The sequence below is a fragment of the Prinia subflava genome, chromosome 3 (genome assembly GCF_021018805.1).
Source record: "Prinia subflava isolate CZ2003 ecotype Zambia chromosome 3, Cam_Psub_1.2, whole genome shotgun sequence".
Classification (NCBI taxonomy): Eukaryota; Metazoa; Chordata; class Aves; order Passeriformes; family Cisticolidae; genus Prinia; species Prinia subflava.
In genome coordinates this window covers 54,211,504-54,283,592 of record NC_086249.1, presented here as the reverse complement: position 1 = coordinate 54,283,592, position 72,089 = coordinate 54,211,504, and positions in this window count along the sequence as shown.

The following is a 72,089-nucleotide window of genomic DNA, read 5'->3' as shown; positions in this document are numbered from 1 at the left end:
AAAATATTAAAGTATATTCAGAAGGAGTATATGTTGCATAAATTTTTTCTACTCCTTTTTACTGCTTTCCTAAGTCCCTAAGACATTTTTGTATAATTTTTATTGAATTCTAAGTCATGCTAGAGTGTAGATTAATTTTTTTTTTAAGCTCTGCAATTCTAAACCAGCTGGGAGACAACATATGCTTGCTTGCTCCTTCAAAACAGATTTTAGTATTTAATGGCTCAAAATTATATAAATATTAATTTAAACCTATATGAGACACACTAGAGGTCAGATAAAGATAAATGCACAAGCTAGCAATAAACAAATTATTTCATTTCACCTGAAAACATATGTTTATATTATACTTATGCTTTAGCCTTCACTTGAATAATACTCATTTAGTTCAAAAAACTGCTCTAAATGAGTAACAAGTGTCAAGTTTGCATTTCTTCCCAGCTCAATATAACCAATATAGACATAGCAGCTTCTAAAACCTGGGAGAAATGATGCAGTGGTCCGTATTTCAAATTATGCTTTCTCATTGGTAAAGAGTTATTTTCTATGATTACAGCGAGATTGACTAAGCTGTCTAATAGCTGAAGACCCCTACTAAAACCTCTGCATATCTGCAGAGTGTATCAACCATCCTTGTTGTAGTTATCCACAAATGTTTTTGCATCCTTTCAAGTCATTCGTTTTTCAACATGTGCACGCAGACTATATTCCAATGCAAAGCAATTTATTTCTTATCTTTCACTACTTAGCTTAACTCCCTAAATCAGTTAAAGAATCAATTAGTTTATTATTGAAGTGGAGCTACACTTACAGTGGCAGTACAGTTAGCTCTGAATTGTAGTGAGATATCTTACAAAGGCTGTGTCTCATCCTTCAGGGTGGGGATTACAAAAGTAGGGCTTCTTTTTGTGCATAACACTTCATAAATGATACTGGCCATTGTTTAGTATTTCAGAAATAGAGAAAGGGCTTTTAAAAGCATATAGTGATCTTTTAAAACCATACAGTTAGTACCAGTTTTAGGAAGACAGATTCTGTTTTTCTAATATGAATTAAAGATCAGCCATGTGGCTTCCATTCAGGCTTCACCAATTGATTTTTATCTTTTCTGAGGTTAAACTGCTTGCTATAATTAATGCTGCCCCCAGGTAGTTGTAACTTTTACAAATAATATTCAGCATGTGATAATAGGTCTCACTGGCCATGACAGCAGCATGGGGTCACATTATTACAGAATAAATGGTCTTGAAAAAATTCAGTATTAAATTTATTTTTTCAGCTCTTTTCTCTTACAAATAACCCTGTAGTAGATATAGGAGAAAAGAAAAACCTTATCAAATCCAGATAGATTTTTTTTCATCTCCCAAATATCTTGAATGGTCAAAGTACTATTCATATGTATTCTTATATTTATTTGAATGGATCAAGTTTCACCTTTCAAATGCTGTAAATCCATAATAAGGTTTTTGAATGCAGTATTCAAAGTGCTTGCTGGAGTACACCATATTTAAATAGCTGCTTATATAGCCAAAACACTTGTTCCACTGCCTTCTTGGTTTCAATGGTATGCGTTTCACTATTTTTTACAATCCACCTCATCTCATCTCAGGCACAACAATATAAAATTAACAATATTAACTTTCAGTTTGCTCTTTTTACTCTATCTGAAAACACAAAGACAGGGTAAAGAATCTTGTTTTCATCCCAGTTACAATGTAAATGGAAGAGCTAGTGGGTGTGTAGACAGTTTTTGAGCAGTTGTGGAGGTTCTCCCAGGCCAAAAAGAAGACCATGGTACATACCCAGTATATCTAACATCTGTCAATTACACAGATGATGTCGGATTCACTATTGAAAGCTGTCATTTAAACCATGCTCAAATTTTACTCCAGTGACAACTAGCTCTCTCAGAACAGAAAGCCAACAGTAAGACTGCATGAGTGTAATTTGTACAATTTATCAATGGATCAATGCTCTGGAGAAAAACTAGGAAAGAAACTGACCACATGAACACGCTAATTTTTTAATAGTTTTTCATCATGCCATATCTGCTAACTTGGAATTTAGTACCCTGTTTAATGTGGGAGCATTGTGAGAACAGAAAAAGCAGAGGATTTTCAGTCTTGCAATAAGCTTACATAGATAGACGTTTGAAACAGAATTGAATTTTAGGCCTTGAAATATTTGGAGCATAGAAAGTTTTTTAGCTGCAAAAAATATAAAACAAGCAAGTATTGTATGCTGTTAGGTGTATGTGTAGTGTTCTGTGATTGGCTTAGGTAGATATTTGTAAGCTTTTAGCATTAGCCTATTGGCTAAAAAACTTTTAAAAGATCTTGTAACAAAGGAAACTGACTTCTGTTGTTATAGTGCAAGTTTCAAATCTTTTATGTCTCCACCTCCACTGATAGTAGAATAAAAAACTTGTGGAACACCTCTCAGTTTCCCTGTGCCATTATTGGAGATTAGATCCAACAGTTTAAGATACCAATATAAGCAAAGTCAGTGACCAAATTAGAATGAGAAATCTGATGGGCCTCAAGAAGTTTCAATTGCTTTGGCTGATTGATGAGAAAATTTCTAGTTCTGAAGACTGAATGGCTGCACAGTCATCTCTCCCAGGAACTGAAAAAATTCCCATGTTTTCTCAAAGTACAGGATGAAGATAACATCTTTGTTTTCTCTAACAGAAATATGTAGAACTTTGAATGTTTTCCTAGATATAACATAGTATTCATAAATATTTCTTCTGCTGGAATGTGAAAGAGAAAATCCATAATACTTCAAAAATTCAGACACAAGACATCTATGACAAAACCACCTACACATCATAAACTGTAGACCAAGTTAAGATCTCATATCTCATTTCCAGCCCTCAGTACATCTATATAACCTCATTTCCCACGATAGAGTTTTATCTCCATTATGTTCTCAAGGGTGTTGAAAAAACAACTTCTTAATATAACCTAGTACTCCTAAATCACTTCTTTAAAAATTAGCAGCAGCACTGCTTATTAAACAATTATGTTCTTCTGCGTAAGTAGGATTTTGCACTGTGGCTAGTCATTGTACACCCACAAAAATTGGGACATTTAACCATAGCAGCAGTGTAGGCTTCATTTCAGTAATGACTCATGCCACTGCTCGGGTGCTCTGACCTCACTGTGCCTCCCTAGATCAAGTTTGGCATTATGACACTGATATCTTAAACACTAACAGCCCCCTTGAGATCAATTGAGGCAGCTTGAGATGAGCTCAGAATATTAAACCTCCACATCTTGAATAGCTTCTGATTCATGAGGAGGATACTTCCAACAGTCAAGCACTCTCCTCCAAAGGGAGCTCTGAGCCTCAGAGGTGGTTAACAAGTGGAAAAGGAGCGCAGAAGCCAGAAAGCTTGAGACTTAGCTTTGTGTGACACTTGGCCTAGTTAATGTTAGTGAATATGTTATGGGTCAATAGAGCAGTCACTCACAAATTCACAATGCTCGATTTCACATTCTCCCCATTAGGACAGGATCGCTTTCTTAGCTCACAAAGAAAAAGAAGAAAAAAAAAGAGAGAGAGAAAGAAAAAGGTGTCATTCAGGGGACACTTAGTTTATTCATTATATGGCTAGAGACAGAAAATATCAGGTTTTCAACCTTTCTTCTGCATATTTTGAGTCCTTGACAAAAATGAAAGCTGCAGTATATTTGGCCTTGTACTAATAAAGAAGACATTACAATTAAAATATAGAAGTTAAAGCTGGATAAAACCAAGAAGTCTAGTGGTGTTTAGGCAAATAAAAGGCTACAAAGTAAAGAGCAGAAAATTGAAAATATTTTGTCTCAGCACCAGATATTCAACAGATTTTAAGTTTTATGCTAAATCATAGAAAAATTCTTCAGTACTCTGTTGTAGAATATTCTTAGCTCATAGTCTTTAAACATGCCAGGAGGTTGTTATAGCCCCTTTCAAGTGTTAGCTCTATAAAACTTTAAATCATCTTATCACAATAATAAACTAAAGCTGAGTTTTAAGTGCTCCCATGGGAAGGAATGCCTGAAAGGATTATTATGTGTTTTGAAGGCAATGGCCTCTTGGTCATCCATTTGAATCTAATTTGGCTAAATAATAGCAATAAACTGTTTCAATCTGATGAATATTTAATGGAATAAATAAAATTACAGGTGTATTATTATTATTTTTGATTAATTATTTGAATCTGATTCTCCTTGATTCTTGAAGAAATTTATATTTCCATATTGCCAATTACATGCAAATACATTTTAAAGATAAGTCTTTTATTTTCTAAATCAAGTTATTTTAGAAGAAATTAAGGCAAAAATAGTGTGATACACTAAAGGGAGATATGTACCTTATTCTCTTTATACACCTGTGTTTTACAGACAAGTTCTGAGTTTTCTACAACTGAGCAGTAAAGGTGTAACGAACTCTTGCCTCTCTTCAAACTCTGAGATAGCTAATAGATATGTTATAGGAAAAAGCCTTGTGACAGAACCACAGCAAAAAAAGAGGTAACTCCTTATTCTATTTTCACACCTCTTCATCCAGCTGAAAAGTAACCTGAAATTAAACCCTCGAATATGCTTAGTATGTAAACCATAAATAATTGAGGGTCCAATCTTGACCAGGTTGTCTTTTGAGGATTAAATATTCCAGGTATAATATCAATGTCCTTTCTAAACCATATGGTTGCATAGATGAGAGCAACTAGGCAAGAGTTAATCCATCTATTTATGGCTTCAACTGAGACAGTTAACAGACGTCCTCCAAGAAATGCAGTAATTATTGACTTGACTCTTCTCAGTATGAAATTTCGATACCACTGACTGAGGTGATGAATAAAATCACATGTCTGTAAAGACTTAAAACTGTACTTCTGGAACCTGCCTGGTGCTCAAAAAAATGTCTGTGTAACAAAACAAAGCCAACAAATGTGGTTCTCAGAAATCTGAGTAAATCAGTTGTTTTGAGATGCTTCAAATTAGCTGAATCCCAAGATCACTACCTTCTCCCTTTTAGTACTTTATTTAAATATAAACAAGAGTTTGGGGATTTTCTCATACTAGTCACAGTGCTGCTGTACTCAACCTTATTGACTCTCATATTTAAATTATAACACACAAAGAATGTTCATAATTAAGCAGCAGTTTCATCTTAGCTACTGTCATTGCATGCAATTTCATCCTGCACAGAAATGACTGTTAGAGTAAGACACTTTTAATCCTGAATCATTATGTTTATATAGAGAGGCTGTTCTCCATATGATAACAGTTGCTGATTTTGGAGATCAGAAATTAAATATATGTGTGTTTTTACTACCTGGGAAATCTCCTACTACAGAAAAAGTACTTCTAAAATGAAAACATTTGTTTTGGAAAAAAAGTAACTATAGGACAATTTTAAAAAGTATTTTTAATTAAATTCTGTTATTGTCTGTTATGATATTTTCATATCCTAATATATTCGTTCATTTTCAAATGAGGGAAATATTCCCTATATATTTGATACAACAAACTGGGAATTCAGTTTGGGGTGTTTTTTTGAGGCAATAGTATTAAATATTTCCACTGAAGAGCTTTTCTGACAAGAATTTCCAGCTAAGAGATCTTAAAAACAGACTTTTTTTTAAATCAAATATAAAACTCATCTGTATTGAAAGTAAATGTTTTGACTTTTTATTTATAAGGCAGAAGGATATTTTCTGTCGTTTGAAATTTATAGATAGTTCCTGCAACTAGAGTAATCATGTCATGACATTTAAAAATTCAAAAACCTGCATTCTTTCCTTTCACTTTTCAGTGATTTTTCACTTTCTTTTACAACCAAGAAAAAAAAAAGAAATTTTAGAAAAGCCTTGAAACCCAGCAGTGATTTGGTATCCTTCCCTTAAAAATGTTAAAGAATTATTTTTTTATTTTATTTTACAGACAGGAATGAAAATCAAGTTGTCAGATATTGCCACTATAACACGTTTTCTATAGTCATCTGAAGTGAATGCTTGATCATTCACACTCTTATAGTTCTAACATAGCTCAGCATATGGTAGGATATTGTGACACACTTGCATGACTCATAAGTCAGGGATCTGATATGTAAAGCAGGAATCAAATATCACAACTGCTCTTCAAGAAACACAGGGGGGCATTGTAAGGGTTTTTAAAAATTCATTTTGTTTTCCTAGACAATTTGATTCCAACAAAGTTATTCACAAATTGCCAAGATAATAGAGCTTTGGTTTACCATTGCATCCTTTGTTATAACAAAAACTCTGACAACTCTCAGTATTTCTTCTTTTTTCTCAGGCAGAAGAAGACACTTCACTCATAGCCTGCATGCAACTAAATTCTTACTTCAATGCAGCTGTTTAAGCACTGACATAAAATGATTTTGCTAAGCTTTCTTAAACATCCTGGGTCTCCTGGTTTCACAAGAAGAAATTATTTAGTCATGAGTTTTGTAACTCAAGACTGAATCCTAAATATCTTCAGAAATAAATCTTTTAAACTTCATAATTACATTTATTTAGCCTTGAAAATGGTGATTTTTGTTTACAAATCACTAAGACCTAAGTTTCTCTGCAGACTGCTCAACTTAGTATGAGTTTTGGTTGTTGGCTCCCAACGTGAGTCTCTGCAGAAAGGAAAATATGTCCAGCTATGCTGGACCAGTTATTATTGCTCATAACAATCTTTTAAGGTATACAACAATATTTACCAGTAACCAACAACATTAAAATTTTGAAAGTATTTTCTTTTACAAAACATGTAGTTCAAAAATACTGAACGCTGTGATGTAGTACCTCCATTATTAAGGATCCGACTGATATTTCATAGTCAAAAAGGACAAATTATTAAAAGAGCTCCAGACCTCCTTTTCCTGTTAGATGGTGTTTTCTAAAGACTCACCTCCAAACTCTCTCCAGCTGAACGCCATCTGTCTCGAAAAGCTCTTTATTTCCCAAGAATTTTCTTAGGTCAGGCATTGCAGAGTATTTACTTAATGATGGTGACAATAGGGTTGAGTGTTTATGCATGAGAATCAGGGAAGGCCCAGAAGGCAGATATCATGGGTGGAGTCTACTATAGAGCCAACCAGGAGGAAGAGGCAGAAAATATATTCTATAAGCATCTGTAGGAAGTCTCACTGTTGCTTCTTATCATGAGGGACTTCGACATACCAGTTGTATGTTGGAAATACAATTGACTAGAGAGGAAATAGTCTGGAATATGTGGAAAATAACTTTCTGATACAGCTGGCTGGGGACCCAACCAGGGAAGATATTCTGCTGGACCTACTGTTTGCAAACAGAGAAGGAATTGTGTTTGATATGATGGGCCTGAGCACAGCAATCCTGAAATGAGAGTTTTCTATTCTAGAAGGAAGGAGGGGTGCTAACAGGACTCCTGTGTTCAACTTTCAGGTGAGCAGGTTTTGGACTGCTTAGATGGGACTGGTTGAGAGAGTCCCTTGGGAGGCAGTGCTGAAGAGCAAGGAAGCCCAGGAAGGTTGGACATTCTTCAAGAAGGAAATAGGGCAGGAGTAGGCCATCACCTTGTGCCAAAAGATGAGCCAACAGAGAAGACAAACCTGGATGAACAGAGATCTTTGGCTGGAATTCAGGGGGGAAAAAGGGAAATTTATAACCTTTGGAAGAAGAAGCAGGCAGCTCAGGATGATTACAAGGATATTATGAGGTTATGCAGGGAGAAAATTGAAAGGGCCAAACCTCAAATGAGAAATAATCTGGCAACTGCTATAAAAGACTAGTAAAAAATTCAACGAATAGATTAGTAGCAAAAGGAGGGCAAACCATACTCTTCCTCTGTTTTTGATAGTGTGGGAAAAGACAGTGATGAGGCATGAGGAAAATGTTTTCTTTGACTCAGTCTTTAATAGTAACACCAGTTGTTCTCCAGCTACTCTGCTTCCTGAGCATGAAAACAGGAACACGAGGGCAGTGAAGCTCCCACAATCAAAGGGGAAATAGTCAATGACCTGCTGATGTTTTCTGCTTAATGTCTTGATTTTCTCCTAATGAATGAATTCTTTTCAGGCAATAAGATATATAAGGGTGATCTGAAAAACACCCAGAAAAAGATGCAACTATTTACCTGAAAGTTAAGTAAAATATTACAAATTATTATTTTAAATGGAAGCTTACTGTATTTTTGTGTGCCTGTGACCAAAAATCCTGAAAGAAAAGCAGGTACTGTAGAAGGAATTTTCTAGGTGTTTCAGAAAGATTGGGTTGTCATGTTTGGTTGTTTTTTTTTTTTTAATAGTTAAATACTGTTTGAGAAATTGGATCTAGAAGTACAGAATCTGATTCACACATTTAGGATAGAAATTTGTACATCTGCAGTGGAAGATATTTATCAACACAATTAGAAATTCAGGAATGGATCCCAAAAAGGGTCAGTAAGCAGCTCACAGTCAATTTGAGCTACCAATTTCCCCCTAGAATTAAAGATTTCCATACCTAAACAGTAAGAACAAATTTATCTTATTTATACGAACACAATAGAATGTAGTTGTTTAAATAACCTATGGCATTTAGGACAGCCATCATGAAACACAAATTTATTACTGTATATGTATTCCTATGAATAAGACAATGCAGTCAAAGCAGAAATTCAGGTGTATTGTAAAAAATTCCCAGGCAACTAACCTGCTACCAGAAAAGTTGCAAAGATACATTTACCAGAATACAGCAGACACATATCAGTTTTCTGTTTATCAGAACAATTCTAAATAGCTAAACTATGTAATGCTATAAAATACTATAAATAAATAAATTTTTAACATTTATATTTTTCCTGTACATTCTTTATTAGAATTTGTATTTCGTCTTTATTGGGCAAATTTGAACTGTGGTGCTCTGGACTTATCCTTTCTTTGCTGCTATGGCAGGCATGCTGATGATCAAAACACTTTGTCGTTTTCTCTTACATATTAATGTCTTCCTACATATATTTTCAATTAAAAAAAAAAAAAGCTTAATTTTTTGTTGGTTTGGTTTTTGTTTTGGTTTTTTGTTATGGTTCTTGGTTTTTTGGCTTTTGGGGTTTTTTTTAATTAAATCCTGAAGATCTGGTTTTCTCCAAGACTGGCTGGAGCCCCTGGCCACGTTCTTTTACTGCCACTTTTCAGAACAAAATATCATCTGAGTAAAAATTATCTGTGTCTATGCAATAAAATAAATCTGCTGCATTTCCCAGTGATATGCAACAAGAGCTGAACATCAGACAGCAGTCAGAGGAAATGGCACTTTCCAAGAAGCCATATAGTGCACACAAACATGACCTCTAATTTTATATGGTCATATGCCAGGACTGGGATAGTAAGTCAAATTACCTGGCATCAGACAACTCTCAAAAACTGTTTCCCACTGCAGTTAAATTAAAAAGTTAATTTCTAGGTATTTTCTTTCTTGAGCCTACCTATAAGCATAAGCACCTAGCTTTCTTAGTAATTTCTCCACAATTTTGCATTTTTCCTATAATTCAACATTAATAAACTATATCAAGTTATTATACATTTCCTCTTTCATCCCTGATATCAAGATTAAAACAAAATGTCCTCTTTAAACTCTACCTTAGAGTGTGGTGAACTTTTCCAGAATTTTTCTTCAGTGCTATCTGCATATTCAGTAGTAATTTTTTCATTTATTTTGAACTCAAATGAGTGACCAGGTATTATTTAATCCTTAGTGGTACAGTCTTTGTAAAAATAAAAAAAAAATTCCATATACTGTCAGATATATTTATATAAGCATATAATTAGGTTTGTGGAAAAAATATCTGATTAGGACTCAAATAATTATCCTGTCTCATTTTGGTTACTTATGGATCTCTTTAACAGTATTAATTTCATTATTTCAGGTACCACAGTGCCTTTTGTATCACTCAAATTAGTACAGTTCCTATATAGCTTTTATCCATTCTTTCATTGCTATAATAATTTAAGAATAGGTCTTCTAAATCAGTGATAGTTTATCCTCTTTGTAAATAAGGCACGTTCTGTTTTGATACTGGCAATCTCTTAAAGTCATAATAATTTCTTGTTTTTATTCCAAAATGTGATGGGTTGGCTTTGTCCTCTGCTGTGCATAGTTCTGAATGGACTCCAGTTTTTAATTTCCCATATCTTTCTATTTTAATATCATTCCTCATAGCACCTTCTCCAACCATTCAAAAATCCTATCCGTTTTCTATCACGTTCAGTTTTTTTCAGGTAATTTCCTTTGCTTAGCAAATTCTGTTTGTTTTGTTATCTCAAATTTGTTTTCAGTCAGGTTCTTTTAATGTTTGTTTGTCTTAATTTCAAATTTTCCTTCTATTTCTATTTTATAATAGGGAATTCCAATTACTCCCACAAATTGCAAGAAGATATCTCATTCATATATGCATTAAAAATTTCTCTCTGCTTTTCTTTTAATAAACTCTATTAAAAGCACCTTTCCATCTATTTTACATGAAGCTAAGTACCTCTCATGTCTTTAATAGTTATAAAGTTAGCCTCCTCTGATTGAATTAGCTGAGCAGTATTAAAATCAGGTAATGCTTCAGAAATAGCTGCTTTAGAAATATGACTGCCTGTAAATGTCTTCTTTTCTGCTGCCACCCATATATTACACAGTACAAGTAACTTTAAATCTTCCTCATTTCCGAATACTTTTGAGTCTAATGAAATTTTCCAAGACTCTAGACTTCTTTTCCAGTTCTTATTTCATCTTTGTTTTGTTGCTGTGAATTGCTCTATAATCAATGAAGAAAGAAGTGTCTAAGAATGGTAGGGTACTCTGAGACTCACCAGATCTCAAACTGATCAGCATTGTGAAGGATGGGCTATTACACCTTATAACATTCATTTGCAATTAATTCAAGATTGCATGCATTTTTAATAGAAGTGGAAAGGAGGAGCTTGGGAAATAGCATCCTGACAGCCTCACCTCTGTGCCTGGGAACAGAACCTCCTGGAGTCTATGCTAAGGCACAAGGTTGTGATTCGAGACAGCCAGCATGTCTTGACCGAGGGCAAGTCCTGCCCGACCAACACAGGGGCCTTTTATGATGGAGTGACCACATCAGTGGACAAAGTTTGGAGGGACCAATGCAGGTTTTCAGTGATTAAAGGGGGCATATGAGGAAGATAGGGACAAACTTTTTGGCATGTTCTGTCACACTGGAATAAGGGGTAATGGTTTTAAACTAAAAGAGGGCAAATTTAGACAAGATGTAAGGAAGACATTATTTTTACAATGACAGTTGTCAAACACCAGAATAGGTTATCCATAGGCATTAAAGTTGTCCCATTCCTGCAAACATTTAAGCTCAGTTTGGATGGGGCTTTGAAGAACATGTTCTAGTTGAATATGTCCCTGTTTATTGCAGGAATCTTTTAAATGTTCCTTCCTATCTAGCTACTATAAGACTAAATATTCTATGACATCCTAGTTTAGGCATGTTGTTAGACAACTACCTCACCAAAATTTTAGGTAATTTGCCCTATGGAGGTAATTCAGCTTATCTAAAATAAAGTTCTTTGTTGAGTCAAAGGAGGAACCCTTTGAAGACATGCAGAAAGCCATACAGTCCATCCAGATAAGGCAGTTACCTTTTTCCATTTGAAATATATGCTGATTTTGGCTGAGGACAAGCAGTTAATTTTCTTCAGGGTAGTTATTATGGGGCTGTGCTTTGGATTTGTGCTGAAAACAGTGTTGATAATAGACATTTTTGTTATTGCTGAGCAGGGCTTACACAGAGCCAAGGCCTTTTCTGCTTCTTGTACCACCCCACCAGTGAAGAGGCTGGAGGTACACATGAAGTGTGGAGAAGACACAGACCTCAACTGACCAAAGGGATATTCCAGATCATATGGCATCATGTTCAGCAGATAAAGATAGGGAAAGAAGAAAGAATGTTCAGAGCCCTGTTTTCCTGGAGATGGCTGAACACCTGCTTGGCCTTGGGAAGCAGTGAATTAATTTCTAGTTTTGCTTTGCTTAAGCACATGGCTTGTATTTTATCTATTAAGCTGTCTTTATCTGAACCCAAGATTTTTCTCCCTTTAGTCTTCTGATTCTCTCCCCAGTCAAGCTAGTAAATGAGTGTGTGGGGCTGAGCTGACAACTGAGGTTAAGCTATTACAATGTGTAAGAAATGTTCAAATGATTTTTTTTTCAAAAAGAAACTAAGTTAATTAGATCAACAGTGTAGCTATTTGTGCTACAGGAAAATGACAGGAAATTTCCATCTCAAGCTTCCTGGAACTCAGGACATATAATCCTCTTCCATACAAGAGTGGAGAAAAGCACTTTTTTGCCCAATAATCTACCACATTATGCATTCATTCATAGAGGTTCTTGTGACTAGACTTAGTAATTTCCATAAAGTCAAAAGTGGGTTACAACCACAATTGCATGGAGTTTAGTTCTGCTTTCTAGTTAACATCAGGCCACTGTTAAGTCCAGTGTGTATACACCATAAGACCAACCAGAGCAGAGAGCCTGATTAATAGTACATACAGCTGAATCCTAATTCCTAAGAGCCGTCTAAGTGTAGTTTGATATTAAATTTTACAATTAGAGAAAAAATTCCCATCTCAGAAAAAAAAAAAAAAACAACAAAAACCCCACATCTCAAACATGTTGGTAAACAAAATTAAGTACATCAGACATTTTCAGAATACAGAAAACTAGATACTCGAGTAGATGTCCAATAAATGAAAGAACTTACTGTTTTTAGCAGCTCCCCAAGACACTTGAACCATGTTTCTCCTAATTTTTTAAGTAGCATATAGGGACATCACAGTCTATGTCTCTCACTATTTGCAGGTAAATATTCCATTTAAATTTCTTTTCTTTTCTTGACTTTGCAAATTTCCTACAATAATCTGTTAAATACAGTTTATGATAAAGTATTTTTTCCTAATTTTTGTGTATCTTTTTCACCACTATATATCTTTAGTGTTCTTGTATTCTAAGATAGTCTTTTAATATTTTTTAATCTTACTTTAAAATACAATTTTTCCATGATTCTCATCATGCTTATCATGATTCAGCACACCTAATGCATATTGTACTGTCCATCTTCACAAATAGGACATATTTTACAAGGCACAGCACAGCTTTGCTGCAAGGCTTACTTACTACTATTCCTCTGTACACTGTATACAGGTCTGTAGCACTAAAATTAACATACATAACACAAAAACCTCTACTGAAGACAATATCACATAGTCTGTCACTCAAGTATTGACTTAGAAATTGGTATAAGTTAATAAAAATCTCCTTTTTTCTGCCAAGCAGCCAACCAACTTAAACATTCTCTTAACTTTGGAAGACTTGGAAGGAAGCAGCAAATGATTCAGGGGCTAACATTGCTGTCTTTCTCACTTTTATTCAGCAGTGTGACATCTGCTGCATTTGACTATCTGCAAGTCATAACGCTTTTTACCACTTTTGCATAATGTTTTTGGAACAATATGAAGCATCATTAGTGTATTTCAGTTCCAGACGTTATTGTCTCATGTTGCTTTATTACCATAATAAACTTGTGAATCATGGTAACTAACACAGTAGGTCTCCTGTAGTGAATTCATTTTCATATCCTCTTTTGTTATCATAAATGTGATCCAGAAAATTGTAAAGTCAGCAGTTCTAGACAGCTTATTAATAAAGTACATTACAGGGATGCATTAAAGCCTCAACAGCTGTATTATAATGAAACACTCTACTTATAATTACAATTATGCTAACACTTAATAATAATTGGGCCTCCATGTCTGTAGCTCATTTGCTCAACAGGAGGTTGGGTCTTGTCAGAAGTAGCCATACCCTCAGCAGGTGACCTGGTTGCAAACATAACAGAGTTTAAACAGAGCATGAAGTGAGTAATGACATAAAAAGGGCAGATCTGCAGGTGGGGTTACCATCTGTGAGGAGGAAAATGTGAAATAATGAGCTGTACAGGCTTCTCTCTTCTTGGAGATCAACTATCCAAGGGTGACAAGAGGAGAAACAAAGATAATGGATGAGAAAGAAAACAAAGTAGACAGGTGAAGAAATTGCCTGACCTACACTACACAGCTTTCTACCATTAATACTACATCAGACTACAATGTCAAGAGTAAACAACTAGCTACATGTGTCCCAGTAATGTTACCAATGTCTCTTCCAAAATGGAAAATTATTTGAGAGTACTAAAAATTTATTTTGAAGCCAAACTTTCTCTTCAAGGACAAGAGCAGGGATCTTGGAGATAGGTAGATGATGGTCCATTACAGCTTCTTGGTCTCCAACAAAAAATTACTGATACACTGCAACCTTAATCAAGAAGCAGCATCAGGAGTCAACCAGCAAAGCTATCCTTACAGAATAGAGATGGAGCTGTGCAGCCTGGAAACTCTTCCAGTAGGTAGCAGATTCTTTATGAGAAAACAGCACTTCTCCTCTAAGAAAAGGAGTACTTTGCATCCAAGAATTTAAAAGAACAGACACAACCCAAGTATATAAACCTCATTATTACCATCCCTACCACATTGCAGACACAGAGGTGATGCATCATGAGATGAAGCCGCTGTTCCTATTGCTGTACAAACCCTTGTCTAGATAAAGGCTGCATCTGCTTTTGGGTTCAGGGTGGGAAGATAAAGAAGATTCCTACTTCCAGGAGGAGTGATCCTTCCCCAGCGCTGCAGATAGGCTTACTGTGTTCATATTGTGTAGAAATACATACATTGTGAACTCTTTCAGACAAAGTGTAGAAATAGTGATTACACATATCTCCCTGTACTTTATTCTAAGATGACTATGACCTGTTCAAGGATGATCTTTCATATCATATTGTAGAAGAGCAACTGAGAGTCACTGGAGCCTTATCAACTCCTGGTCTATTATTAGTGGGACAAAAATGTTCCTTTCACAACTCTCCAAGGTATAATGTAGCCAGGTGGATTTATGCCTTCTCAGCGTGGGTACATGGCATAGGAAGACAAGCCTGCCTCAAGCAGAATGTATCCTTTGCAGAAACCTCTATTGCAGTTATTGGCTGGAGGGAGAAGGGAAAATTCAGATCAGCCTGAAATACTGTGTATTCTCTGACTGGAAAAAAAAAAAAAAAAAAAAAAAAAAAAAAAAAAAAAAAAAAAAAAAAAAAAAAAAAAGCTGAGCTTGCTTTAATTAAAACAAAAACAAAACACAAACCAAAATTTTAAAAAAATGCAGAAACAATTAAGAAGGTGTTTTCTGTTCCTTCCTTCCATTTTTTCTTGAAATAAAATTAGTAGGATAAAACTGTGGTAAAAGAGCGTGAGAAAGTAATGTGGGAGGTCAGAAGATTTGAAGTATTTAATTTGAAGAACATAGAAGCTGCTAACTGAAACAGAATTAAGTGTATAACTTGAGGTCAGGATTGTGCTCCAGAGATGCAGAAATAAAACTAATCATCTATATATTGGCTTATATATTTACATTCACTTAGAATGAATGGTCTTTTTATCTCTCTTCCTGGGAATATTTATAAAACTAGCTTAAACCAATGTTCACCTGTCTAGGAGTACATGAGCTTAATCTCCCTTCAAGCAAATTGTTGAGAGATGATATAAGAGTTAAACTCTAGGAGAGAAAAATGAAAAATGCATAAAAAGTGGCTTTCAGATACTAAAAGGACAGAAATGGGACCAAACAAACACAGCATTAATTACTATCTCAATATTTCAAAGAGTTGCTGAACTGAATAATCTGAATATCCTTTTGCTAGTCCATGTTGGCATAAAAGGAGTGATGTAACACTGCAAGTGTATCAGTTTCTGGTGAGTATTCAGAGCTAGAGAGATCTGGGCTCTTTATTTAGTGAAGCAACTTAGGCACCTTTAAAAGATAAATCTATACTCCTACATGATGTTCCCACCTAGAACTAGAGTTGTGAAGACACAGTTGGTGATCCCTTAGAATTACTCTTAAATGCTGTTCAATTAAACCCACAGTATGCCTTTCTTAGGATATATGAATATCATGATCCAAAAAAGAATGCTGGTGATATGTTTCTTTGATGGAAATTTTGAGTCCATCAAAAATTGCTGTCAAGTATTTTAATTTTTGTAAGGGGTGGATGCAGCATAAGTGCCACACGCCCATGTTTCTTTTAATAGAAAATATTTATATGTGACAATCAGTGTAATGCTAAAGAGTAAAGTAAATCAGCATACTTTAGACAGAATGAGTGTTCATTGTCCTCCTGTTTGTTCATAGGAAAATAACCTAGGGAAAAAACCTTTTTCAACAATTGTTTAGAAAGAGGTATCAGGACTCAATAAAAAAGTAACAAAAGAGTAAATTATCATCAATGGAAAGTGAATGGGGTTTGTTCATAAAGAAAGTTCATGGAATGTGGTCCCTTTATGAAGATGAATATAGTTGTATTTTCATTTCTTAGAAGTTTGATCTTGAGTTTATTACTTTAAATAGTCTTCATTTTATTACCTCTGACTCTTATACCATCAGAGACATCTGTATTAAAAATTAACTAGTAGACTGATTTAATGTATTCTTTAGCCCTAAAAAACCCTGTCTTTGCAAACTGTCCTGCCTACTTGAGTGAAGATTGTCATATATTAATCAATCTTTCTGGTTTGGAAAACACCTCTAAGATTTAGTCCATCTGTAAACTTGTGCAAAGTCCACAACTAAGCCATGTTCCTAGGTGCCATATCTAAATATCTTTTAAACCTATTCTCTGGGAGTCTCTTCTAACTCCTGGTAACCCTCTCAGTGAAAAAATGTTTCATAATATTTCATTTCAAACCTTCCCTGCTGCAACTTGCAGCCATTTCCTCTTATCCTGTCACTTATTACCTGGCAGAAGAGGTCAATCCCCACCTGGCTGCAGTCTCCTTCCAGGCAGTTCTAGGTAGCGAAAAAGTCACTCCTGAGCTTCCTTCTCTCCAGGCTAAACAATCCCAGCTCCCTCAATAGCTCCTCAGAGGGCCTGAGGTAGTCAAAAGCCCACAGCGTGCTGGAGGTGGCAGTGCAAGAATGCAGAGTAGAGAACAACTGCCTTCTTTGACCAGCCAGCTGTACTGTCCTTAATGCACCCCAGGACACAGCTGGCCCCTTTTCTCTTCTCAGACAGCTGTTGACACGTATTCACCTTCCTAACAAGCCAATCTGCCCAGATCTCTTTCTGCAAGGCTATTCTCCAGCCTCTTGTCTCAGTTTGTAAGTATGGTGGAGAATCCAGCGCTTGCTCTTGTTGAATTTCATACATTTGGCGATTGCCCAGCTCTCTAGTCTATCCAGAACTCTCTGTAAGACTTCTCCACCCACAAAGTCCTCCTAGTTTACTATCATCAGCAAACTTACTCAATATACATATGATTCCTTCACCAGATAATTTATGAAAAAATTAAAGACCACTGGCCCTAAATTTGGGCCCTGGGGGACCTCACTAATGATGTGGTGCCAGCCTGGCATTACCCCATTGGTTTCAATGCTTTGAGCTCACCCTGTCAGTCAAATGTTCACCCAAAGTATGATGGATTTGCCTAACTGGATGCTGGACATTTTGTCCAGAAGGACACTGTGAGAGACAATATATGTGAGAGACATTGATGCACATAACATTGAAACTTATTGTTGGCATATATGCTCTAGATTTTCTTCAGCTTGAGTATTTTCACTAATGAATTAATGACTGATGGGAATAGATTTGTGTAGGATTACATTAAATGGTACTCACCTGTCATACAAATATCTTCCATTGAACATAATAATTTATCTTCAGGTTTGAAGGATTAGGCCTGGGCCTGATTTACCAAAGCTGGAAGTGAACTGTGTTCTTTCGATTTTCATGTATTGGGGAAACCTACATGAAGATTTGTGTAACACTAAATGAGTTGATTTATGGATTTATGGATATTATAATATTAGACCACTTCATTGAGTTGTTAGATTTAGACTGGCTTGTTTTATAGAAAACATTTATTTGAAATATGCCAGTGTTTCATTTTGATTGTTCACTCAGTAGATTTAGCATTCAAGAAAACATTTTCTTATTAGCTAGATTGCTTCACTTAAGGTGTTGCAATTCCTTAGCAGAATTCTCAGCATTACTGCATCATTGTTCATATATTATTATTGATTATACATTTCAGGGTCACTAAAGGACCCTTATGTTTTAAATCTTAAAAATACATTGCCAGGCATTTCACTGTTATGATTCACATTTCTGCAATATGGTCAACTGTTCTCTATTACCTGAGTCCATCAAAACTCAATATATTTTTATCCAGAATTGGTAATAGGCTCATCTGCCATTGCTTGAAGAAATGAAAAATTTTTAGCCCCAGAGATAGAGTGTAGAATATCTATAATGATATTTTTAAAAACTTCCTTTGATCATCACTTCATGATAGTTAAATATATTGTAAAAAATTACCTAATACAAGTAAAAGAGTTTATGTATTCCAATATGCAGCTTTTATACAGAAAATTTAAATAAGTTCTAAGGAAAGTATTTGAAATAGTCTACTGAATTTCAGGTTAAACCATCTTATTACTCTAATTTTGCAAGAATTATGTGTCATCAGTGTCCTCATATTGTGTAGAAATTTAACCCAGAGTCACCCAAACATTGTTTGCTTAACTTTTGGAATAATATATTACTCAGTACTCAAAAAGACATGAATATGTAGGCATATAAAAATATTGCTTTAAATGTATAAACCATAAAATCATTTATAAAACTGTGTCCCTGTCCTTATTTTTTCCCTTTCTTAGTAACACTTCCTAGAAAAATATCACTGTTATTTTGATGTGACTAGAGACACCACTGTATTTTCTTCCTAACAACTGTTGAAGGGATAGCTCTAATTTTTTTTCTTCCTTTCACAGCTTTGAAGGAAAGTTGACTAATCAATAAAAGCTAAGTTAGAAATTAATTTACGTATTTTAAATAAAATAGCATATTACAGCTTCATTGTTTCAATATGTACTACACTAGCAGACACTTTAGTTTCTTGTATTATACAGAAACTGTCACCATATAAAAGAAAGGAATTGGGGAAAACTGTGAAGCAGTATGTACAGAAATGTAATTTCCCTCCGTAAATCTTATAAATGCAAAGATGTGACTAAGAAATAAATTCTGGTCACAAGGAGATCACCAGTGATCTCAGTTGAAAGATGAACTGTAAGAGATCAACATTATTTATAAAATAGATTCCTGTCAGCAATATTTGATTACAGCTTGAAGGAATTTAGGGTTTATGAATTGCCGTTTGCTCATATAATGTTTCTGTAATGAAATCTTTCCAACAGGAATTTCTATTGTAATTTTAGTGAATTTAAATTGAAGCTTCATTTACAATATGAAAATCACATTTTGCACTATATTTTATCACTGTAATGTTTCCTGGTTTTCTCATATTTTCTGAATAGTAAAATACATTAAGATTATTAGTAGCAATAATATATCACTGTATCAGAATTATTAATGAAAGCATATATATTATATAAGCTTCACTTTCATGAATTCTTTATTAAAATACTGTCTTTTACAGAGATGTCTCCTTAAAAGAGGTATATTTTGATAGGTTAAGAGTTTTTGATAAGATATTTTTAGGTTTATCTAAATCGTAACATATTCAAAAGTCTTCAACTAAATGTATCTAACCATGTCACATTCCAAGGACATCACATACACATTTTGCAAAATATTCTCTACAATATTATAAGTTAAAGTACAAGAAATTTATTAACAATATCCCAGAACCTATATAAAAAAAAATGTGATTTCATAATTATAGGCGTGATCTCTATTCAAGGTTTTGTGCATAGTGAGTGAAAATAGAAACACCAAAATATGATAGTTCTTTTGCTCATTTAACAAAAAATGTGCTGATTTTTCAGGCATCACAGGTTTCTCTTAAAATTCAGTGGAAGCATAGGTAAACTCATAATAGCATTACATGATATGAATATTTTACAATTGTTATATTAACAGCCTCTCAAGATTCAAAATTGAGGTTTTCCACTTCAGTGAGTGTATGAATCCTAATAAAATATGCATACCTAACTATGTAAGACGTAAAAGGCAATTTAACGCTACTACAACAGTTACTTAATCTCTTACCTTTTCTTGTGTTTTTTAAATGTTGAGGGAAGAACTTCAGAAATCTGTCTTTTAAGTAGATTTAGTGCTGTAAAAAATGAACAGGTTAATAGCAATTTTGTCTGTGATACGCTTTTTAAAGTTGCTAGTTTGACTCTCAGTAAGCTGTTCTCGCAGCCTCTAAATTTTAGTATTTATATTAAAATTGAAACCAGCAAAAACTAAATGCACATAAATTGTTATTTATGGCAGTTTGATATTCATTCTTCAACTTAATCAATGGGTATTAGAACTGGAAGTGGCAAAGCAAGTTTGCACTTCTTTCTCCTTCAAAAACACAAACAGTAAATCATAACCACACATAATTTCTGCCGTTATATATTGTAAAGGTTATGTTTATACTATGAGCTGTGAATTAGATTAATGAGTTTTCTCAGCACCATAAACCTCCTCCACCAAAACAGGAACTAAATTGCAATAAATCACTGTTTATGTTCACATATTTATGGGACAGCAAAGATTTAGAGTCCTTCTACTTGGAAAACTGCCCCAACACGAGAGTAAAAAAAATTACGGCTTCTGTATTGTAAGGTAAATGAACAGGGGCAAAGGCATGAACACTGTTTTCATTTCACTATAATAATGCCAATAATTTATTAAAAACAAGTGCTAGAGAGAAGGTTTTTTGCCAATGTTTCAGTCAAAGTGACAACACAGGAAACATACATGTTTTTAAGTAACAACCTGTGATTTCTCCTTTTGTGGCACTGAATATCACAACTATTAAATAACACATATTTTTACATTATTCTTGAAATGATTTCTTTTTCATAAAAAAGAATATTAGTGATGGAATGGTACAAGAAAACCCTATTCTTTATATACTGCATGCATTAAAAAAATCCTTCCATGAACTTGAACAGCATTATTTTCTTCTGCACATTTACATTAGTGATTTCAGATTACTGTGGTTGTGATTTCTAAATGTATTCCTCAAAGGAAGGTACTGTACTTTCTGCATTTTCTGCATTTCTTTCATTAGTCTTTCATTCTACATTTTATTTCATCAGCTACCCATATAATTTTCTATCAACTGTACAAGAGGACAAACTTAATAAGACCTGTTTAATTTTCAAGAAGGTTTTTTTCTTGATTTTTTTTAAATATCTAGTCTTAAAAAGAAGAAAAGGCATTTCTTTTCAAGGAAATGTTATGCAAATAAATCTACTTTCCAATGTCTATTGTAATATTTTCCATTTATGGAGAAACCACTAAAATTATGAGAAGAATGTTTTATAGAGCTACTACATTTTTTTTCTTCCAATAGCTTCCAAAAGGGGAGCAGTGTTCTCTCTGCTTCCCAGGCATAAATGCCTTTGTGAGCAACTTAAGTCATCTCTTCAACATATTGCAGACAAATCGTCAACACAACAAAGAAGAGGGACATTCTTATCACTCCCTGCATTGTTAAACTGTGGAACCGATTTTTATAGAATGTAGCAGATGGCAAAATCTTATATGAAATACAAAAGTCATCAGATAAGTTCAAGAAAGAAAAACAGGCATGAATTGCAAGATTTGTTAAAGGAAGTGATATTTTGCGCTTCCTACACTACAGCTTTGTGTTCCAACACTCTTCTTGATAGCATTTAATATCTGCTATCAAGAGAGCATTAGAACTGCATGGTGCTTAACTTACTTCTTATGGCTCTTAATCATTGAATGGTTCTTATTTTATGTTCTTATGCAATGCAGTGTCCTCTTCACTCATCTGCAGGAACCTGTCTGCTGTCATCTCATCTGAGAAATGGTAAAATGGTGGCAGTTACTGAGTCTTTTATATAAGCGGAAAAGTGAATGCAAGATCTTTCCCAGAAATAAAATTACTAATTTTAAATCTAAGTGATTGGTTAATAAAAAGTAAGGTCTTGAAGGAAAAAGTGGTTAGTTTGCAGAAGTGGTTTATATGCAGAAGGTAGCTCACAAAGGCATGTGACACTGTAAAGATGGATTTAATTTTCAAAACTTTGAGAACCACTCTCCCCATAGAAACATGTTATTTCAAGTTTGTAGTTTCTTAGGAACCAGATAAGACTTTAACAAAAAAAACCCCAAAAACAAACAAACAAACAAAAAATCCCAAACCATTAGAATATATACTTTGTAAGAGAATAGTAAATCTCTTGCCTAATACATTTGTATTTCTCTTCTTTCTCCCTTGAGCCTCCTCAGCAATTTTTTTGCATCATACTTTAGTTATTTCAAAATATTTAAAAATGACACGACCAATGAAGAAAGACCTTTTCTGGTCTCTGCTGATTGTACATGCCAGGATGCTATATCCATGTTCTTCAATTGCTTTTACTGATTGTAAAAGGAGCACACACTCACTTTGTCAGATATAGTAGTTCTCACTGTGGCAGTCTGCACATAGCCCTCCTGAGGAACAGTAAGTCTTTAATACAAAATGAAGAGGTGTTTCTTTTAACATGTGGAGAGCTGAAATTAATGGCATCTACTCTAGAAGCAGAATGGTAAGTTATATAGTCTCAGTCAGTGTGAAATTAGCAAAAAAATTTAAAAAACAGAAAAATCTCCACTTAAATCATCAATCCCAAATGTTCTTGCTCAGATCACAAACTCAGAGTAGTGTCTAGTAAAGGTGAGTTGATGGATTCAGAAAATGTTAAATAGTGAGATTTAATGCCTTAGATATACTAAAGTCACTTAATTACAATATTCAGACATTATATTCATTGCTCTTACTTGAGAAAAAAAAGATTATAGTTTAAACTGTACATCAGAAGCAGCAGGAACAGCAGAATTTTCTATTCAATAATTAATGGTTCTGTTGTTCTGATACAACAGGATAATTCTAAAGGATTGATACTTTTATCAGTTCTTAAATCATTTTTTTTTTCCTTGGAGATCACACAATACTTGAATAAACTGAGCTGGAAGGGATCCACAGGGATCATCAGGTCCAGCTCCTGGCCCTGCACAGAACAACCCCAACAATCACAGCATGTGCCTGAGACCATTGTCTCAGACCATTGTCAACCATTGAACGTGGGTTGGTGAGGCTGCCCCAGCTCAGAGCAGAGCAGGACAATCCCTGCCCGGCTGTGATGCTGTCCCTGATGCCCCCCAGGACAGGGTTGGCCCTCCTGGCTGTCAGGGCACTGCTGACTCATGTTCAGCTTGCCATGAACTGTCACGTTAAAAAGCCATATACACAGTGAGGGACAAGTTTATGGCTCTGTGTTTGTAGTGGACAGCCCCTCTTCAGCAGAGACAATCCTTGCATTTTAAATCGGCACGACATTGACAAAACGTTGCCACAGTTGTCATGATTTCTGTGCTACAGTTAGCGTTCCCATGCATTGAACAATGAACTTGTTTCAATGTCACTTTTTATCAACATAAATGACAAAGTCTGGAAACATCTAGCTCCTTATGGGTTAATCAAGGTACTTAGTCGTCTGGATATGCAATTACTCATCTCTGCAGTTTTTCTCTAGAAGAGTTAACCACACAGAATCTCTGAGGTTTTTAGCATATAAAAGCTTGCAAGTGTATCCATCATATTAAAAGCAAAATTTCTGGAATATTTATAGACAGATCAAATTCCCAAGACATACTGTGTCCCAAGACATCTTTTCCCCTGAAGTGAGCAATTCGTTATTGCATTCTCTGTCCACAGAAGAAGCTTCGAGTAGCCTAGGTTTTCCAATTTTTTCAAGTTCTTGAGTGGATTGAGGAGGACTGCTGACCTGATTCTTAATAGTTGGGTTAAATAAAAACCTAAAATCCAGTGTCACTCTATCCGTACTGGCTGGTTTTGCGAAAAAGTTTTGTTCTTTCTCCAAGTAAAATACAAATTTCATTTTTATTATGAGGTGTAAGAAAAAAGCAGTTTCTTCTGTGTTACAGGAAACCAATAAAAATATACTAAAGATGTTTTAACAAAATACAAAATTTCAGGTTATTGTCTAAAATTCCACTAAGTTGTAGAACATCTCTTGATGCATTGCTTTACTTTGTTTGCTGTTAGGTATATTTAGTAAATTTATATTAGACTTGCTCCACCATAAAAATGTCTTCATTTCACACAATGAAGATCACATACAGAAGCATTGAAATAAGAGTCATTTAAGTTCCATAATATTAGGAATAATATTTTTAGAAACAGACATATAGATGTGTATAACTAATAAATCATGTATTGTTACAACATAAGATAATTACACTATTTTTCCTATTTTTCTACCCTTTAAAAAGCATTATGCTCAGAAAATATTGTTCATCCATTTCTCATTAAGAAATAATGAATTTTACACTTTTGCAAAGAGAAAACTTTCTTCTGTAATGGTTTTTAATTTTGTACATATATCCCAATAGCTATCCAGAGAATATGGTTGTTTCTTAAATAATAGAAAAACCACATACAATTCAAATGTCCAGATTGTCTCACTAGACAACTCAGGTGCTACACTAAAACCTAGATGTTAAGTGACCTATTTTATTATGATTTATGGGCAATCACTTGTGACCTGCTGCATCTGAATTCTAATGTAATAAGGTACTGATGGGCAAATAGAAGGAATCAGAGGATATACATATATATGAAACAGAAATTTCCATCTAACAAGTAGTGATCATTTTTAACCTATCCTTTATTAGAAAGAAAGATAGCAGAAAAAGATAAGAAAACCATGTAAAGTACTCTTCAGAGGAGTGAAATTCATTATAAAATTATTGATTTGTGATATTTTATTAGATTTATATAAAGAAAAGTTCCCTTTCTATTTTTTTTCCAATTGTGTTCATAATTATTTACTATGTAGTGAATTAGTGATGTTGTCATGCATTATCTTGAACTTAATTATACCTGTTTCTGAAATAAGAACAAAAAAAAAGAATGTGGAACAATTGGAAATACAGTCTGCCAAAACCAGGTTCAGTTCATACACTGGAAGTTTTATTTATATGAAATGCCCTTAGAAGAAACAAAATTTACACCACAATCCTTTCTGTGAATACTAGAAGAGGAAAATAGATTACAAAGTGCATCATATAAAAAGGTGATCAGGACTGCCACAGTGGTGCAGTCATATTTGGCCAGGTGAGGAATTTTGTGACATTGTTACCAACAGTGGCTTTTCAGTGTAATCAACTCCTATGCCTTTTCATTTTCTTCTAGTAAAACTTTTGGAACATTTAGGGCCTGTGTAAAATGTCCTATGAGACCATATTTCAGCTGGTATTTTTGCTGTCATACCAAATATAATCACCAGATGATCACTATTTTGCTCTTTGGAATTACTTGAGTCATCTAAGTACTTGACAGAAAGATTTTTCACATGACCTCTGGAAGCTAAAGGATTCTTTCTTTCTCTCAAAATTTCTTTCTGCAACTAAGGCTTTCTAGCTCAGTCTTTCTGAATAGCCTGTTTTCCCTTAGGCCACTCTCTTCAGGAGCTATTTCAAGGCTATTGTGTCATTTTATTTTTCCTAGATTTCTTCTGAAGAAGGAATAGTCAGATTGTAACAAACATGATTAATTTACTGTGATGATTAACTTCCTATAGCCTTCTTATCTTATAATAACTACCTGGAAGATTAGATTTACTCAACTGGGCTCCTTTAGGTCTCTCAGAAAGCAAAGGTAAATAAACATATAAACATATAAACATATAAACAAAGAGACTTATCCCCTCTCAATGTAGTTGGATAACAGATCACCTACATGGTCTATCTTCCCCCCATTAAAGAACTGCAGTGGAACCCAAGACAAGCACAGCTTACTGTAAACACCCTGGAGTTTTCTGTGGAGTGCTACTTGTACACCTCAGTATCCCGGTCCAACAAGATTTTGTAAGTATAAATCTAAACCAAAAGTTTAACCTGGTCTTGCTCTGGAACTCTTTATGCTTGGATAGAGATACTGCTTTAATTTCATCAGGAAGTGACATGATATTTGTTTCCTGTTGTTCAGACAGGGTTGTTTTGATTTTTTTTTTTTTTTTTTAATGTGACTCTGTTCAATCAGTAAACCCAACCAGTAACACAGGTGTAATCCACACTTCCCAGCCTGACAGCTGACAAATTCTGGAAGCTCAATTCTTGTTAACCAGGCACATTTCTGTTTCACTGGAAGATGCTGTGACAGTACAATGAAGATTCTTCATATTATTTAGCACAGATTTTGTTCTCCCACAGAGACAACAAATGCCATGAATACTACAGATACTAGATTTGACATTCTAAATATTTTGCCCCTGGTTTTTGTTAGCTCTGGGACTCATTTTACATAAGCAGCTCAGGTGACACAGTAATAGATAAAGAGTATGAAAGAATTAATCATACTACCCCTCTAGACTTAAATGACAAATGGCACTAAAGAGACAGAAAATACCTATGTGAAAGGAGAATCCTAATTGTGACCTAGTTGGTTTTATTAGAGTTAATTAGGTCAGTGGAGCTGGCCTAATTTTTTAATTAATAAATTGATTCCAAAGGCGTATGTGAAAATATTGCCAGATTTCAATAATCCGGGGAAGGTAATTACATTGCAGAGATTACAAAAACAGTTTTTACTACTCATTTTTCATTTGAGTAGCTTGACTCTTACATAACAGTTTTAAACTATGCTGTACTGTAGCTACGGTGTAGGTGGTACTCCTTACAAAGTTTAGATAAATATAAACTAGAAGGTATGCATTTTTTTTTCTCTCCCAGATTCTCTAGTTTATATTATTTGGGAAAAATTCATAACCATTTTTTTTCATTCCTTTCCTATGTATTTCCAAATAGAAAATATAGATAATTTTAAAAAAAAATCTATATTTTCTATTTGGAAGTACATAGGAAAGGAAGAGGTTATTTTTTATACTCAATTTCTCGGCTGTTATTTAATTATATCTTTTTTTTAATTCCCTAAGAGAAGATAAAGAATTTCTAATAATAAAAGGAAATTTTAATTGGTTTTGAAATTATAAATAAATCAGCAAGGTTCTACTCTGAAAAAAAACCAGACCTGATGAAGTATTTTATATTCCCAAAGGAATTCTAAACTCATTTAGGTTAAGTTACCACTAAGATTAAACATTTTTTTTATTATGTCACAACATTTGAAAATTAGATGTAAAGAAACTAACATAAGGAAGGAGGATTTGATATCATGGATGAGACTGGTCATATTACACCATATTTTCAGATTAAATTCTTGTGAGGAAATTGTGAAAAATGAGACTAGCTGAATAATAAGAATTCACCTTTTATTAGCAATAGAACTCTATCTTCACCTGGGTCATCACTGCTCAGTCTCGTAAGCTCCATTACAAGTCCTTGCACAGCATGGAAAGGATGACAGTTTATTATGTTGTGTTCCTGCACAGAGGAGACTATATAACTATGATTCTACATTGCCTTATACAGGCTCATAATCTGGGAACTCCAAATCTAGAGGCTTTTGGGCTTGAGCTCTCAAATCCCTTCACACAGAACTTATAAAATTCTGGAATTTTATAAAATATAAAATCTACTACTTGGATACATATAAACTTAATGTTTTCTGTTATTGAATGTACATATAGATTACCTTCAATTCAATACTTTTTAGAAATGTCAAATTTCTATATCTCTTAGATTTGCCCTGAACCCTACCTCTGGAGAGATAACTATCTTCAGAAAACTATAATACATTCTGTCTGTGATATTTTTTCAAGGTAGAATCCAGAAGCCAGGAGTTCTAAATTTACTGATAAATTAACTTGTACTCATCATCTTTTTTGGTACACTCAGTCTGCTAACAAGTGAGGTATGCAGTAAGTTAGGTATTTGTTTAAATAATTATTTTTAATAATGAGCAAATAATACTAAGTATATCATGGAGCATGATACACTGCACAAAGCACTGGGTTTTGAGTCAGGAGAGAAAGGCTGTATCACAGGCTGATGATAATGATAGGCATCATACACAAAATGTTAAGGTCACTTCATTATTCTGTTTCTCTGTCTTCTTCTTTATAAACTGGAACTTGTCTGTATAAAGGAGACTCACATTTACAAATTAATTTACTGCATTATTTCTAGACTGACTATGATTATTATTGTCAGCTCTTAGCATTATTGCAAGCATAAGTCCCTGGACACAGGTTCACCAAGTATTAAAATTTACCTATGAATATATGATTACAAAAAGACAATAAAAACAAATGAACAGAATTAGGATTTTTTTTTTTTTTTTTACTTTATAACAACATGAGCTGATAATATAGGTTTAACAATATTGGTGCTGATCTAAAGAAGATCTTTTGGTATCTTAATAATTTAAATTCTTCATTAATATTTCCTGAGTTAGGGAAATATGTATATATTAATTTGGGACCCTGGTGAAAAACCAACAACAATTTCCAGGATCAGGGCATGCTCTAGTCTGTGCCCATAAATGCCTTTTCAGTTCTTCAGATTATCCTCCTAACACTCAAAAATGTCATTGATACCTGCTCTTTTATTTGTAGACAAAGTTCCTAGTTTCTTCCCACAAAGCGTATCAGCTCACACTATATGAAAACTTGCAAAATTTTTTGCAATAGTCTTGATAAAAAACAGAACTTCTGCATATCTGCCTGCATATACTGAACTAATCAAATTTGACTACTAGAAAAAAGACCTAAATAGAATATAATGATGATGTGTTACAGTTCTATAATGTAGAATACTAACAAGAGAAGAAAGCCAGGGTTATTATGAGGCAATATTGTGCAATTTTTGATGGGGAAAAGTCTCAAAAAATAGCCAAAGTTGTTCTTCTCAATCATGAACCAAATCTCCAAACACCTGCAGCACCTGACCCAATAAGAAGGCCAGTGAGTTGTAGTACATGTTTGGAAAGAGACATACAGAGCACAAAAGCAGTAATCCTGTTTCTAGATAGTTTTGGGGTTAATTGGTATGGGAAAAGTTTAGAAATTATGGGAAAAAAATAATTCGTATTAATAGATGTTAAAAGTTAGGGTTTTTTCTTCTTCCTTTCTTTTATATTCCATGAATCTTTGGTGAACCAGTGAATAGGATTTTCTTTTTCAGGGTAGAGTTTTTGCCATTCCCAATCACCCACTAACATCAATGTGAAGGAGTTCACAGATGTCAAGGTCTGTTATGCCAGTGGTTTTAGTATGATTAGGAAATATCTGCTCAGTTCAGAGATCCAGCCTGCCACTTCTGGAAAGGTGTAGTGCTTTCCTGACAGGAATAAAGTGAAAAAACCCCTTTCCTAACGGAGAAGGCACTTTAAAGGAGCTCTAAAGTTGTACCTGTAGGAGAACTGAACTGTGCTAATGGTAATTTCATTTCCAGTATCACCTCAAATAGTACACTTGTCCCTGCCGTGCTGAGCAGCAAATGCCAAAATGCCACTTTTCAGACAAAAAGCTCTGCCTTAAGCCAGTTTGCTGAACAATGAACCTAGGAGATCAGCAGCAATAAGAAACAACAGTGACGAACTGAGTTTCTTTTTGTGCTGTTCTTTGACTCTTTTCATGTCTCTTTGACATGATGCACATATTTTAAAAATACACAGATAATTTCAAAATCGTGCAGACTCCAACTGACTTGGGTACCCTCTCACCAATAAGAAATCCCTCTCACCAATAGGAACATGAGCCTCCTGATACACAGAACAATGGTATTGTCCTCAAACCAAAATTTTAACTCAGTGATAAAACAATTTAAAACACATACAAGTGTACACAAGACTTGTAATTGCCGTATTTGTCAACAAATAATAAAAATAAATATCTTAAATACACAGAATCAAGAAAATAAACAAAATCCCCTAAAACAATAACAATAAAAACCAAACCAAAAATCTCTACTGCTTTTAAAGAGAAACTCCATGTCTTTATGTTAGACTTACTCTGCCATTCTTTCTGTACTTTGCAGAGTAAAAATTATTAAGGATTAACTTATTCATGGAACAATATATACCACAAATGAAACATCAAAAGAATAGCCCTCTGTAGCAGATCACATTGTAATGCTTGCAAATACATTGCTACAGTCTAAGATTTTTGTACCTGTATCTTCATTTTACAGGCAAGGTTGATAATAACTGTGCATATAATATATTTTATTTGGATTTGTAGCAAGCCTTTGATCAAGTTTTACATGACAAGCCTCAGCTTAAAACTACAAGCTTCAGAGATCCAGATTAAGACAGAAGAGCAAAAAGAGCTAGCTAGAAAATAGAGAAGAGATTGTGTGTTGGAAAAAAACCCCCAAACTTGCAGTGGTTTAATGTAGGTCAGTGTTCACATCCTAAAGTGTTAACCTTTGCAGAACGTGTGAGGTAGTAACAACACTTAACTAGCTGCCTGTAAATGTAAGGATGACACAGAATGAACAGAGAGGGGGATGGCACAACCCACACTGGAGGGTGTGAGGCTGGGACACATCCTCTTCAGGAGGCACAGGCACCTGTTCTCAGGGATGATTTGAGTGGCACAGGCCCACTGCTACACACAGGGCCAACAGTAAATACATTGGGCAGTCTCAGTTTTTGACTGCACACCACACTACCTCTGTGAAAAGCTGTTACCTTCATATGTGCTTAAAATACTGGCTTTCCTGTTCACGTTCTCCTGAGCAATGTGTTCTCATTCACAAGGACACTAGTGGTGTCCCATATGCTCTGCTGTGGGATAAGGAGGGGGATAAGCATACATTACATTACTGAATTCTCTCTGTGAGAATATCCTTCAGTGAACTGGACAAAATTTTTTACTTTCTGGCACAGGAAAAAATGATGTCAAAGTCTACAACTCTTTAAAGTTTTTTTTTATAATTGTTCTATAGAAGTTCTCACTTTTGCAAATGGTTTCAATGTTATTATTAATTTGATAAATCTGAGTGTAGAAACGTAGATAAAAGCCGACTGATTCAATGGAGATTTAGAATTCATTGATTTCATTTGTCAGTACCTAGTTCTTAGAAAAAAAATCTGGTCTAATATTTATGTGCTTAAGCACTAATCAAAGAGCAACTTTAGCTTAAAAATGTGTTCTATATCTCATATGTGCACTGTATATTGAATGTTTGTAATATTTTTGTCCTACAACACTCCTGAAAACTTTCTTTCTAATAGCAGGACTTGCCTCCATTACTTCCCTGAAATTACCTGTTTCAAATAGAACAGAACAGAACAGAACAGAACAGAACAGAACAGAACAGAACAGGCTGGAAAAGACTTTTAAGATCACTGAGTTCAACCATAAACCAAACACTGTGAAGTCCACCACTAAACCATGTCCCCAAAACAGCTCATCCACACATCCTTTATATTCCTTCAAGGATGATGACTCAACCACTTACCTGAGCAGCCCATTCCACTGCTTGACAACATTTTCAGTGAAAAAATCTTTTCTAATACCCAATCTAAACCTTCATGGTACAACTGAAGACCATTTCCTCTTCTCCTGTTGCTTGCAACTTGTGAGAACAGACCAACCTCCACCTCATTGCAACCTCCTTTCACATAGTGACCATTAAGATGTCCCCTGAGTCTCCTTTTCCTTGCTAAACAACCCCAGCTTCCTCAGCTGCTTTTCATAAGGCCTTTCATACTCTGTTGTTCTTCTCTAGACACTCTCCAAGACATCAATGACTTTCTGTAGTGAGGGGCCCAGAACTGGACACAGGATTCAAGGTGCAGCCTCACCAGTGCTGAGCACAGGGAGACAATCACTGCCCTGGTCCTGCTGGACACACTATTGCTGATGCAGGCCAGGATGCCACTGGCCCTCTTGGCTGCCTGGGCACACTCTGGCTCATGTTCAGCCAGTCCCATGCTCTTTTGCACTAGGCAGCTTTCCAGTCACTGTGTCCCAAGCCTGTAGTGCTGCATGGTGTTGTTGTGACCAAGGTGTAGGACCTCATAAAATTGGGATTAGTGCATCAACCCATTCTGACCACATCCCTCTAAAGAGCTTTTGTACCCATCCAGTCCCACAGACTTGAGCATGTAGCAGGTCTCTGAACATTTTTTCCTGGATTATGGGGCTTCATTCTGCTCCCCATCTCTATCTTCTAGTTCAGAGGTCTGAATATCCAGAGAAAAGCTGAGGTTTAGTATTAAAGACTGAATCAAAGGAATCATTAAGTATTTCAGTCTTTTCCTCACCCAGGATAGGATGTCTCACCATGCACTCAATAAAATATGGAGATTTTCCCTAGCCTTCCTTTTGCAACTAGTATATATAGAGAGAGAAAGATTTTTTTGTTGTATCTTACAACAGTAGCCAGGTTAGGTTCTGTAGAATATTCTGTAGAAAAGAATCAGCCTCTTTTACCTGGTTGTATCATCTATAACAGAATTCCACCATGATATTTGCCTTGTTGGCCTTCTCCCTGATTCTTACCCATAAACAGTCAATGCTATTTGTCACCATCATTAAGCTCTAGGCAGTCAAAATACCCTGAACATACAGGACTGCCCCATCAACTCTCCTTCCTTGCAAATCCATTCTGAAGTGGTTTTAGCCATTCATTATAGCATTCCTGTTGTACAAGTTGTCCCACCATGTTTCATTGATGGCTACTGTATCATCATTTTTGCACTGCACAGTGACTTCAGGGTCTTTCAGTTAATCCTGCTAAGTCCTGCGCAAAGATCCTTTTCCCTCTTTGAGACAGGTTTACCCTATTTGTTACCAGCAGGCCAAGTGTCCTGTAAACTGTCCCATAATCACAAAAACAGGGGCTGTAGGATGTCACACTATGGTCTTTCTTCATCACAGGCTGTGGGGGAACCTCTTCTCCAGCACCTGGAGCACTTCCCCCACCTTCTCTCATTTTGGTGCCAGCAGATTACTCATCTCAGTTTTTTCCTTATTCCCCTTTATGCTTTGCCCTTTCTAAAACACGTTTTCCCCAAGGTACCACCACCTTGGCCGTGGGGCTCAGCTGTGCCTTGCTGTGGGTCATTTTGGGAGCTGGCTGGAACCGTCTGTGCTCCTCACAGGGGCCTCCCTGCAGCTCCTGAAAATCAGCACCTGGACACCTTCACCTGGTGCTCATTTATTGCTAGTGTAGAACACACAGGTATAATAATCTAACATAATTATGAAGCTTAATGTTGATTGTATGCACAGACCCTTTGTACAGTAAATATGCGTAAAGATGAACTGTGCCCATGAGATTTGGTGAAGGTTTCAAATGTGTAAAATTCTCAGATACTTCATGAACCAGAATCTGAGGTAGAAAAAAGAGTAAATACTGCCTTTCTCTCCCAAAATTTTCTTGTAAAAGTGCATTCAGCTCCTCATCCTGAACACCATAAATAGTTCTCCTTATCATCAGATACTTATGATTTAGATTATTCATTAAACTGTGAATATTTAAACATTTTTTTTAATCCTACATATTCTGCACGTTTGTTCAAATAGTCATTGTTTTCATCCCAATGACGTCATGTCATAGGGATGTTCATTCACTATTATTCATATAATATTTCCTCTGTATACTATGAAATATTCTATATTTGTTGCTTTTCATTCTATCAGTTTTCAATACTGCTGGTTGCTTATCAGTCCTTGACTGTGAAAATTGATCATACTTGAAAATTTAGTGTATTTTTTCTTTTTTGTTATTGTATATGTTCTTTTTAATTAATTATCAATCAAAACTGCACTGTTCCCCTGCATTTCTCAAATGCCTCTGGGTAAACCTCTCTGCCTTAAAATACTAGCTCTTTATGCAAGGGATATATTACAGTTTCTCAGACAGAATATCTGCAATTCTACTGAGATTAATTACTTTATATATATTTTCTTAGAAATTATTTTAGAGTGTATTCATTTGGATTTATTTTAATCATGGAGCAGATACTTTCACCTCAGAATTTCCATATTATCAATGTCCTCAAAGCTCTTAAAACCAAAAGGAACAGCAATAAACAGAATATGAAAATTAACTCAGACCCAGAGCCTGTGCTTATGTTATTACACACAAACCTGAGGCATTTTAATAATTTAAACGTGGCTGACATTGCCCAGTCTGCTTAAAAAAAAAAAAAAACAAACCAGCAAAAAAACCTGAAGAATGCTTAATAGCACAGGCCACAGAATATTGTTCTATTTGTACACATACAATAATTGGAGAAAGAAATTTTTCAAAAGTAAAACTGTAAGAACATTGTAGAGCTAATTGATTAAACCTCTCCTGCTCAGTAGGATAAACTGTAATTTTTTAACAAACCCAGTAGAAATTATTAAACTTATTAGGGGAGAAAAAATAATTGCAGTCACTAGCCACCTGAGCTTTTAGGACAGAAAATAACTGGGATATAATGTGAAAATTACAGGGGTCAGAAAGAACTGGGAAGGATTAAAAGACAAACAGAACAAAATGGAGGGAGGAGAAGGAAAGAAGTAATTAAACTATCAGATTAAATGTAATTCTGAGAAAGGACTACAAAGATTTCAGGGCATAATGAGTGAAGAAAACATGTTTCATTAAGATAGGAAATTTTCTCTTGTAATTTCATTTTTATGTTGTTCATCATGTTCATATTTTGCATGGGTTTTTGGAAACATAGACATTACTTAAAGAAAGCATTGCATCCTCTCAATATGTTCTCCTCCTAACTATATTAACCTACAACATCTCAAAGCTTTCAATGTCTCATGCAAAAAGGAACAATATTAGAATAAAAAAATCAAAGTTATTGGTGATATACTATGGTTACTTTGATCCTGCAAAGCAACCACATGACAAAGCTCTCTTGCAGCCTTCATCTCAATTTTCATTGGATCCCTTCCCCATATTTACAAATATTAATTCAAAGAAACTAACAAGTTAATTTTAACATTTAATCAGGGACAGCAAAAAAAAGTCTCAAGTACAGACACATATAAACAGCAGAATATTTTTTAATCCCAGTCTGTAGAAAGTGAGGGACAACTAAAGCTTCAAATCAAAGCACAAGAAATTTTCAGAAATTTGTCCATCAATCTAAGTCTTTGAACAATGTCACTCTGTCTTGCAGTCAATCTTGTAACAAGTCAGGCTCCCTGAGTTATGGCAAGCTCTGCATCATCTCCTCTGAATCCCCAGGAAAAGCATTTCTATCCCTCACCTCAAGGAGCAGTAATGCAGTAATCTGTTCCCTGCTTTTCTGAGATATCTATTGTTCAGAAGAACTGCACTCTTACCTCGGGAGCTGTCACTTGTCCCTTTTTCGGCCTCTGTCATCCTGTCCCTAGCTGCAGGTGCCTCTCCCTGGTGGGCGAGTGCCTAAGTGGACTGGGAGCAGGCAGAAAGCACCTGATTCTCCAAACATTTCCATGTGATCCAGAGTGCAGGAACATTACTTTCTGTGGGCTTGCCCAATACTTTTTGAAGAAACAATACATGAACAAATCAGATATGCCCAGTTACAACCACATAATTACATATTTTCATGGATATATTTCTAGAAATAATGCATGAAACTGAAAATATGTGAAAACCTTCAAAGAAACAGTTTTATCCATTTACTTCAGGAGATGTAGTTAGGCCACTGTGATCAAGGTATTTTGTGCTGACAAACCACAGTTCATTAACACTACATTACATTAAATCTTCCTTTTTTATACTTCCCCAATTTTCCTTTACACAAATTATAGAATTTTGAGGCTAATGATGGATATAGCACAGCACAATCATTATTCACTGAAGTCTGTTTCAGCAAAGAGTCTCCTACATGCAAACCCACAGAGTCATGGATGATGGGAAAAAATATAGAGGAAAAGCTATTTTGTTTTTCATATTCAGCCTAATTACCGGTATATAATGAGGTGGCAGACTCACTGAGTACCAAGTGTACCTGCAGAGAACAGAGTCCATTTTCAAAATTTGTCTCAGTTTAGTGAAATTTATGAAGCTGAGAACAAGATGACAGAAGTAATAGCCTTGAGAAGAGAAGCACAAGTCTGGAATTCTTTTCCTTTTAGAAAAAATAATTATGGTAACAAATATTTGAAAAATGAAGTATCCCGGCCTTAATATTTTTTAAGTACATATCTGATAATTATTAAAAAATCCAAACAAACAAAATAAAACAATAAAATACTTAATTCTGGTTACATGCTTCTCTTATGAATTTGTTACATTCAGGTTATGGGATACTTGAATTCCCACCAATAACAGAAAAAGCCCTATTACGGGCAAAAAGAATTCATCATATATGCAAAGCTGAGAATTGATTGTCAGTCTCATTAAAAACTCTTAGCAGTGTAATCAAAGAACTGTTACTCCAGTTGCATTGGTTTTAACATTTCCAGGTCAAATCAGATGCAGGTAGAACAATGTATACACAAGCTCTATTGGATCTACTCCTCCTTTGGCACTGTGCTCAGCCTTCTACCTCTCTGTCAATGGCATCAGTTTGGGGGGGTTAAGTATTAAATCATCAGTATGACTGCGATGAAGGACGTATGGTGCTAGCTATTAATGGTTTCTTCCTCCTCACTCTAGGATTCACCTAGGTTCATTTTTTATACATATATCATCACATGCCACATCTTCCTTTTACCCACAAGTGCACCAAGTGAGCTGAATTTACTGTATGTGCTGTGATTTATATGTAATGGATACTTACTCTTTTTTTTTTGTCACCGCTATAACTTTGTCCCCCATCTCCCAAGGCTGTGCTCCTTTGAGGACCTTTGAGCTTTGAGTAGCTGAATGCTGGTGGGTGGCTTTAGCATGCTGCTGTCACCTGGTGCCTGCATTTTCCCTGTGACCACCCTGTGTCTCCGTTTGCACTCCTGTTCTAGGTTTGCAGCCTGTCACAGGCAATAGCAATAATGTTGTTACTGGGTTACAATGCTACAGATTTGTGATACAGGAATTTCTGTTAAAATTTCACTTTGAGCAAAAATGTGCTTTCTTGCAGAAATAATACAGTGTTTTGCCTAAAAGAGAAATATGGAAGTGTTTTGACAGTGATTAAATAATATATTGACACTTCCAATTTCAAGATTTTCTTTTCCTCTAGTTTCCTCTAGTTAGACTGAGGTAGCCCCATATTGTTTAATGGGAAATTTTAACTTGTTAATAGAGAATTAAAAGAACTTTTGCCAATGATATCCCATAGATTGTCAAATAAACCTTCCAAAATTGAATGCTATATTCTATTTCCTGATATTTTTCATTGATTTTGTTCCTCAAAAGTGTAAAATTCTTATTATAAATGGATTTACTGAAAGTTTCTAAGATCTATTAATATTGTTATGAATCCTTTTTCTTTGTTAGACTTCATGTCACATTTGTCCGTGTTTAAATAGGTGTGAATTTTAAAATACAAATTTTATTTATAAACCCTCAAAATCAGCAGCTGAACAGCAAATATTGTATGTTTTATTCAATACTTTTGTCTTCTATGATCTTTATGCTAATGTCCTTTTATTGAACATGATTACTTATCAAGACACAGAAGTACTTTAGTTTAACTATGAAGATTCCAACTGAATTATCTAAAGTGGTGACACTCCTTGCTGTGGTTAGACAATGATTTTGAGCACCAGAGTGGCACTGTAGATTGATACTTGTTGTGTAAACCAAAGTTACTTTAAAAAGTTTCAAGATAAAACAAAATAATGGTTCAGATTTTCTAAATCACCTATAATATTATTTCAACAGCTCTACACTATGCTTTCAAAAATGGATGCACTTTCAGAGATTTTTTTTTATCACTTTGCCGTGGTGATAAAGCAAATGTTCAAGATTACGATCCTTGGTTCAGAATATTAGAGACTCTGAAATAAGAAAGTCAATGCCTATTAGGCAAAGACCTGACAGAAAAGAGAGGAAAATCAAGAAAATGAAGATAAGGAAAACAATAGGAGGTTGTTTGTTGAGCCTAGTGACCTTATTTGCTGCTCTTAATATGCTAAAATTGTGCCAATAACAGAAAAATAGAGGAAAAAAGTCCTCTAAAATTCAATTTTTCAGCACAGTGGTTGGATATTATTGGATTCTTTTTCCTGTATGTATTCTCAACACTTTTACTTTTTTCCCCTCAGGGTAATACTTTAAAATGCATCTTGTTGTAAGCTAAAATGGAAAAACCTCACCTGATTATACATGGGTAAGTTATTGTTACTGACATGTATGCAAACTGCTAACTAGTGCTGTGTGCACTTCATTCAGCCTGCATTATTTCCTTGACAAGTAGCACCAAAATTACTGGGCAAGAGTGAAATACAGCCTTGAACTAGTCTCAGAGCTTATTAAATATTTAATAAGTAATAAGAATCCATCAAAGAATGGACTTTCCCTTACCTGTGACAGCTGGAGGCAAAGAATTGTTTTACAACTTGGCCTGAAAAGTGATTCTCTATGAAAATGACATGAGCATGAGAAGCAGGAAAAGAGGAAAAACGCTATTGTTAGCATTTAAAAATATAGTAGTCCATGAATAGCTGACTTATTTGCTTTTATTATTATGGGGCCCCAGGAACTAGGAACTATAACTGCAGACACAGTTTTGTGTATGATTTGTACAGTATGGGTTGAGTAACATGGAAGGCTTTGTTCCAGTTTCAGCTGAAATCTCATCTTCTCTCTTTCTGCTACCAACTACTTAGATACCATAATAGCTGAAGTGTTTTAGTGCTGTTGTTTTGAATGTAATTAAGAAGGAAAATGTAGCTCATTGCTACTTTTGATGAAACATGCATACATAAACCCAGCATTTCTTGTAATTATCCTTTTCCTGAATTCTTCCTTATATCTATTCTGAATCTGCCCTCTATTCGTTTAAAAATGCAATCCCATGTCCTCTTGCAGCAGGCCTCATCAAAAAGCCCATTCCCAAAGAAGCCTGCATTTTGGTGAATGTGCTAAACTTGATTTCTTTCCCATAATTTCCTCTATTGTATAAATCTAGATTATCAGTTCCAACAGTTGCTTATCACTTTTGTAGTATTGAAAACCGTTCCTTTAAATATTTTTTGTTGGATGAGGTAAAAATTGAAGAAGAAATGAGAGTTTCTAATAAGTTACCAACTTCAAAGTGGCCTGAGATAGAGAAATGAGAGGTTAAAAATCCTCTGTGCTGAAAAATCCATGAAAATGGATAAGATCCCCACGTGAATTAGTGCTTTACCCGAGGTCTCTGAGCAACAAGCACCAGTGCAGGACACAAAGGAAGAAATTTTATGTCTTAGCATCACAGGCCCCATTGCATTTGTTGCCTTTTTTCTTTTTTCTCATTAAATTAGATAAGGGCTTCTTTAATAAGAAAGAAATTGTAGAACTCTGGCATTCTCCATATAATTAAGCACGTGGGAGACAGGGTTTCAAACCATGAAATAAAAACAGTGCAACAAAATTTTTGATGTCATAACTCTTGAGAAATGAAGGAATGCATTTATCTCTGAAAAGTTATAAGAATTGATCAAGTACTAGAAAAGGGTCTGAGAGATTCTTGAATTAAAATTAGCCCTTAACAAAGCACCTAGAAATTATTCAGGCAGATTTATGTTATAATCAATAACTCAATGTATAGAAAGTATAGAAATACTCTGACTGAAAATCCTAATGTAATACAAGAAAAATGACTCAATATCAACTGAACGCAGAGTTCAGAGCTCAGGAATAACAACAGTATATCAATTTTATCCAAACGCGTACATGTTAAGAAAATTTGCATTAAAAAAAGTAAAAATTAAAACAATCAATTGAATCTGTTTGCAGGCAGCTACAGTGAGCCCTATGAAGATAAAGGAACAACTGCAGCATCCCTAGCACAGAAAAATTTTTTGTTGAAGCAGTGGAAAATTAAATATAAGTGAAACACTAAGGCAACTGTAACATTTCCCTATTTAAAATGAAACAAAGGTGCACGACTACTGTTATAGCTGAAGCAAAATTAACAATAAAATATAAGTAATGAAAAGTAAAATGTAAAAATTCCCAACTTCGAATGGTATTCTTATTACCACTAAATTTATATATGAAGAACATTAAAATTAGGAAAGCTTTTGTAAGCTTAGAAAAAAAAAAGGATGTTGTTGGGTTAAAAATGCATCTAACCAGACAAAACTAATTATTGATTTTCATATTTGGGACTACAAAGCTTTTATTTTCAAAACATGTGTTCCAGAATCATGTTCCTTGCTGAAGGGACATTGGGTGCAAAGAAGTATTAGGGTTATAAAGGCAATCCTAATGATCTGTTTCATGAGGCTGGTGGAGACAGAGACTGAGGAAACATAAATATCAAAGTATACATCTTATCTAATTCTCTCCAGCTCCTAGGCAGCCTACTTCAGGATGAAAACAAAAATTCCATACTCCTTCTGGAATCCAAAACCCAGCATAGACCTCTGTTCAGAACTAATGAGAATTCAGAAGACAAAATACAGAAAAAAATCATATCCACTGTAATGAGTATTCAACTAAGGAGTTTAGTTTCTCTGGTTATTAACTTTTGTTAACTTTCTTAATTAGTTAATACATAAAATAGGTTCTGATATTTTAAGTGAACTAGAGTGATTTGTTTTTCTGAGATATATTAGAGAGAGACCAAAAAATATCATTACCTAGAAGAAATGGAGAGGTATCAGTAAATTTCAACAACGGGTAAAGTGGCCCTTTTTTGCTAACACAGAAAAAGAAATGCTTGTGAACCTTTGTCTTGGGGAAGGACCAAGAACAGACTGTTGGTTACACATTCATCAAAATCTTTGCTAAGAGCCTTAAGAGTTCATTAAATATTGATAATTTACCTATGGCTCCCACTGGACTTCAATGCACCCTGGGCCTTTCACAACATGTGGTATCCACAGGGTTAACCACACACACAAACAAAGTACATGAGCAGTATGTTGTAGTTTTAGTGTCTAATATCTATATAGTGTCTAGTAACTTTATAGATAACTTTCCAGAGAAATAACAAATACTTCCTGTCTTTGGCAGAGGTTTCCAGAAGTCTCTGTGGTATTTATAATGAAGGAAGACAGATCCAGTGATCTGATGAACTTTTGCACCTTTCAAGTTGAAAAAGTGAATTTAGATGTCTCCAAGGGTATAAAGGCTTGAGCAGCTCCAGGTACTGATGGTTAGAGTGCATACCAGGGATAAGCTCATCTTGTCTTACATGATCTAGATTGTTTTCAGACAGACATTGCCCATAATTGATATCAGTGTGATTGATAAGTAGCTTAGCAAGGTCCTAAGAGACACAAGGTTTAGACTTTTATCTTAAAAAGTTTAATTGGCAATCTTGACAAGATTATAAAAAAAAAATATTATGCTCTATCATGGATTATGCCTCATACGTGTTTTCCTTCTGTTAAAAGAAAATATTCTGTATAACTGTTAGTGATGTTTTTAAAATGTTATTGAACATTTTCTGTGAAGGGTCTTAAATATTTATTTCTTAGTAAGGCAGTGAATTTAGTATGGTGTCTGTTGTTTACCTACCCAGCAGTGAAGAGTAAGAAAAACAGAAACTAATAATAAGTGCAAGATATATATGAGAGTCTCAGTGGGGTAAAGAAATGTTCTCTCAGCCATTCTATCTCAAAGCCAAAACTGACTCATCAAGCATGAATTATATCTAAGTCAGGGAGACTGAGACCTAGATCACTGCTAAAATCTAGACATAAGACTTACACTGATTTTAAAGAGTGATTTTATTTTACTGATTTTATTTTACGTATTTGAGTGTTTCTTGGGATTTGGCCTGCTCAACATACCCATAATTACATAAATGATCATGTTGACACACGAATGTTTCACATACAAAACTTGTATCCTATATGTTGAGCCTGGCCTCAAAATTAATTTTATGTCCTTGAAAACTAAATTACCATTTATCTGTACACCAATTTCTGCTGGAGAAACCAAGATTTGAGACAGGTTGCAACAGAACTATTCATTGCAGCCTTCATTCCATCATGGGACAAGTACATACAGGTGACTATCTCACTGCCAAAAAGAGGAGACCATGATGAAGTTGAACAGGCTTTTTTAAATTAGTTGCCTCTTTGTGGGTCTCGCCGCAGGAAGGTGTCGGCAGACAGGCGACAACATAAAGCTATATCCACACAGTTTTTTCAATATGATTTAACGTGAGAAAAAAAATATTTTAAGCTTCTATTCTCTACACCAAATTTAGTAAAAATGTGTCCTAAGAGATATTACATTTCATACAAAACATGGATTACATTGCATTAAAAAAGATTCCAGTAAACTGAACATTTTACTTATGTATTTCTGGAAATATAAATGTAAGCAGTAAGAAAGGCAGCACTATCCTCTTTGGTGCTATTTTTACCTCCCAAAACATCATCTTTCTATGCCAAGAATGAAGATGTTTCTTGTTTATTGTTTTCTCCTTGTTTTAACTATGTACCAAGGACAATCTTTGTTAGAGAAGCAGGTGTGGTGAAAAGAATAGCTAATGATTTCAGGAGGAAGGATTCATTGTTCACTTTCTTATTCAGTCTTTCAGGACCCGATCCAAGTCTCATTGAAGTCAGCTTGATTCTCTGCTCTGATTATTCAATACAGAATCATCAGAGACAAAGTAAACAAGACATGTCCTAATAAGTTCCATAGGAGCTACAATCCTGCCTAAGGAAATCAATATTACTTCCGTATCTGGTTGTATATCACTGTGCCCATTGTGCAATGAGTACTTTTACCCTCCGGATTTAGACACTGAGAGCACTTACTTCATCTAGTCATCAGTGCACCAGATCTCAAAATCCCTCTCCGAGAAATACTCTGAGAAATCCCAAATAGAGCTGAACTTCACAGCCTGCAGTCTTCTAGTATCTTCTGTATCCTCTAGTGTCTTTGAGTTTCTATCAGAGTTTCGTGTCTTATAGAAAATGCAGAACTTCAGCTGATTCAGAAACATAAGCCTTAGACAGCCACCAGCATCTAATTCCATGGGCTGTGGCCCACTTAGGTTTAGTACTTTTCATTCCCCATTTATGCTGTGCTTGACAACACAGCATAAACCAGTAAGTAAACGTGGTGGGTCAGCCCTGTCCAGCAACCAAGCTCCCACTCTGTCATTCATTCAACCTCCCCTCAGCGGCATGAGGAGAGGATCAGTATGACAAAAAGTTGAAAAACTGATGGGTCCAGAAAAATGGCCACTGTATGGGTGAAAGGGGAGGAAGAAGAAAAGGAAGGGGAAATTCCAGGAAGGGGAAGGGAAGGGAAGGGAAGGGAAGGGAAGGGAAGGGAAGGGAAGGGAAGGGAAGGGAAGGGAAGGGAAGGGAAGGGAAGGGAAGGGAAGGGAAGGGAAGGGAAGGGAAGGGAAGGGAAGGGAAGGGAAGGGAAGGGAAGGGAAGGGAAGGGAAGGGAAGGGAAGGGAAGGGAAGGGAAGGGAAGGGAAGGGAAGGGAAGGGAAGGGAAGGGAAGGGAAGGGAAGGGAAGGGAAGGGAAGGGAAGGGAAGGGAAGGGAAGGGAAGGGAAGGGAAGGGAAGGGAAGGGAAGGGAAGGGAAGGGAAGGGAAGGGAAGGGAAGGGAAGGGAAGGGAAGGGAAGGGAAGGGAAGGGAAGGGAAAAGTTTTAGGCACAGCTGCTACTTGCAGAAGTTCTATATCTGTTGTTCTGAGAATATGGTCACGGATGATGTTTGTTGATATTCAAATTGCACATTTTATGGAAAAAATGTTGAGCTTTAGTAGAAGAAATATGTTCCTATAAAGAAGCAACTGAATGAGAATGGCTGTTCATTTTTTTTTCTCTCTGTTTGAGCATATGTGAATGATCCAACGACAGCCTAACTCTTAATTCCTGTATAGGTAATTACCTCCTAAATAAGTTAATCAGCTTTCTTACCTTCTAAAAGGATGCATGAGTAAAAGGCAATTTTTGACACTAACACCTTGACATGAGGAATAATGTAAAGTGATTGAGGGAACAACATAAATAGCAATAAGCCACTAAGAAGATTCCCTCTCCAGTTCTTGCAAATGTGATTTTAGATCAACTGCAGTTTCATTTCTTCAGCTACACTTTTATGGCAGTACAAAAACTTCTGAAGTACAATTTCTACATCTTTGACAGCTAGTGATGCTATATGCTGTCTTTTGCTGCTAATTATCCAGCACAATTTTCCTGGAATTTTTGTGACTACTTAAAACTTCTTATTGAATTACTGTTTCCAGCTACATTTCTGGATTTTTTTGGGCATTGCATAGCAGTAAAAAAAAACCATTCACAGTATTTACATACAGTAAACTTTACAGGTGATTATCAGAAAGTCTGTGGCCCTATCACAAAAGAGCTGATTGCTGCTGTGTTTTACCTTGACTGTGTGTGCACTTGACTCTGAGGGCCACCACGAAGCTGCAGCTGGCACAGCTGGCAGCAGCACACCTGCTAAGCAGAGCAGGCTAATGAGGATATCTCACACCAGCACACTTTTCTTTATGGTGGATAATACAGTTCTCCAGCAGAAGAAAAGTCCTTGTCCCTGTCTGCAAAGTCCAAACTCTGCATGTGTCCGCCACAAGCCTGCTCACTACTTGCCCTGAAATGACAGCTGCAGTTAGCAAACAGCATTACATAGTGAAACTCTGTATTTATTTTTTTTTAATTTGCCTTCCAAATACTCTTTTTCAATCTTCTATATGTTTTTCATGGAATTCTAAAATACAAGCATAGTAACCAAAGCTAAAACTGTGTATTTCTTGCTATTGTGCATGTACAATATACGTGTATGCACAATAATATGTAATAATATGTACAGAGTATTATGAATATTCTCCCTCGGTAGCACATATACATCTGGTCACCATGGTTTATGAAAACAGTCAGTCAATAGTTGAAAATCTTCAAGCAAAGAAAGGTAGAATGGTTAAAAATTAGAGTCTCCAGAAGACTTTTCCATGTTAGTTGTTGAGCAGCTCTCAAGAGGCATGCACTGGCAAAGTCATACCATCTAAACTGTCATATTGGAGAAAGTGTGTTCTTCTATAGACTCTGTACATTCTGTATAAATATATTTTAAGGCAAACACATTATTAAATATGTATTAATAAAATGTGAATATAATTTTCATTTTCTAACAAACAACTACTTGTTAGCATTTTAGTCTTTTTAGAAAATATACTATGGATCTCTAAGAATTTGGTTAACAAGTAGTTGGAGTGTGATTGTATGATTAAAAAAAACAAAAAACTTTTTCAATTTTTTTTTCACATTAAGACACCCTAGGTATTAGCTGTTTGCATAGGTTTTGTGTATGTACCTTATTGTATATAATTATTTTTTATCATTAATCCTGCATTTAGACTACTATTAACTAAAAACACTTCTCAATTGAACTGAGAATTAACTAGCAGAACAACTTATGATGTTTATGGGAAATAAGACAACTTTACTACTTATGTATTATGAACTGTAACTATAGTGAAAGGATAAATATAATGACTGCATGAATAAGACTACTCAATATTTCTTTTTACATGATTCACCCTAATTAAATAGGCTTTCAGTGTTAATTGCCCAATATTTATCTCTCAGATTGATTAGGACACTGTTTATTTGAACACTCTGGAGTTTTGCCCATTTCAGCTTCAGTTCTTTGTCTTTTATACTTTTTCAGCATCTGAAGCTCTGAAGCTATCTTACTAACAGAAGTCAAAGCTTCATAACATTCAGACTGCTTTATTTCCCCCTGATACTCTGTAAAGAGGAGAGGAAAAGTAGCTATTTTGAAGATTCTTTTTAACATAAACTAGCTGGCCATTACTGAGTTTAGAATGTCAGTCTGTAAAGTGATATTCTGAAAAAACTTTGATGTTATTCAACTTCTTAAATTGTTTAAATTTGTGTAAGTCTATAAATCTGGTGACTAGCTATTCAATAAGTTAGATATTTATTTGAAAGTAATACTTTTTTTTCCCTATATCTTTGAAATCTAACTAAACTTATTTGAAATTTAAATATATATGTATTAAGATTTTACCCCACAAAATAATTTCAGTTTTAGTACTAAAGAAGAAGCTAGAAATTGGATGACTTACAAATAACTACTCCAAACTTTTATAGAAAAAAAAAGAAAAAAAATCTCATATATCTTGGAATTCATGGAGCTCTATGTTGCCTCAGATATTCTCCCTAAGATTTAAAAATAGCTAATAGCTTGGCATAACATTTACAGATATTTGTTGTATTGATGAAAATATAGTTCTTGTATCTTTAGTGTTCATAAAGGTGTTTTGAGTCATTGGGAAAATATCACTGTGGCTGGAATGTAGTTGTTACAACACTGTATTTAGTAAATTTTAAGACTTTGGATGCAGATTTCTGAAGCTACTACATTGATCAGGTATTTTAATTGCTTCATCATGTCAGTTCAACTACCTAAGTAGCTAGTCAGAAAAATAAAATCTAAGTTATGTTTCAACCAAAGTTTTGCACATTTTTAATATATAGCGCAGAACTGTCATTTCCTGCCAAAGCTCTTTACCAGCAGATCAAGCTTATTCATTTATTGAGACAGTATCAATAGCTGCCTTAAGTGAGAGGCTTGGGAGAAGCCCTCTGAACCAATGGCTTCTTGCACAAACCCAGAGGTGGTCAATAATTTTTTAATTCCTCAATTCTTCATTCTCCTCTTTCTCATTTTCTTGATTACATCTGAGAAGACTCAGGCACATAGAGGGCACAAAGTAGCTTTGATCAGGCCCAGCTAGAGAGTTTGGGAATAAAACTGTAAGGCTTGCACTGGATGTGAATTCCAACAGCATAATATAGTGAAAAACAAAGCAAAGAAAAATACCCATAACACAGCAATTCCAATATCATGAGAAAGATGAAATCATGGATGGAAACCTGCGAGCATTTTGAGAAAACCCAAAGACTTCCACTGAAGTATTTGTAAAAATGTTTTCCAAACTGGCAATGAACTGTGATCCTGAAGTCTTTAGTAACATCAAGTTTTATTTGTAACTCAAGTTTTCTCACCTCCCTATAAGACTGTTTGTTCGTACCCGAGAAGGGGACTTCTAAAAGGTGTCCATGCTACAGTTAATTGAAGCTAAAAATAAATATCTTTTGTTTCTTTTGTAAGCACGGGTTGTTCTTGCTCTGCTCTTTTGAAAAAAAAATAGAAAATTAAAATGAGTAATTAACAATGTCTTCTCCCTTATCCCATTATAGAAAAGCTTTTATTTCCCAAAAGAGGAGCTGCTTTAAACAAAACAGACCATAGATTTGGCTTGTAAGCTATGCACAATTGCAGCCGGAGCTAGTTCTGCTTATATTTATTCTTTAAATGTGTGATGCAAGCTAAGACAGCAAAAGATTTTCAAGTCCTCCATCCAGGCTTGCAAGGAAATAATAATAAAGCCACAGGTCAGGTGCTTCAAGGTACTGCTTTATAGTACCTGATACAAAAATGTACATGAACACAGAAGCTCAGTGCTTTGAAAGCCAAGGTCAGCACAAGGTATGCAGCTTTCAACAGCAGTTTCAGAGAGTCTGAGTTGTCAAATAGTGATTGTCAGAGAGAGAAAATGAAAATCCGAACCTCACTTTGCTTCATCTTACTGCATTCAGTAGGTGCACATGAAGTGTCTGGGCCCTTTTCAGCTTTAACCGTACTTCAGGCTCCTTCCACCCGTCCAAGTGACAAGACTGCTGCTCTGCTTACTCTGCTGATGACAGCAAACATTCCCCTGGTTATGGAAGAGCCTATTAGCAAATAGTGCTAAGGAAAAATCTGGGCAGTACAGAAATCAATAGCAGAGCTTTTCATCGACTATAATGAAGCTGGATTTCATGTTGCAAACCAGATTCTTACACTTCAGCTTATTGCAGTTCTTTTCATCAGTACTCAGGAGCTTAAAAAATTATCCAATGACACATTTTATTTTTAACTTACTTATGATGGAAAATGCTTTAATAAAAAGCATGTATGGCAAAAAAAAAATTGGGAACTTATTTACGAAATTAAATCTCTGTGTCTACTATTTGTAGACTGTTTTACTGGAAAAGCAGTTAGAACTTTTCTAAATATATTAATATGTGTTTAATAAATTTCAAATCAGAATGAGGACTCAAAGCTACAAACATTCTCTTGTTCTTTCATGTTTTGAGCATCTGGAAGGAAATAAAATAAATGGATGAAATTGCAACCATCACTGAAAAATATCTCTTCCTTTTATTTAGTGTCCTGAAGTGATTAATGCTCAGCATCCCAAACTACTTCATTCTTTAGACTATAAGTCACAAATTCTCACATTTATTGCTTAATGATAGTGAGAGAAATAAAAAAGTATTCTCTTTATTTAAATGCATTTTAACTAATTCATCTGATATGTTTGACAAAGAAACAGTAGGCTAGTACTGGAAAACTAGTATTTAGGGCTGTTTAGAAACTGATTTCCTTCCTCCCTTCCTTGCTAGCTTCCTTCCTTCCTCAGCATATTCTAATATTTCACTTAAGCTAAAAGAGGTAAATCTGAACTGAAATAGAAATACAAATGTTTGAAATTAACAGTCAAAACACTCCAGACCATAAAAACAGTGTTTTCAAGTATTTGATTTTTAAAAATGGTATTTCTTGTATCTATTAATGCAAATACCAGTAAATACACTTAGGTATACAAATTTATATTAACATACTACCTATTCTCAATCACTGATTTCACTATTTTATTACTAGTGATCAGGTATTGTGAAATATTTTGTATTCATAATACATTTAAACTTAAGACCATTCAATTTATAATATTTAGGCCAGATTTGTTTGAAAAGTATTAAATAGGATATTGCAAGGAGCTAGTCTTTATTCTGGGCCTGACCAAAGACTAGGATATTTCCAGAGACTCAGTGGAGGGTGCCATCACACAGTGGGATGTCTTCTCAACTGATTCTGTCAAACCAGATCAAACCCAGATACTTGGTTTGAATTGGTACTCCAGACTTTCTTTGTAGTCAACAGAAAAAAAAATCCCCAAAAACTTTAAACTATGATTCATGTGAGCCCAGGTGATGTGATTTCTGCCTAAGGACTCAATCTCTGAATTTCTTTGCCTATAGTTCACTGATATTTCAGATGCAGATGTGCAGACATTAAAGATGAACTCTCCTGGGCCAGAGGAATCATAGCTCAATACACCTTCCTTTATTCAAGATATCAAAATGAGCAATGTTCTACCAAAGCCATAGGCTGTCATTACCTCATTAGAAAGGGCAATGACCTTCACACTCATGACCCATGTAGGAAGTGATGAAGTAGTGCAGAACAGCAGGAAATACCTTGCCTTGAATATTGTGAAGCTCTGAGCACAGATAGATTTCTATTTTCTAAAATATCAAAGTGAGGATAAACTCCCACATTTTTTAGAACTGGCTACAGACACACCATGCACTAAAGTACACAGCTGTATAAATGCTGCAGAAAGTATGTCTTTTATACACTGCTTCCCTCTGCTTCAAGGTAGACCAGGATAGAAAAGCCTGGCTCTTATTTCTCCATGGAATGAATACAAATGCTCGAAAAAGGACACCCTAATTTGTGAACAGCTTGGCTCATGTTTAAAGTAATTTTTAGCACACTACTAGGAAGTCAGTGAAGGGTATAAGAATTATTTCAAATTTTTTTGTTTGTTTGTTTGTTTGGTTGGTTTTAGGTTTTGTGGGGTTTTTTTTAATGGGGGGGATATCACCCATAAAACTTAGACCTGGTTGAAAATGAGACTAATTCCAATGCTCGAATAACAAATTAGAATATCTAGGGGGACAGTAAAATGTCAAATAGTAACACAAACTACCAGTCCAATAGCTGCAAAGATCTTAAACACATCTCCTAATCTAGCCAAGTATTTTATTTTAGCTTTCATATTTATATGTAACAGGCACCTTTCACTCAAAGCCTAAGTAATCTTAGACCTTAATAGCTTTTCACTGAAACATGAATCATACTTTCCTTTACTCATCCCCAGTAATGGAAATGTGAATTTGAATTATTGGAATAAGAAAATTATAGGTAATTTATGTTTGTTGTAGTCTTTTTTCTAGGATTTTGAGAGAAGATGGCCATAATTTGTAACCCTGGTAACAGGGACTGCACATCCATTTGTTAAATCTGACCCAACAAATGGCTTGCTCCTCTGGATTTTAGTTGGAAAGAAGAAAAAAAAAAAAAAAAAAAAACAAACAGAAAAGAAAAAAAAATCAAAATAAGAAAATGCGATTGACTCATCATTTGGGAATTTCTGTCTCGTTGTTCTTGATAATTCTTCAAGTAGCATCAGAGAATTAAATATTACAAAAGGATTTCAATAATAACAGCTTCTGCTGGAGCTATATTTCATTGTCTTAATCTCAAAGGAAAAAAATTCCTGTAAATAATGTCACTGGATAACATCAAAAATTACCATCCATTGAAGAATACACTTGATTTCATCACATGCCTAATCAACACCTATTCCGATTGCTACCAGAGTTGGTTAAACATATATTTACAATTGCAGCAAACACAGACCTTACAGAATACAGCACAAGAATAACTTCATAAGACCTGAAAAAATCCTACAAAGATCCCTGTTTTCTGTGAAAGCCGTGGGTCATGACTCTGCTCCCTCTGTAGTAAACAGAAATCAAAGTTCTTTAAAGCTTGCAAGAGGTGCCTTGTAACTTCTAGCATCGTGTCCTCAATTAGCATCAGTTTACAGCTGAAACATTGGTCTGTTAATTTAAATTGATTTGATGTGATGGAGCAGACTGTGTTCTAAATGTTTTTTCCTAAATCACACTCAATTAAATAAAAAGCTTGTGATGTGTTGATGGGATATCAGTACCCACAAGCTGTAAGGTTTGGCTGTATTATATAAATGTTTCTTTTTTAAAACCAGTCAATCTCTGTACTTCTCTGTGATATATCATTTGAAATCCACTGTTGAAAACATCCCCTGAAACAGTCCCACTCTAATGACCACATTCCATTAACAACCTTTTTTCCCAAGCATGTTCTGTCTGTAGATCTAGTGTACCTTTTACCCATTACATGCCTTCAGACACCCAATTTCACAGACATTTTGCACAAAGTAGTGAGTTTCATCCTCACAGTCCATTTACCAGGTGTTTCTTCATCTCTTAAATAAAATATTCAATTTCCTAAGCAACTGTCACACCACTGAATTTTGCAAGTCAGAAAAAAATGCATACACCTGTGCACAACCCCCCAGATTTCTAATTTTTTTTTTCCATGTAAATATAAAACCCAAATACCCTCTTCTGATACACCGACTTGTTGAGATTTCACTTACCCTCCATCAGGTCTGGATTAAATCTGGATCCCATACCTTTCTACATCTACTAACACTAGCTAATGGCTGATCATAAATTCCAGGCAACTTTCTTGGATAAACTTTTTTAGTGCACAATCAAGTCAGATCCTCTTTATGTAATAGAACACCATATGGTGCTTCTGATAACACTGTAAAACCTGTGCATAAGCCTCCTTGAGACACAGCTGGCTAGAAAAATTTGACTTGGAAATTTTTGAAAAAATTTTCTGTGCTGCAGCATAGTCAGATTTCCTCATGGTAACATTCAGGCACAATGTACAGGGAAAGGAGGAACCACTGACTCAGCTATGCAATTTCTCAAATATGCATATACGCTTTCAGTATCAAAGCACAAATGTACCTAAAATTCAATATCCCAGAGAACATTTGTCATTCCTGCTCTTTTCGCAAAACAGTGAACTCAGGTTTTCAGGTTTTAAGCTGTGTCTTCAAGACCCCCAAACCTCTGGCCTGGCTGAACTATGTACCTGGCTACTGAAGGAGAAACTTCCCTGTTTGCTCCATGAGGTTTCCCCTTTTAAAACAGTCAGTGACTCTTCCAACCCCCTGCGCTTATGCTGTAAATTTTCCAGCTCTGACATGAACATGCACCCTTTCCGCTTCTGGGCAGAGTTGTTCAAAGTCAATAGCCCTGCTGCTAGCAAGCACATTGATCCACTGGTGTAGAACCATTAAGTGTTGATGGCCCTTGATTGCTCTGTCAAAGCTTCCCAGCTACAGTCTCTCCTCTACGTGCCAACTTCCTGCTTTAAAATGAATGCTTTAAGCTGCACTTAATGTTACCTTCAAAATGAAGTGTAAAACACAACAGCTTATTCACAAAACACAAATGGGAATTATACATTGACAACGACATAACCCCAAAACAAAACACTTTTGTTGTGAGTTAAAAGAATGACAATTATTCTTTTCCAGCAATTAAGACTTGAAAATCTAACATAGGAAACGAAAAGAGCAGAGTTTGAAAGAATATCACAAGTGTAAGTATGAAACAGAGAAGTCATCTCTGAGAAAATGTGTGGGCAATAATTCTCTGACTTCATAGTAAAAAGGCCAATCTCTTACTAGGGCAGAGCAAAATGATGAGCCATATGAATCTCAAACGTTGTCAATCATGTGTCTGAACTATCCTAAAGAGTCAAGTTTTATATGAGACTTTTCAATGAGCTCAGCTTGACTCACTCTTTGGCACAGGGCATGCTATTACTGATGATTTGCACACTAAATCGATGAAAATTCCCATAATAAATTATTGACTTATTTAATCCCATTTCACCCACCCAGGCATATAATTAATCACAGTTTTGCAAAACCACGAACCTGTTAAAATCCAAATATGTATGTAATCAACAGTGCTTCTCAGATTAGCTTTAATCTATTGACTAATAACATGAAGATTGATATTCCCACTCAAATAACCCCTCTATCCATTGAAAGCATAGATGTATATTGAAACAGTAAATGGATTTCATATTTCATCTTCTGAATAGGTGCCAGATGCTCAGCTGGTGTCACCTAGTAGAGGTCTATTGAAGGAAATGTCAATTTATACCAGCTGGTCTATGTGACTACATGTCTAGGTGAAAGTGAGTTTCTATGATTTGTATACACAGTTCTTTGTTCCACTTACTTGATTCTTCTTTAATGATAGCAAATTAGCATTAACTGCATATATTGTTTTAGCTTAGAAGCAAAATGTACAGCCTAATGTTGCCTTTATATTTGTTAAAAGAGTTACATTTCTAAACAATACCACAGGAGAAGGAAGAGCAGTTTTCAACTGAGTTAAAAAGGCAAGTGAAAAAAAATGTTGCAGAGAAGAGCCCAGGAAACTCTAGAGGAACTAAAGCTAGAGAGCAGAAAATTCTATGCAAAAAGAATTTCAGTAATGAGCAAATGCAGTTACAATGAGCTGCAATCTCAGGTGTTTCCATACATGGGTTTTTTTCTGTGTTTCCAAAAATAACATAAATATATATAATAGATCAGTCTACCCCAGTCTGAGTTATATAGGAGTTTTGGTAGACAGCTTCTTGTTACTGCTTTGCAGTTGTTGTTTTCATGCTGCTTTTATGTCTTATTTTGATATGCAAATAACAGAGGCTCAAATGTTAAATTACCTACCAAACAACAAGAAAATCTTATTTTATTCTACCTTTCTAAACATTCTTTTCTGGTTTTTCTTTTCTAAAGGCAAAACAAGCCCTACCATTCAGATTGGAAACAGGACTCCAAACTAGGTTATGTAAATTAATGGACACATTCTGAGATTAAACCAAGTATTTAAACACTTTTAAAAAAATATATATATATAGTTTGTGAATATAGCTTGTGGAACAAGGTTTTCACAAAGGTATAATTATAAATAGGAAAAAAAAATACAACCTAGAGATCTAAGCATTCTAAATTTCATTGCGACCATCTTTGCTCAGATTCTAAAGGAGCTGAGTCCCCAGTAGAATTATTCATCTCCTTGTTTTTAAGATAGTATTTATGCAGAGACTTATGATAATGCATTTGCAAGTGTTGTGGCCAGCCAGAAACAGTGAAGAAAAGAATTACTTATACAAAGAAATGCTTATAAGCAGAGAATGCCTTTGCCAGACTGGGAGAAACTACCTCTGAAATAGGGATTGAGAGCAGAGTGAGAAAATTTTCACAGCATAGTATCACCTGAAGTTGGGCTGCTGGGACAAACTCATTTAAAATATTCTCAATATCACCCTCAATGAATGGTTCCACCAAGAGAAGTAATAGAAGTTAACAAGAAGTTACCAAGAACTGGTGGCACAGTCACAGGTCAGTGTGCTTGCAATTACATACACATTTCTCATGTATGTACATACAGATATATATGTATGAATGAAAAATGTGTGTGTGTATATATATGTGTGTATGTATCCATGTTCATATTCATATTCTTCTGTGACTCTATATACTTAACAAAGTATATTCTACAACAGAGTATGCCAACAAATCACATTCACACATCTGTTTTATTTTGTTCTTTCTTTTTAAAATGAGCACTGGACAACACATTCCGCCCAAAAGAACTTCTACTTCAGTAACCAGGCAACAGAGGTAGACCAGTGATCAATTATGTCACATTTTGCCAGTAATCAGTGCCTATGACATCAAGATTTTCTTCTTATCTCTCAGTAGTGCACATACCACAGCTTGCTAATAACAGCCAAATAGTAAGGGCTTTGCTTTATAAATAAATGAATATGAATAACAGCAGAGGCCAAACAAAGACAGAGGTGGTATTACACTGGAAATAATTAGCCATGGTAGAACAATACATGCATAAACAAATCAAAACAAGCAAGGCCCAGCCACCTCTGACAAGGATCCTAGGACATAATTGAAAACACTTAGCAAACCAGCTGTCCGGAGAGAAAAGGAAGACTAATAGTTTATTCAGGTAAAATTAGCAGATGTACTTCAGGGGGCAGAAAGCAGTTGCTTGACCTGGAATTTGGCACAGCCACACTCCAGTTATGTGGCAGTGGTATAGATTTCTGTGGCCACAAACAGGCAAATTTACTTACAACTCACAGAGCTGTACAGGGATTATGGTTTCTGCTTGTAATTTTTGTGGGTACTTTATAGACTGCTCCAATACTGAAATTGTAAAGCCACTTGAAGTTCTGTACATTAAAATTTTATGAAAGTGGATCAAAAAGATTATTTTAAAAGTTCTTCTGGGAAATGTTTGTTTGTACGTTCAAGATTACAATATAAATTACTGTAAGTGAAATAAAGATTCCTAACAAAGAGAATACCAAATGCCTGAAAATAATTCATTTTCCTATGTCATTCTGTTCAAGAGGCATCACTCCCTTGATTTTTTAAATTCTTTGAACAACTAGTGAACTATTGCATAACACAAGCCCATTTTTCTGTCAAAAATAATCATTGACTTCAACGGAGCTTGCCAAAGATCAGCAGTGTCCAGAGTGGAAACTGGACCTCTGATACCGTAAGTATGTTAGAGTGTTTTTAAAAACCAATATTTTTCTGCAGTTACAACTCTGAAAAACTGTAGACTTCCCCGTGGAAGAACTAAAAAAGTAAAATCTGCTGCTAGAGCACAATTCTGACAAGAACATTCAAGGTTTGCTTTTTTTTTCCTGTGACTGAGCTATTATGTCTACCATACTTTGGACAACATAATGTAGTCCATCGAGCCTGTAGCTTTGCTCAGCTTGCGGTTTATAATGTTCTCTGTGGTAGTCATTACACAGCCTGCAGCCACTAACAGTTGCTGAACATGCTTTTGAAGCTCAGTATAGAAGCCTGGCTTACTCTCTGACAGACATTGAAAATGTTGTCTGTGGAGTCAGCTCATTTATTTAGAAGATGTAGATATACCTAGAGTGTTACATATGTAGGTTTTCTTGAGGCTTTCTTAAAAACAGCCTGTTTCAGAATAAACTATATGCACTTAGCTGGAGGGACAGTATGGATCAAGCTTAGGGAAAAATGAGATGTTGGCAGAGGAGAGGCAGAGAAACTTGTCTTACTGAGAGTTTTATAAAGTTTAACTGGGGGAAAGTATATAACCCAACATCATAAAATATTGAAATGAGAGCACGTAATTAGGAAAATGATTCTGTGAGATGTAATTAGATCTGTTTGATGTGAAAACTGGATGAGTAATCATTTCCTGTATGCAAATACTTGGTGCACATATATTTCAAATATAAGGTCTAAGGAGTGCATACATTGTCTGCAATATATATTAATGACACAAATCTTCTAAATGGGTGTTCAGATATTACTGGGGGAGTAAACAATTCTACGAAAGGGAGCAGGCATTTTTCACAGCATTTTAGTTAGGGAGTGCAAATGTGTTATAATGACTGAGGAGCTGTTATTCATAGGAGTGTTTTTTAAATGTTGTGCAGTATTAGAATGCTTTTATTTTTTACTGCTTCACTGGACTAAAGTAAAAACTTATATGTACCTTTAAGGGATGACATTATTTGTAATGAGTGTATAAACTTAAGGAAATCAGAAACAAAATAAACCAATTATCTATTTCCTAGAATCATAAAATAACAGAGTGGTTTGGGTTGGAAGGGACCTTAGATCATCTAAATCCAGCTGCCTGCCAAGGAACAATTTTTACTAGACTGGGTTGCTCAGAGCCCCATCCAACCTGGTCCTGAATACCTCCAGTGGTGGGGCATCCACAATTTCTCTGGGCAACCTGTTCCAGTGCTTCACCATGCTCTTAATAACTATTTTTTTCCCTAATATCTAATCTAAACCTACTCTCTTCTTATCTGAAGCCACTCCCCCTTGTCCTGTCACTACACGCCCTTGTAAAAACTCTCTCCCTCTTTCCATAGGCTCCCTTCTGGAAGGCAACATTTAGGTGACCCCGAAGCCTTCTCCAGACTGAACAATCCCACTTCTCTTAGGCTTTCCTCTTATTAGGGGTACTCTATCCTATCTAATCCTTTTATCCCTCTTAATCATCATCTCTAAACATCTAATTTTTGTAAGAACAGTTAGATCTGCACAGCAATATTTTTTGGTCATTAGGTCAACATCAATGATATGCCCTCTGTTCCAAAATTAAACTCTCTGCTGTGGGAATACCTCCTAATCCCTGATAAAGTTTTTTCTTCCTGAAGAATAGACTGTGGTTTTATTCAAGGCATAGTAAGTGACTTTTGCCACAATTAATATTATATGTTTACTTCAAGACATGTATCATAATGTGTGTTTCATAAATGCATATATATATTTGAAGAGGTATATCATTAAAAAGGACCATCAATCACTTCTCCAGATGCAGAAAACAAGACAAAGGTAATTAATTTTACTATTTGTTATTTAAAAATATTGCATCTCTTTCTTAAACATTTCAGAAAATTTAGCATATGTTTATTGATAGAATTCAGGCTTTTAAGTTAGGAACATCAACATCTATTCTGAAGAACCCACATTTTTATAGGCTACTCTATATGCATTCTCTTGATACAACTGCATGGGATTAAGTTCTCAGCCATACATTCTATTTGTAAGAAACATTTGTAAGTATATTGAGAAGGAAATTCTGCATCTCTAAAAGCAAATAAATGAGAAAATAAATGACCTACAAGCACTAGCCACTGATTTGGTAATCAAATCTTAAAAGTCTTGAAAGAGAATTCTGAGATTGCATATTAAATACTTGACATTATTTTCTTTTCTCCCCGAGAGAATATGACTTTTCTGTGCAAAACATTCAGATTATAGTTTGTGTCCTGTGCTCTCAGGCCTTTAAATTGTTTAAGATTTTAAAATTTAATCAAGGGATTTCTTAATGGACGCGAATGAAGAGTTACATCAGAAATACATTTGACAAAAGGGTAACAAATTTCTACTTAATTATTTACAATGGCCCTATACTGCTACTTAGAGACACAAAGTAGTCAGGCTCCTGAGCATCAGATCCAGCAGTCTGGAAGGACAAGGGCATCAATTCGTCCTCACATCATGCAAACAGTTTTCAAGATTGCATCTTGTTGATCTTGATGAAATTACAAGTTTAGGATCTGATGCAGCATGCCAGTAATTTATGATCACAGGTCACTCTGAGCTGAATGCTCTCAGGGCACATCCAGCCTACTTGTCATTTGCATGCAACTCATTTTGTCACGATTTTTTTCCCTCAGGCCGCTGGGCGGGCATTTGGAGTTCTGGAAGGCCTGAATTTAAAAATATGACCTCTTTTCATCCATCACAACGTTAAAACAAACATCAATGCAAAATGTAATATTAAAGCAATTAACCTATTATCTTCAGGTCAGGTGTTTGTTATTTTGCCATTTACAGAATGACAAACTCTCCTACTTGGCTGCTGATGTTTGGACTGCGCCAGCTGTCTGTTCTTTCTAAATGCTCTTTCCGTTGATTATGTGACTATGAAGTGCCCTTCTTCCCACCACTTGGGATTACTCCTATTTAACTCTATAGCTGAGCAACTTTCCCCTATATTGCCTATTCAAGGATAAAGAAAAAGGCAGATTCTGTAGCTGTTATGTAATATTTTTCACACCTTTCAACAGTTTGGCAGGGGTTTTTGGGGTTTTTTTGGGTTTTTTGTTGTGGTTTTTTGTTTGTTTGTTTGTTTTGTTGTGGTGGTGGTGGTTTGGTTTTTTTGGTTTTTTTTTTTTTTTCTCTCCGAGGAAATCTTTCTCACTCCTAATGTACTAGGTGGGGAAAAAAAAAGTTATTTGATGTTGTTATTGCTAGTGGTATGCCACTCACAGGGACCACAGGGTTCCTATAAGAATATAACAATTTAGAAAATCAAGGTAACATTTCTTAAGGCATTTCAGAATTAGGAGCTACATGATAGAAGTATACCAAGTTCCATGTAGACTTACTGGAGAAAGTTTAAATATTTGAATAATTGTAATTATGGGGGGTGGGACTTGGTTGGTGAGGGGTTGCAACAGGAATAGAATTTATTAGCACTAACTTCAGGCATCTTCACTCTATGTCTGTCCTAGTCATCCTCGATATCTTTGTAAACAGCTCTAAGAGGAAATTCATCTCACCCAATGACATCTAATATAAATTAGAAAAGAAAAAAAGCCTCCAATTTCTGTCTAATGACAATGGGGAGAGATAAAATAATTCATTCAGTTTTAGGCACAGAACTGATGGTTCTCTGAAATGATACACAATGCATCCTGCATCAGGCATATTTTTACTAGATCTAGGAGCAGACTGCCTACTGGGTCAAACCTGTGCTGTGGCATAGTTAGTGCACAGCTTCTGTGTATCACAATGCACTCTAGCTGACTACCATGCTACAGAAGGCTTGCTTCAAATCTAGAGCATAACAGTGGAAATGTTTACTTGATCACATAAAAGCATTCTAACACAATTTTAAAATATTGTGCCTGTACTGCCTTTAAACTATGCAAAACTGTTTAAGCCAGACCCAGTCCAAAGCAGTTAACTTGGAACTGTCTCCATTGATGATATACACAACAGGGTAACTACATGAGACTAGCCCAGTAATATTTCCATTTTAGCAGTCAATCTAAAGATCAAACCTAAGTACTTCAAAAGAAAATTGATTTACATCTCTGTTGTGATTTCATTAGGCATATTTAGAGTCTGATCTCCTTCTCCACAGACTTTGAAACAGAATAGACCAAACCCACACATGAATACATGTTTAGGAACAAACTAAGCAAACTTGTAACCTGACCATATTTGGGGCCATTTTTATACATACACACACACACACACACACACACACACATATATATATATATATATGTATATGTAAATGTTGTTTGTTTGGAGTTTTTTTTTTCCTGTGGATGTGGTGCATATCTTGGACTTTAAAGGAAATTACACAGATATATCATTTCAAACTAAATCTTTTTTCTTTCTTTGTTGGTATACCATGTTGTACTTCTGACAGCCTTATCCTGTGGCTTTATGCTTTGCCTATTTTACCTCATCAGCTTTCATGCTTCAGCTACTATAATTGGAAAAATATCTCTCTACCTTTTGTTATTCCATGTATTAAGACAAACAGCTCAACCAAACTTTCTGTCATGTCATCCTGTCATCAATTGACACACAATAGAAGGGATAAAAACACCTCTCTTTCTCTACTGCTACCAAAACTGTCATATAGAATTATAAACCAGGTCATATAATTTCCTCCAAAAGATTTTCCACAACATTCATGAGAGATGAAGGTGCAAAAAGCATCCAAGAGTGTGTTGTCACCTATCGCAGAAATCTGATTTAGTCTTTCAAAAGTGTAAGGTTTGTTTCTTGTTTATATCTTTTCTGAGAGAAAAGATAGCTTGGACAAAGAAGTCAGTTCTAACCTCCAGCAAATGCAAATAGGTATTGCAAAAAAAATAAAACATTTTCTCTGTGTTCTCTTTTCCTATAATATAAAACTATCAAGCTTTGAGCAACAGTACCAATTAAACTAACCATAAAAGCTTGACATTTAGTGTTGAAACAGATAATAAGGGAACACAAGTGAAACCTTTCAGGGGAATAAGGAAACTGAAGGTGAGTCATAGCACCTGGAAAGATCTGTTGATTCTGTATGAGACTTAAAGGACAAATTGCACGTAGACTGTAAAAACGTAATTTTATAACGGATATAGCAACTTGGGTGCTGTAGTGCCACACATCTGTTTTATATATTGCTGAATTATTTAGTAATGAAGGTTAAAATTAGTATAAGTTGCAAAGGGCCATTAATATTGCATGGAGCATTGTTGAATTACATGGTACCAAAATTACATCTGTTGTAGAGTGCTTCTTCCAGTAATGGTCACCTATGTTTATACATAGTCACTGTTTTTCTTAATTGCAAGTATGTCAGTGATGTTCTGGAGACTGAAATCAACAGATGTTATATGGTATATAGCTCTTCCAGATGGCAAACACTCCTGCTTTAATAGCCTAAATCAGCCTTTTTTATCATCAATACCTAAACCATCACTACAAAGCTGGTTTTTGGTTTTTTTTTTCCCCTTGCAACTCTTAAGTTGGGAAAAAAAATAGTAAATTTTTCAGTATATCTTCAGAAAGGTGAACACTGAAGATTTAATTGTTTAAATTTCTACTTGATCATGGTACAGACTGGATTTTCTCTGACATTCCTCAGGAAAAGCTTTGAAAAGTGTGAAAAATGTTGCTGTTGAAGAGCAGTAGTATTTCTGTATCTGACCAAGTGTCAACATCTTTACCTTTTCAAATGCCATAGTTCTATGTTGTCATGAGACAAAATTACAAGGCTTTCTGAAACAGTTAGTGCAGAATAAAACTTCTTCTTTGTTTTTAGAATGTAGAAAGATATTTTATACAGTAAATTATTTTCTACTCATGCAATATATAGTATTATTCTTTGAGATTATATTGGTCGGTCATTCTTGCTACCACTTATATTAAATAAAAATATATTCTTGATGTTCTTTCAGTGAATGCTATCTTCATAATGGAGCATACCTTCTGAAAAAAGTTTCAAGATGCTGACAGACTCTTAAATCATCATTTTAAAAGTGATAAAGGTTTTTTTATCTGACCCCTTTGATTAAGAAAGGCACAACCCTTGGCACAACATTGTTGCAAGCAGCTACCATTATTTTCTTTTCCAAAGCCTAATTACAGATATTTAAGTATCTGCATTCCCAAATCAAACCTATACTCATTTTTCCTGTGATATTACTGTCAATATCAGCCCAGCTGTGAAATGTAACAACCCAGCCTGTTGCAAAAGTGAAGCAAAGAGCTTTGTTTATTTATTTTAGAATTTTAAATAATGGCAAAAAATATATTTGAGATGGGAGTTTTTTGGTTGATGTTAAGGCACCTTCTATACTTAGTCACCTGGTGACTCCTTGAATCTTCTTGCTTTTCTAAAGCTGACTGAATCAAGTTGACTTTGCAGGCTTCCAGGTAGGTACTTAGAATGGATGCATACTATTTTTTTTTTCCCACTTCTATCTCAAAACACACAAGGTCATATCTCCATTCTTCTGTCCCTTGATGAGCACTCTCCTGCTGAAATCTGTTATGTAGCCATCTGTTTATTAACTACCAGCATTCTGCAAAATACATCTGTAAAATAAAATAATTTTTTTTAGAAAGAACAACTAGCACTTTAGAAAAACAATTCCCATTTTCTGCACACCAGACTTGACAGTAAATTCCTTCTACTTTCTGCCTATTTTGACCCTACTTACTGAGCAAGTATAGATATTTTCCTTTATGTTTCTTCAGTGAATAGTGAATGCTCCTCTGTTTCATGTATTTTGTCTATGCTTCAAAGTCCTTGATGATACAATTATTGTGGTAGTGTACTCAAGACTTTCTAAAAGGTATTTTCTTTCCCGTGTCTGTGACTATGAATGCATACTGAGTAGAAATCATTAAATAATCACAATGCTAATGAAGGTCCAAATTTTGAAAACTGAAATGTCATCTTTAATGTATATTGAAAAGTTCTTCACTGATATAAGAAGAGAAAAAGGAAAATAACTAAATAACTTTTATTTCTTTGTGATACTAACATCTCTGAGATTTAATTATTAAAATTATAGGAGCTCCTTAGTCCATTTGTTACTGGCCTGATATTTATATGTGTATGTATAAATGCATTCATGCAGAGAGAACTGGTGATTGCAGGCAACAAACACAAGAACATGTGTTCGGACTTCAAATTCCAGGGCAAGCTCCTCCAGGTGTTACTGCCTGGCATTCTGCAGGTCTGAGTATGTTGTTCACTGGTGCTCCTCCATTGACATCTTTGTATGGAAGCAGATAGGTACTGTGCATTTTGGCTGTGCCACAAGATGGAAGAAGAAAGATGGTGGTTTTTTAGAAGGAGGGATGGAGGGAATAGAAAGCCTCCAGTCATGATTCTGGTGCAGACAAGAGTTTTAGCAGTAACTTACAAGGCTAGTTACAAAAAACAGATAAAGAGGAGCAAAGTAGTATCACAGCACACTTGCTATCTATTATACTGTGCATTTTTTTTTTTAACACATCCCTAAGAATCACTGCAGCCTACTACAACCTGAAACTCTCAAATCTTAAGCCAGTGGGAGAGGGAGGAACTTGAAAATGAATTATTAACACTATAACCAGAGGTCTGGTCCATAGAGAGCAACAGGCATCTATTGTAAGACAGGTGTTTAAGACCAGCAGTATTGTTAACTTCAGGTCAGGACCATAAGAATAGCTGACCATGGAAGAATTAAATGCACAAAGTGCTACAGTGAATACACTGTGAGTCATATTTATAGCTAATACAGCAAACTAATTACCATGGCAGGTAGATTACTGACAATCGCATGTCTCACTTAAGTGTGTCAGAGTGCAGGTAAAATATCTGAATAGGCTGTTGAGCTATTCTGAGTCATTCTAGCTAAGCCTAGCTGATGGAGAAAAAAGGTGGATGCTACAGATACTAACAAAATCCAGCTTTACACCCCTCCTTATTCAGGATGATTGTAGCTAATCCACAGTTCAGTGTCATAATGTCTTTGAATACTTCCTACAGGGTAGCATGATGTAGTCATATAAACATAATATATGTATCATATGTACATATATGTATCATATAGATTATATAATAATTATTTTATTGTTATTTTTATTATTTATTATTATTATTATTATTATTATTTTTCATCAAACTGACACAATCTTGATACAAATTATTAAAAATTAAACATTTTGGCAACCCATACCACTTTTCATTCATTCTAAATTACAAGTCTCAGAAACAAAATAAGATTTTTACTCAGATTATTTACCTAGTCAAGGCCTGACATTCTCAAAGGCACCACTTGGTGGTGGTGGTCTATGTAGTATAGAATAAAACTGAAAGAACATATATGAGAGAACCAGGGAGAAGTAAAAATTACTTCAAAATCTATCTGCACAGATAGTTTTTATATGCAAAAAATACAGTAAAGCTTTATTGAACACTTAATAGATTTGCCTTAATTTTAACTCTTTAATATTAAGTCCTAAATGGAAAAGGCATCAGTAATGTATGTACTGTTTTTTATTTAGTACAGGTCCATAGCCTTCAATACATTTCAAAGCCGTATTTGCTGCTTGTAGATTTGAATTAGTCTCGCAATCTTCCTGCAACAGAAAACTACCAGCTGTGACCATCAGTAATTCCTCTTTTTTTGTCATAACAAAACATGTAGTGCCATATCCAGAGATAAATTAGTCTGGTGGGTTCAGAAATGGGAGTCAGCAAAATTAAAGAAAGAATGAATTACCTAGGAGCAGAACAACAAGGCTGAGAGAAGACTCATGCTGGTAGTGCTGTGGCATGGATAGATGTACAATACAATGAGCGTAACAAAAATAATTACTGTATTTCCAGCCAAAGAGATCCCAAAAATTATGTTCTCAAAATGGCATCCTAAAATTTCTAAACTTTTTTTTTATTATTATTTTCTGACAAGTTTAAGTATCTTTCATTATTATTAAAATTATCTCAAATTCTAACATTCTTTTTGTTTATTAATTGCAATAGATATGTGCTTTGAATTTCTACAAGAAAAGAAACCGACATAAATAATAAATGCACTATATTTAGAGAAAAAACCATTTTTTGCACATCTGTCTTTGTCACCACTGGAATTCGATGTAACATTAGAGATTATCCTTATGTAGACAGAAATTACCTCAAAAAATATTTCCATGACATAAAGATCTATAATGAACAAGAAGGATCCCTGTTGGCATCGAAGCAAACAGAAATATCTACAATTTTGTAGACTGAAAGTTGATATATCAATGCCATTAAGTGTGTGGAAATAAGATGAAAACCCCATGAGCACTTAAGAAAACAAAAAATATGGAAATATAAATCAGAAAATTAATGAAATCCAAGGACCACTAAATCTGTCCTACTTTAGGAAGAGTATGGTGTCTCAATGATATAGAGTAACTAACTAATTGAAAGCCTCATTTTGTTCAGTTGCTCACCAGCAGTACATGTACCCACCAGCATTGCTCAGCTACAACATAGACACCATCGCAGGTGCCACTGTGTAGATATTTAAAGAGCAAAATGCATAGCCTCCCACGTATCTTAGAAAAATTGAATGGCTTCCATTGGAAGGGACCTTAGGCATCACCTAGTTCCAGCTTCCTGCCATGGATGGAGACCAGTCTTCCACTGGACCAGGTTTCCCAGAACCCCATCCAGCCTGGCCTTGAACACCTCCAAGGACTGGACATCAACAGCTTCTCTGGGCAACCTGTTCCAGTGTCTCACTACCCTCACAGTAAAGAATTTCTTACTTATAACTAAACCAAGTCTACCCTTTTTCAGTTTTAAGCCATTTGTCCAATGAGGAGACATGTCCTTCTAGTGAGAGTGCAGTATGGGACAAGAATCAAGTCCCTTGACCTGCTAGTCATGCTGCTTTTGATGCATTTTCCATTCAACTTGTCTTTGTCCTTGGGATTGCCTGTACTCATGTTAATGACTTTATACTTGGTCTTGTCAAACTTCATGAAGTTTGTATGGTCCTAGTCTGTCTGGGTGCCTGTGGATGTTATCCCTTCCCTCCAGCATGTTAACTGCACCACACAGTTTGGTGTCATCCTCAGACTTGGTGGGGATGCACTCAATCCCACTGTCCAAGCCATCGACCGCTGAGGAACCCATTGGTCACTGTAGGTCTCCACTTGGACCTACATCTGCAGATTGCTACTCCACAAGTTCCTAAAATTCCACAGACAGCCTCTGTCTCCATTTCCACCCTTAAAAATATGGAACAGAAAACAAAACCAAAATTGCACATTACTAAAGTTTTTAATTTAAAACCAAGAAAGAAGCACTGTGTCCATTGATCAGTAAGTGAGAAATGCTAAGAGAAAGAGATGCTTTCAGACACATAACTGTGCTACTCAGCTCATCAATGGGATAAATCTAGTAAAGCTAGGCTGGTTTAATCCAGCAACAAAAGATAATTCTATGCATAAGGCAGAGCTGTCTTGGATACTGCACTGAGTTCTGGAGTCAACACTGCTTTCTTCCTGTTCATACATCACCTAATTTGGGAGGACTGAGCACACTGAATAATATTTATCCCTGATAGTTGTAGATGCTGAACCAAGCACTAGTCCTGTCAGCTCCTCACACAGTCAGTAGAGACCTGAATGACCTATAGCAGTGCCAATCACAATTTAGCCACTTAAGTTAAATGTCTAAATTTAAGTGAAATTAATGCAGGCCTGATTAACTGCATAAAAATGGTCTCTTAAAGCCAAACTTGAGGCACAAAAATGTAGGAGGAAAGCCATTTATTCCCACAGGCAAATTTTTGTCCAATACATTCAGATGTGTTACAAACCATAAGTGTGATTAATATGGAGCTGACCCAGGTGAGAAAAGTGGTGGCATCTTAGCCAAAAGTTGAAAAATTATTGTGTTATTATGTAAATTAGGGCTTATTCTTATAATATTTTGTCATATGTTATATAATTGAAAACCCAGAATTGCTCATCTGACTTCAATAAACACAGTTCCCAAAGTACTTGGCATTCTAGATTGTCAACATAAGTGTGGGCAATGTTTAGTTAGTCAGCATAAGGGTGTTTTCCCTAACATACAATATATGGCGCTATCAGCATGGTGAAAAACACAGACCTTTCTTGGCTAATACTTTTGCCCTCCATTCCCAAACAATCTGTCAGGCAGTCTGTCTCTAAAGCTTTATGATTTTCTGAAATAGATGGTATTATGGAGCTGTGGTAGTCATTCCATGGCTAAGATAGTAATACCTTCCATTACAAGCTCAATTAGGCTCTTACATCTAATTTTAACTTCAGACTGTTCTATTAGAAATTTCTCTTGTGTGATATTCTAAAAGAAGATGACTTTTTTTTCCCCTAGAAAGTTTGAGGGTAATTGGACAAGGCATTTGTGAAAATGCTGGAAAATCAGTAGTAATTTGCATTTTACATTATCCTAATGTATTTCAGAACAGCATATCCCCAAAACAGCATGTTGTAGAAAAGGCAAATGTGGTTTATTCTTCTGTCTTCACTGGGGACTGAGGAGTTCATGATTTTTACAGGATTAGACAAATCTACCAATGTTAGGGAAGAAGTACAGCTTAAAAGGTTCTCAGAAGTTGGGCTGCTGTGAGAGCTTTGGCTTACCAGGTACTCAGCTAAACCAGGCTGTCTCAGCATCTACCTGCCTGAGAATATTTTAAAAGACACAGTTGGGAATAAACAGAGGTATAAGATTGCGTTTTCTCTTACTGAAAACAAATAAACAAACAAACAAACCAACAACAAAACCCTTAAAATTTATTAACACAAATTTTCAGATGTATCTCTATTATTTTAGAAAAAGATTTTATGAGAACATTCTGCAAGAAAGAAGAAATTTGAAAGTTAGGAAACTGTATTATTTAAAAATAAAATTAATAAAATCTAAGAATCAAAAACTCTAACACTCTTATTTAAAGTACTAACAACTCCATTATTCCTTTCTCTTAGTCTTGGCCAGGTAGTTTTCAGGTATAGCTGAAATGCCATGTACTGACCTTGAATTTTACGTCATGATCACCTATTAAGTAATAAATCACAATGTTGTCTTACTGCAAAAACATAATATTAAAACATAGGTACCATAAAGTACCAGAAAAAATATTGTAAATTTAAACAAAAAGAAATTATAACTTTATGTTGTCAATTCTTTTTTCCTTAGCTTATTAAATATTGTCTTTAAAGTTCTTTGAACATACATATATAAAAATTACATTATTATAATAGGTAATGGATATGATTTCTAATGTAAATCTTATGCTTTAATTTTTCACGTTTTACTTAAAGGAGGCTGAGAAACGAAGATTTAGAGCAAGTGCCATATTTATAAGCCTGTAAACTAGGCAACAAAATATAACCATTAGAAGTTGAAGACTAAAATTTACCTCCAGCTTCCATTCAAATAAAAGATTATAGTATAATACACACGATTCTTCACATGAATATTTTATATACCTTACTGAAGGTTTTAGTGTAGTGTATTTCACACAATTTTCAGTATTGTTAGAATATATAATTATATGGAACATATAATTATGTCTCAGAGTAGAGATTGATTACTAACCCAGGTGTATGTAAGGCATGGAAAGAAAATTATTTCACGTAATTTCAGCCACATAAAATTTAGTCACCATTCCAAAGCAGTAGTCTCAAACTCTAATTATCCCATGGATACAGAGAACACCTCCAGAAAACAATTATCCCCTTTGAAGATGCCAAGACAAATTTCAGTTTCCTCAAAGTCATGATTCTCTGTTTGAAGTGTTGTGGGACATGAGACATGAAGACTGGGTTGGCAGACACAGCTGAAGGGACCCCTTTGGAGCTGTTGCTGAAAGCATACCACAGGGCATACCAGAATACTTAAAATGTCACTAGACTCAATGCTTTGGGAATTGAATTCCACACAGCTGCCAAGTTTAAACTACATGTGTGACTTTCTTACTGATTTGAATTAGGTAAGAGTATTGCCAGAGGCAGAAACTAAACCACAAAAAGTCTAATAGGTGGGTTTGTGAGTCATGTGACTTTTTAACATTATGCTACCTGGAGAACAGTTAGTACAGGTCTGCCCATCTATGTTGCAGAACACTTATACTGTCACAGAGATTCAAGAAAAGTATAATGAGTGACTTTCATGCCAAGGACAGCAAGCATATAGAGTTTTGTATGTCCTTAACTTGTAAAAATAATTGCTGTTCAGTAAAGTAATTAACCATTTCAGAAAACACAACTTTCAGTCTCATAATCTTTAAATGTATGATTAAACTTAGCAATTTCGAAGCTTTTTCTGAATAAGAGCTTAAAAGAAGAAGGTTAGACATAAGGAAGGGAAAATAAGATGGCTCAAAAACTTGAAGATAAGAAAGCTAAAAATATTTCCTTCTTTCTAGAGTAATATATTTTCTTGGAAATACATAATGATCTAACTACAGTGATTCTCCTCTTACAATGAAAATTTATTCTTAAATGATTTAGCAATTGCAGTGTATGATGAATAAATTACATATGAAGATTAAGTAAGGAAGCATTAGAGTATCAATTGCTTTTTTTTCCCTTTCTTTTTATTTTTTTTAGTAGGATTATATTCTAACTCAAACTGGTACATTTTATGTATCATAAGGAAGGAGCTCTTAAATGAACTTAAGATGTTATTTTTCTTGTTAAGATACAAATCTTAAAGTCTAGAGATGTTCCTATAATTACAGATTTTTGTAAGTTTGAGGTGCTTTGAGCAAATTTTGCCAACCTACTCTTCCTCCTCCTGTGCAAATGATGACATATCAACATTTGAACACAGTTATAGCTGTCTACACTTAATAGACTACTGGAGGAATCAGTAGTAACCAGCTGATTTAGTCTACAAGTTTCTTGTAGCATAAAAGAATTTTGTGCAGAGATTTGAAGTCCTATTTAAAATTGTTTTTCTAATTCAATAAGTTATCTGATTCTTGTAGCTTAGTCATTTTAACACCAAGGGAGTGATATTCCTTGTTAATCAGCTGTCAATCATGTTTTCCGTTAAGGGCTTGCCCTACATACCAGTGTGAAAAACACTTTAAAAAAAGTTTCTGTTTTCTTTAACGGTTTCCTAAATCAATATGACACATATTACTCATATTTCTTCAAACAATTACTGCATTTTACTGTCTCTTATCAAAGGGCTAGCAAAAAGAATCCATCTCAAATCAATATAGAATGACAGATTCACTTAATAACTGAGATCTGTAGTATACAGATTTTATTTTTTAAGCTGACACGGAAAAATATCCCTACCTCTCCTCTAAAATCCCCTGCTGCAAAAACATTCAAATGGCACTGAATGTTAAAAATAGAAATTGTGATTCTTTAAAATAGTGTATATTTGATAGACATTAAAAATATCATTAAATCCTTCACTTTATGCTATTTGTCATGAGAAGTGTAATGTGTTCCATTTCAGTTTGTGGGGATTTTTGTGTCTGTGCATTGCATGAAACTGAAGAAATGCAGAGCAGACATCTGTTCATTCAGAGAACTAATAAGTTCACTAAGACATAAGCCCTGCTTCAAATGATCTATCATTTTTCACTCTTCTTCCACATTTGGGAGGCATTAGGTAATTTTTCCTATGAAGGAAACCTCTTTCCCTATCCAAAGGAAGTACTTTCCTCATACACTTTCTAAATGACAAGCCACAAATATTAACTGAAGAACTTGTGTATTAGAAGTGCAAGGTGCAGGTTATATATGGGTAAAAGCCATGGTGAAGATCTTGTCTCTCAGATATCCTCTGACTGCAGGAATCCTGGACAGAAATAGAGATCCTGTTTTCTTTCTGAAGTACTGTAGGGTTGAGAGTTTTGAGTTTTGATCCTTTACCATAAATCTTCAGTTTGCCACAGGATGGTAGAAAGTGTTATGTGGTCTGTGATATGCAAGGTCATTTAAAATAGATGTCATGTAGACCCTGTACAGGACACTTACCTACAGTTCATAGGGCTTGAACTAGATTATTTCCAGGCCTTTTCCATCCTATGACCCTACTATTATTTGACCTCCAGAGGACAGCAGGGACAGCAGGTTATACAGGTTACACATTTCATCTCTAACACCCAGAAAATACCTTTGCCCAAGTTTTTAGTCCCATCACTGCAACTGCACCATGTTTCTGAAGAAAACTGTAAATTCAAAGGTTTAAAGCTTTGATGAAGTGCTTGAACTAGAGCTGAATCTGAGGAAAGAATCTGACAGTGATACTGAGCAATGTGAAATTCTATGTCTGAAGGATGAGAAGGTAGCTGGGGATCAGTGGTGATTAAAAAGCGTTTCTACAATCAGACACAGAACTCTGGTGCTCTATATTTCATTGCTGAAGTCTGAACATGCACTTGGTTAAATAAAAAATAACATTGCCATTTATTTCTGTGATTGTCAGACCAAGCTTCTGACAGGAAGCTTGTCATACGCTTTAAATAGAGGGCAAACCTTCACAGCAGCACACGCTTCCACTTAGAGTTTTCAGAATACATAATGTCTTACAGAAATTACAAATGAAACTTGCTTCTAGTTTGCCTTCTCTTGATATAACCGAGTCTCATAAATTTTAATTGAGCCATGGAGAGCAGACAGTGGGTGAAAAGGAAGTGCCATAGGAAGAAAACAAAGGTGACCTGATACAGGATACCTTTCTCTCTGTCAAGGCACTTCTCATAAAACACTGACTGGTACACTAAGGAAATGAGTATGAATTATAGTCATGGGGAGCAGAGGGAAAAAATTATGTTAAACTTGTCTTTCTTTCTTTAAAGGTTATTTCTAATTTTTCATTTAATCTCCTTAATGAGATGCCAGTTGTTGCCCCAGACATACTTGCCTGTTTCAGCAGGTGACAGATTGAACTGCAAACTTCAACTATTAGAAGGGAATAGCTAGTTAAAGACTTTTTATAAGAATCATAAAGAAAAAAAATACAAGTGTTCAGAAAATTCAAAATGTTCAGAACTGAATGACCCATTCTTGAGTTTTAAATGCTATTTTTACACAGCTGATCTTCAAAATATTTTTTATGCTCCAGCATATATTAAATATATGAGGATGTTAAGAAATCAGCCTATTTACAGTTTATGGTCTATGTTTCATATTCAGTGTCAGGTTACAAGCATCACTTTGAACCTGGGCCTTACATGTCTTCTTTTGACTTTCAGCTCAGCATTGAGCTAAATCCCACAGATGGTGTTATGAGAAATTCTTGCTTTTATCATAGAGCAGACAACAAGAGTCATTAAAATTTGATGACTTAAATGGGATAATGTTCAACAAAGAGATACATGAAATCCAGAATAATTTTCTTTCAAGTTTGTGTGTGAAAGATAGCATTACTTGGTAGCTGATTACCTTGAAAAAGGCTTCAGTTACTGAAAAAGTTGATTGACAAGTATAAGAGGTTTGCGCAAACTCTTAGTCCTTGTCCACTGAGACAAGGTGGACATGAGAGAGGACCTAATGAAGAGCACAGAAGCTTTCTCTAGCCATTAACTTATCTTTCATCCACAACAGGATGA